The sequence below is a fragment of the Mirounga leonina genome, unplaced genomic scaffold, assembly GCF_011800145.1.
Source record: "Mirounga leonina isolate KUSES-001 unplaced genomic scaffold, KU_Mleo_1.0 Mir_166, whole genome shotgun sequence".
Taxonomy (NCBI): domain Eukaryota; kingdom Metazoa; phylum Chordata; class Mammalia; order Carnivora; family Phocidae; genus Mirounga; species Mirounga leonina.
Window position 1 is genome coordinate 14,326,670 of NW_023270418.1, and position 72,089 is coordinate 14,398,758.

Genomic DNA, 72,089 nt, shown 5'->3' on the forward strand with positions numbered 1-72,089 from the left:
TAATTAGTTATAATTCTACATATGTGGTTATATAGAAAATACCGTAAGAAAATATCTGTCTGCAAAATTACAGATACTAAATAGATTAATTCAGTCTACACTGAGTTCTTTGTGATTTATGAAGAATAGATACAGACCTATAACATTATTAAAGGCTAAATCAATATTAAACATATAATATCCAGGACTATAAAAACATTTCCTCATGCTCTTTATAAATAATAACAAAGAAGCCCAGGGATTTGTTTAAAAAAGAACGTAAGATTGGGCTGGAGGAATTTGTGAGCGGGGTGCGATACTGATCACCAGGCAATGGAAGGGCAATGGATTGTCCCTGGTAATATCAGTTCTTACCAGGAAGCCAAAATATATCTGCTGGCAGCAAGATCAAATTAGATTCACAGTTTGCCAGTTCTCTCCTTAAGCCGTAGAAAACAAATAGAAAAACAATATACAAAAATCCTCACAAAAGTAGTCTTTTATATACAAATCTCTAGAGCGACCAGATAATCTGATCTGTGTGTTGTGCAACATGGGAATGCAATGCTGAGGTTCCCCAGGGGGAGAAGGAAGAAGGGAGAAGTTAAGGTGATTTATGGAAAGATCTGGATGCCCAAGGTTGAGTTCCTAGTAAGGAAAATTACTCTCCTGGAGTAGTAAGTAAGCAACCAGCGGGCCAGCTTCCTGATCACACATCTCAGAGGACTCGCTGTGCGGAGGAGAAACCTCAGAGCTGTGCTAGACCAGCTTCCTCGGCTAATGTGTGTGTTTCTCTCCTACCAGAGGCAACAGCCATTTCTAGGCAGGCTGAATGGTTGCCATGGAGAGAAACAAGAGCCCCAGAGGGAGCAAGGCTCTGATGGCATCATCCCCGTCTCCACAGGGAATGACGACAAGGGTCACAGTCAGCTGTTAGGTTCCAACACTCACCCAGGGATCGGGGGTGTCTCCAGAGAGACTGGAGACCTGTGAGGACCCATGCTCTGGGTCATGCGTTGACTGTGCAAAGCAGTGGGTCTGTTTCAGTAGCCAGGTTCAGTCTCAGCGCAAAAGGGCCCTGTATGACAATCAGAAGAACTTTAAAAATCTCAAAATGGGTACTTGGTCTGGAGGTAGGCAGGTGAAACCAGGCTGGACATAGGGAAAAAAAAAAAATCAGTAATTATTTAGGATATAATCTGAGTGAATGAAGTAAGAATTTGTGGGCTTCTCTTGCTTGTCTATAGGTTCTTCTATGGGTCAGTGGAGAACTAGCCTTTGTCTTGCTATCCTTGCTTCGGGTCTTCTGCACTCAAAAAACAAACAAACAAAAAACAATGAAGACCCTAACCCAGTCCTTTCCATCCTACATTTATGTCTTGCTTCCCCAAACCTAAAGAGCGGGGCTTCTCTGGCCATCAAGTAAATACCAAGCCTATTCCATATTTAGCAGGAGTTTGGGCTCAGAGCAAGGATGAAAGCAGGGGCCCATTGCAGCAGTACCAGAAAGTGTAAGAAGGTGTCCAAAAGCCATGCTGGTGGCATGCACCTTGCAGACAGACCATGCACTTTATCTGCCCTGGAAACCCCTCAGGCACGGAAGGGCACAATGATAACCAGCACAACTCCACTCTTGTAAGGTAGAGCTTCTCTATAGCTATGATGGGATGCCCATGATAAAAACCAACCAAGACGACCATTTGAAAATGAATTCAAGTATCACCGCAGAGAAAGGACTTGGCCCAGGCTCAGCCGCTTGTGCTCGGCTGTGCATGTCTGTGTATAAGCAGGGAGGGAAGGTATTGACAGACAGTTGCTGTTACCGTGTAAGTCTTGCACCAAATTTCCTAAGAGTGTTCAAGTTTATTTGCCAAAGACTCCCAGATTCCCGTACTGGGTTGGCAATTAGGACGGTGTGCAGAAAACTGTGTGTTTTGGGTTCAGAGTGGGCTCTGTTGCTACAGTGGGAATGATCTAAGGCCCTGAGTGAGGCTCTGGACTCGCCCTACCCCTGTGGCAGCAGTTTTCTCTGAGCTGAATTGCTACTTCTACTAAGACAGTGAGTTAGGCAAAAGGGCAGTTTTGTCAAAGGATGTCTGTTTGTATCCCAAAACACCAAACTATGGATTAACGTGGCCATCTTCCAAGCTTGTTGTAAAACATCAAATGAAGAGAGAGGCTTGAATTTAATATTGCCCCAAGGGGATGAAAAACAATCCAAATTGATTATTCCTTATTGTGGGCCACTCTGACTTAAAATATAAGCAAGTCATACTTTATAGTAGTAAGCCTCTTATGAAAAAAAGAAATTAAAGCAGAGATCATAATATCATGGATCCTTAGGGCTCGAAGAGAGTTTTAATCACTTAATCCAACCCCTTCACTTTGCATATGGGAAGGAATGAGGCTTGGGCATAAAGCGACTTATCTAAGTTATACAGCTAAAAGCTGGCAGAGTCTAAGTCAAATGTTTCTTGTACCCAACGGCATTATTTCTCATCCTCCCTACGTCATTATGTGAATTCACTGTGTTAGGCTATGAAATGAGATAGTATTCGATTAAGATTCCTTGTCATCTTTTCTAGAACCAACCCTTGCACTAACATGTGGTCTTTTACTAAATTGTCTCTTAAGCAGCAATGATGACAGGTGGAATGAGAAAGGAGAAGGAGGAGTGGGCAGTTGGGTTTTCCTTTTGGGAAAACCACAAGCAACTATAGCATGAGCAGCTTTGGACTCGCTTCACCTAAGGAGAACAGTCTGCCTATAGCGCCTGCCCAGGTTGGCACTCGGTGGCCCTTATTCTAGATTTCAGTACCAGAGATACTGAGGCTGTTAATCTCTGGCAGCTAGATGTATAAAACTCTCATTTCAGAATTCCTTCAGGCTCTTTGCTTAAACTTAATCTTTAGAGGAGATATAAAGCTAAGTGAAATAAGCCCATCAGAGAGAAACAAATACCAGATGATTTCACTCATATGTGGAATTTAAGAAACAAAACAAAGGAACAAAGATAAAAAGAGGCAAATGAAAAAGCCAGACTCTTGAATACAGAGAACAAACTGCTGGTTGCCAGAGGAGAAGTGAGTGGGGGGGATGGGCAAAATAGGTGAAGGGGACAAAGTGTACACTTAGCGTGACCCTAATAGTCCAAGAGTGCGTATTACAATAACTGAAAAAAATCTCATTGGTCCTTTTTCTTGCCTTGGAATGAATTTATTTGGAGAATAAGGAAAGCGATACCAGCAACCTAGACAACTGTATGGCCCCAAGACTCAAAAAGCAGGGAAGAAGAGCCACCTCCCTTGGGTTTTAAGTGCTGAGCCCTTTTGGCCATCAAGCCAAGCAAGAGCTGCAAAGACCTTCTCATCAAAAGTCTGAACCATGGAAAAATTCTCTCTGAGCGTGTGTGTACTGATTTGGACTTACTGCCGTATTTCATGGGAAACTATAGCACAGACAGATTCCTTGATTCTGACAAAAGTACAACACTGTACCATAACGTTTGCTCCTGAGAACCAAAGGAAGTGTGGTATTTGCAAAAACATGGCAGGACTGGGTTTCCTTTCAGGGAGCCAGTAGATGAGTTATCCAACTCCGGAAGGGTTTCTTGACTAGATATGCTTGCAAGTGACATACTTCCCCATGCAAGGTTGGAAATGACCTGAGGCCAGCTACTCAGTCATTGGGATTCCTGATATTTCCTCCCAGGAATACATCTCCCCATAAACTGAATTTCCCCTAAGCCCTTCTCAGTTTCCACCACTCTAAATCCAGGAGTGAGGCATCTGGCACCCTTTCTTTCGGCTGACCAATAGTTGCAGAGGAGAAGCTAATACTTTTCTTTTACGGGACAAGGTAACTTCTTCAGGCAATGAGACTACGGGCTGTGTTTCCACACCCAACAGGAAATAAAGAATTGAATCTGGCATCTACTTGGTTCAGATCTTATTACCTGAAGACCTTTATTGAAGATCTATATGATCTAGATGATTGCCTTGATTCTGTGATGCTCTGCACGGGAGGCACATCCTCAAAGACCTAAGGTAAAGCCTTAGCTTGAGAGATAAGCCATTCTTCCTGCTGACTGGATTTAGCTCATTGAATTGTAGTTGGTAATCAAATGGTAATTCTACTTGGGTTTCCCAGGGGGCAAAAATTATAAAGGGGAGGATGAAAGTCTGTTCAGTTGATTTTCTCTCAAAATGATTCGGATTCCTAAAAAGAGTGAATGAGTCTGTAACAAAATGGTGTTGCCAAAGACCTGACTTACAGACCTTATGGGTTGCGGTGTATGGATCTGGCCTCTTGTGTCTGTATATAACTTATGCATCGTCAAATATTAATGAACTGTTACAAGCATTTATATCTGTGTTGAACCTATTAATATAAATCTGTGCATATAACGGAAAGATTATACGTATCTTATTTAGAAAAAGGTTCTTAGAGGTATACTCTGGATCTGTTTGTTCTGTTTATGGCATTCATGCTGGCCAAGGGAAGCCCAAATGGGCATGGCATAAGAAGAATGAATGAGATCTAAAAAATAGAGAACACAGTCATACGTCAGCTCTACATACATCCTGGATTTTCAGGTTAGTCCTGAATTTGACAGATTATTCAGTTTAAATATGATGTGAATTTCCAGATGAAAGTGATTTCCTAAGTACGTTCTCATGAAACGTATTACAGGTAGTCTACACCAGAAAAACCTGTTTTGTTAAGCTGTACATCTTGTTTCTTCTGAACACATCGTCCCCTTATATATTTATAGGATAACTAGGAAGACAAAGCAAAGCAGGAAGACATTGAGGCGGAGTCTTGGGAAGACGATCCCAAGACCACTCTTTTGAGAAACATGTCAGCGTGTACAAGTGCTAAGCTGGCCTTAAACAGCGAAGCCCACAAACTCCTCAGTGCCTTGCCTAGATCCTTCTCTCTACCGTCATAAAGCTCTTGGGAGCACCACTTAAAGACAATCCATAACAGTTTCACAGCTAAATCCAGGAACTGTCCCCTTGACCCATAATATCTGCTGTAAAGGATGCATTGTCCACTACTACATTTCAGCACGTCCTTGGTGACCCAATTAACTGTCCATCTAATGAAAATGAAGACCAATAATATTTAAAAAAAAAAAAAAAGGCAAAAAGCTGCTTAATGCTGCTCAACAGTGATCCTTATCTAAAAATAACAAGGGTTTGAGAGACAAAAGCAATTGGAATCTTAGGTCTCTTGCATGTTCCAAAGGTGTCTGGTTTGGAAGAGAAGTCACCAAGAATAGGTAAAAAAGGGCATGTGATGCCTATATACATGACCTCTTCTCAGAACATTTGGACCCTACGACTATTAGTGTGTACCCCAGCACCCATCTGCTGGTCTCTGATGACCACCTGACTCCTACGTGTGGACCAAGGTTCTACACGCTCCTCGCAGCCAGTCAAATGTACTTATTTCTCAGTGATTCATGTTCAAGTTACCAGCAAACTCCCAAAGCCCGCAACCTTAGGAAAATACTGTGAGTTATTCAACAGAAAATGATAGTAGAGAAACTGACAAGTTTAGTTTGCACAATCCATCATCAGGATTCACTGGGTGCCAATGGTATACAAGGCACGGTGCTAATCCACTTATATTATTTACTCCCTCAAACCATGACAGCCTTGAAGACGCCATCTGTGAAGTTGTGAGGAGCCATCATTTGCTCCCATTTCGTGGCTCAAGGCTGCCTTGACTTTGCCATGGGAATGTCACCTTTATAGGATTTTGCACGTTTGTTTTCTGTTCCTTACTAAAGAGAAGACTGGGAAGCAGATTGGCTCTGCTTTCAACTGTGCCCCGTAAGTAGTTTTAGGTGCTTTGAGAGAATACAACAGAAAGCTTTCTACATGTTAGATCAATGACGATGTTTTGTTTTTTATCGAGAGACGGTATTAAGAGGCGCAGCCAATGTAACTGTCCTCCACGTGTGAGGAGAGTCGAATGATTCGGCCTTCTAGGTTAATGAGACTGTAACTAAAATAATTTGCTGATTAAAAAAATCTCCTTTTTTTTTTGTTAGAAGTCCAAAGAAGAATTTTACGGCTGAAACAAAGAAAGTAAAGCATCAATCAAATCATCTCACTTGATTTCACTATGCCAGGTGAATGCAAACCAAACACAAACGAATTTGAATATTTGAATCTGGTTAAAGTTTACGTTGGTTGTGCTCTCTTACTTTTGTCAATATGTACAGCGGCCATATGCAAATTACATCCTAATCCATTATCAAATTGAGAGCAAATTATGAAACCTACTTTGAAATTTCAGTGATTATTTCCCCAGACTGGATAGGGCAGAGCAGAAACTCAGTGGGTTCCGTAATCAGCTGCCTTGAAGAACACGGTTCCCACTACCATCCTCTTTGAAATATTTAGTTGAAAGAGTATACAGAAGATAGATTCTGAGTTCCCGAAGACAAGGAATTGCTTTTAATCAACCCATGGGCAAACTCTACAAGACATTTCAAGAGAATTACGTCTAGGGGCTTCTAACAGAATCTCTTGTGCATAACAAAGCAGAAGCATGGAGAACACTTGAAGGAATCACACACTGAGTGTCTGCTCTTTATCCCAAGTCCCCAGAGTGTACCACATCGCTTTAGTCATGTCCCCTGGGAAAAGAGCTTCCGAGGCTCTGCATTTAGAGAGCAAAGGGGAGCTGGCAAGAATGTGTCTTCAATCCAAACTGATTCCTCCAGCAATCTCCGTTCAGACAATAATACAGGTGAGAAAATGAGGCAGTTACAAAGCATCACTTGGCAAAGACACAGCACCGCGCCTATCACTGACTCACAACAGATCCTCGAAGCCTTGGCTAGCAGATTAAGTAAACACAGAAATAGGTGCACTTTTTTTTCCTTTTTAAAGACAGCTTGTTTATATTCTCTTTTTACCATAAGATATGCTGGGGAGTTTGCTCAAAAATTTGCTGAGAGTCATATCCTTATTTTTCACGTTTCCACGGTTCTTCCTCAACGCCGCAGTCGGCGGACTTTCCGTTGGCTGCCAGAGTCACCTGAAAATAATTATCATCAGCATCCAGCTAACAGGCCACAAATCTGAAAACCACCCCCCGGGTTATGCGGAGGAGCACCAGATCCAAGTTAGGCTACATGACTTCCACATTAGTTTTAAACATCATTCTTTCCCAACGGATTTGGAGTCCATCTTGCTTTTCAACACAGATTTATAAATACTGAAAAGTCCACATTTGCCTTGGGGAGTACTGAGGAGCTAGAGACAGTTTGCTGTTTGGGGGATAACGTCTACTATGCTTTTAGGGTTGTGGGCGTGTCAAGCTACACACAGACCCATCACGTAGAATGCAGTCCTTAACAAAACAGTGTCCTTGTGCTACTCCCAACAGCCAGAGAAAACCCCCCAGAACTCAACAGCTAGTTCTACACATGCGTGTGGAAGGTTCAGTTCCAAGGAGGCCAAGTCGGCTTATACATGCCCAATTGCAAAATCAGAAATCGTGAGGGTCTGGATACCACATAAGCTATCCAGGCTTTAAACATGAAAAAGAAAAGAAAGGATTAAAAGCCAGAGGTCAGTGACAAGCATACCTAAATGATTTCAGTGCAGACATTTCATAATCAGGTCTCACCACCAGCCTGTCTATATTAGGGCTTCCCTGGCTCTAAGTGAACTGAACCCTTACACCGAACGGGAGGTGTACCCCTCCACTTCTAAATTGTTTCCTAGCTTACCTTCCATCTGTCTGTCCTCAACGTCATGTGCAAACTTAAACCCACGACTGATATTCCACATAATGGAGAGACTGGATTTATGGAAGCATTAGGATATGGAGACATGACAAATGCAGCAATGTTTGAAAGAAATCTGACCTTCTTCTTACCCGAGTGGAAGTGAAACGCATGCATTAGGAACACATATAACATGCTAGGGACAGACAACTGAACCAGGTGCATGAAAATAAAAGCTACTCATTCCTCCTCTGATCCCCAGCAGCCCCCATATTTTTCTAGAAAGACCATGCAACAAGCCATGACCACCCCACGTGCAGTTACTCTGATTAAAATTGAAAAGTTCAAGCATAACGTCAAACTATGATGACAAAGGAAAGAGTTTGAAAACAGAAGAGGCCAACGCGATGCCACGATGCTTGAAGTGGTTAACATTTTGACCAGAGCTGCAGCAAATTTGTTTCCCCTTCGGTGAACTGTCAGGAAAGACCACCAGGAACAAAGTGTCTGCCCAGAGAAAGCTGCCTATTCACTCCGACCTTGAATGTGCCTGTTTGGCTTTGAGTGATGAACCAGATCAATAGCTGTGCAAAATTATAAATCACGTTGAGGTGCCTCTGGAACACCAGACAGCACCTGGGGGTGGTGCCCTGTGTTGTCATCATGGTTGAATACTGGGGCCCGTGTTTCCAAAGTGGCCGGGACAGCAGCTTTCTTTCTTTTCTTTCTTTTCTTTCTTTTCTTCCTTCCTTCCTTCCTTCCTTTCTCTCTCTCTCTTTTTTTTTTTTTTAGCATTTCGTTTTTTTTCTGGCTGGGTTCAAGGAAGCTGGGGCTCCACTCCCCAGTCCATCCCATCTCTCTCTCCTCCAACCACCTGGGTAATAGAAAAGGAGAGGGAGCCTGGCAGGAAGTATTGATATCTCCCATCTTGGTGTTTAAAAACAGTGAGACGGAGAATGGACCAGAAGGTTTAAGCCTTATCTTGACTACAAAATTAGACATGCACTTTGCTGTCCTCCCACGCCCATTTCATGGCTTTGCAGATCATGAGCACTCAATAAACATTTGATGAATGATCAAAATATAGGAGGTCACAGGAATGAGATGGCAGTGCTCAGCTAAACCCCGCAAGGCACACAATAAATACTTGTTAAATAGAACATAAAGCCATTCCACGGGAATATGGACCCTTGTTGACCCAAACTAACATTTTGATGGGGAATAATCCAGCACATTTGTTCAGATGTGGGAAACACTAACTTTCCAGGAGAGTGGAATATGTGCTTTAGATACATCTGAATTTCTAATAATTCGAAACATTTTCACTGAGTCAATTAATTTTTGCAGTTGTCTCTTGATGCGTGAGTCCTTCCTTAATTTGTACCAGAGCCTTGGCTCATCCACACATGTACCTGATAGAGAGGGGATGAGCAGAAGACTGTTGTTGGTCCATTAGACTTCTGGATCTATGTTACAGTCCAGTAAAGAAAATCACTTCTATGTTACCCTTAATTGTCTGGCAGAAGCCATGGTGTATATTTGGAATGACCCAGAAGTAACCCAGGAAGAAATTAACTATTAAATGAGATCTTGTCAACAGGAGTCAAAAAGGTATCAGAAATCTGTATGGGGTACAGCTTGCCCTCAGTTGCTGCCTGGAACCATATTAGTAACCCAACCCCCGGAGTTGATTCTGCTCACCTGCCAGGGTTTCTCCAAGTTTGCTTCACTCTGGTCATGACACTCTGTCTTTGAAAATGTCAAGTTAGTTACAATGAAGGCTAGACAGAGCCCATCAAGCTTGAAGACTTAGCACCCAGCAGCTTGTGAAAGAGTCCAGAACACCCATGCTTCAGGAAAGATGGTGCTGCCACTGTAGGAAATGTAGTGTCTATGGATAATTGTCCTGAAGGATAGTTATCCTTTACTTGAAATAGCTTCCCCATTCTTGTGGCAAAGTGACTGCCAGTTCAAAACTCACCTTCTCACAAAAATAATTAAGAGAAAGATAGTTGCGCAAAGTTGGGTGGGCATATTTTTTACCAATATGTAATACACAGCAAGAAGGAATAGTTATGCTACGTAAATGAAGTGATTCTGGGTATTTCTCTTGGTGTTTCATTCAAGGAATAGAATATTTGAAATCCAGCGAAGCCTTAGAAACCAAATTTTTCGGAAAAATGTTCAAGAAAACCAATCAAATTTGTGGAGTGGTTGGATGGGGGGATCAGAATGACTGTTCTGGTCGAACATCACATGGACGAACCAAGCAACTGATTGGCTCTCTCACTGTTAGACTTGATGATTTCCTGCCACGTTAGACACAGAGTTAGATGATCTGGGACGCACAGAAGCTTGGGTTACACAATCTTTCAGAGAAATAAATGTGACAATAATACATGCAGGGATTTTTGTGCTTGTCTTAGGAAACAGAGCATGCACTATTATATACAGGTCTCAATATCCATGAATGGGAAAGGTACCTTGCACTCATCTACTATGACAGAGTTGTGTGCAGCATAGACACATTGATTAGAGTTGCTTTCCCTATGGTTCTTCACGTCATCATAAATGGAATGAGTCTTGGTCATTTCAATATCTTCGTGCACTCGATGCTGGGAGTCAATGGTATCCAGCTCAGACTTGGAGAGGTGATAGACAATCCCAGCCCCAAAAGAGTCCCCCACAACATTGACTGAAGTTCTCATCCTGTCCCTGGGAACAAAGAACAGAAAACGTTTAGTGAAGAAGCAGTGACATGGAGGTCGAGAGGTCAAGGTCTAGAGCCAGGGAAACCTGGGATTGAGTTCTGGCTCTACTTTTCCCTCTTCCTGAGCTGGGGCAAGTTACTTAATCTTTACAAGCCTTGATTTCCTTGTTGGTCAATTGGAGGTAACAATCATACTTCTCTCATCAGCTTGTGTGAAAATTAAATGAGATCATGTACATAAAGGGCTTAGCAGAACGTCTGATAGATGATAAAAACCCAATAAAAAACAACAAAGAAAAAGGAGAGAAGGAAGAATTGGAGGGAAATTGTTCTCAGATCTCAGAATTAGCACCCAGGCTCCAGACACTGCGAGCTGTGTTCAACAATTCCTCTTGATTTAAACCATTCTTCAAAGACTCCAGATTACCTCCACTCATGTTACTTATTCATTCTACCTATGAATTCTCCTGTAATAGAGAATTCATCTCTTCGTAAGGATTCATACTGACACTGCATTTCCCTCTGCACCTCACTCTTCCCCCAACACCAACATATACATGGACACAGCTGAGGGATAAGACACACAGCCACAATTTTCTCCCTGACCAATATGTGCAGTGACTGTGTGTCCTGGAAAAACCAGAACACTTCGTCAGGCTCTCTCTGGTAACCTAAAAAAATTAAATCTTCCAGAGTCCCTCTTGAATCAGGAAGTGTCAGGAAAAACCCTTCCTCAAATCTTGTTTCCCAAGTTCTGATTTGAAAAAACCAGATGGTCCAGAACTCTCCTTCTTAGAAAGTCAGCACTGGGAAAACTAAGTTGTTAGGAGTAAGTTGTGTTCTCTTGTCCATTAGTACAAATTGGTGTGAAGAGTCCTTTTAACCATGTGTATGGGATACTCGAAGTCTGAGAGAGAAGGATGCTGGAAAATCAAAATCTTTTCTCTAAAAAAGAAAGAATTTAGGCAAAAATATTGCTAAGACATCTTAGTCCAGGACACTCTAGCCTTGAATTCAAAAAAATATATAAGGATATTAGAATTAGTTCAAGGCAAAGTGGAAGTCTTAATTGGTTCTTAGAACAAAGGCCTAACATAAATTCTAGTTGCTACTATTAAATCTATTTCTCATTAAAGAAATGAAGCTGCACCAGGAGGAGTCTGGCCTGTGAGCTTGTGAGCCAGCTAGCCTCTGGTTTCAAGTGGGAAGATGTTCCCCATGCAAAAATAAAGATCAGAACCCTTCAACTCTCAGGGGCATATCTCCATCTAAGAATGCTACTCTCTTCCCTTCTGCTTTGGCGAATCTGCCTCAGGGCGATAAAGTCTGTACGTGAATGAAGACTGGCTCTTGAGGTCCTCCACAAAATTAGGCACCTGAAGCCGAGATTGGTAAGAAGCCCCAGTGGAAGGGGATGATGATAGTTAAGAAAAAATATGGACTCTGGAGACAGCGTGACTTGGATTCAAATGCTAGCTTTTTCTTCTACTTGTTGGACAACGCTGATCATACTTAACATTTAACTGTGAGCCTTAGTGGCCTCATCTGTAAGATCAAAATAGTAAAAATGTCCACAACACTGGGTTATTGCAAAGATTAAATAAGATAACAAAGTGCTCAGCACAGAATTCTCTGAGACATTTAGCAAGAGCTCACAAAATATGTATAGGAATATGCTTTACAGATATTACCTTGTTTAATCCTCTCCACAACCTATAAGAAGTATTATTATCCTACACTTAAGAAATGAAAACTCTGAAGTCTGGAGAGATTAAGTGGCTTCGTAAAGTTACACATCCTAATAAAGTCATAGAACCAAATTCGAGCACAGGCAGTGTGCCTCCAGAACCCACCGTCTGCCACATGATGCAAAGTGCCTGGGAGCCAGGCAGCTCTGATTCTGAAACTAGCTCAGCCACTTACTAACTGTATAACCTCGGTCACTTCCTCTACCAGAATTTTTCTCATGCAGGCAAAATACCTATTTTATAGGATTTCAAGCAGATAAAACGAGTTCCTGACCCATACTGAATATTCATTATATGCTGGCTCCTTTCCCTTTGGGGAATAGCTATCACTCATACCCCCATCATGTGGGGGAAAGCACAAGATACTATGCTCAAGGGTTAATGACATTTTCAGTTTAATAAATCCATTGCCACCCAAATGGGTGATATAAGTTTACAAACTCTTGTTTCCTCCACCCTTGACCTTTTCTGACATCAAATCCCAACTCTCCAGAGCAGCCACTGAACCAAGTTTTTGGAATAGAATATCTCTTCCATACCCTCAGACTTCCTTGAATTTGAAAATGAACTCTGACCAGAGGAAACAGATATCAGGCCAGGAATGAATGGAAGACGGAAATGGGCAGAATCAAACCATACTGATGTTTGACACCAAAATCAAGATGGGAAGGGCCCTGGACTTAGGACTAGAACCCTAACCCAGATCTTCTGACTCTCTTACCTAGAGAAAATCACCTCTCACCTGAGCATGAAATATGGAATGGGGCTAATCCTGACCTCACAGGATATTGTGAGGGTTAAATAAAATGAGAGAAATATTCAGCACACCTTAAGTACTCATTAAAGATCGCAGGAGCACATGAGCATCCAAATGGCTATGTAGAAATAAGAAGAGAACACAGACTCTAATACTTGCTGAGCTCTTTGTTAGTTCATTCATTCATACAATGAGCATCTTAGTGTGTGCAGGGCAGTATGTCCCGTGCCCTGTCAACAAAGAACAAGAAAAGGCCCTTCCTATGCTCCCTCTTCCTCCTAGAACCCACACTCTCTTTACTTGTCTGTGTCCCCCATAGAGTGAGATAAATGTTCTAATAGGAACAAGTGCTGGGTGTTATGGGATTTTGAAGGTAGGACATTTTCTCTACACTTGGGCCCCAGGAAAGACTTGAGTAGAAGTATCTCAAGTTAGGTCCCAAAGATAAGTCTGAGATAATGAGCTACAGAGAAGAAATAAATAATGTGAAATTGAGGGGATAAGAGCACCTAAGAGCATTCAGGAGGCAAATGAGTGTAATGAGAGGCAGAAGGTAAGAACCGACCAAATCATGTATGGCTTTATCAGCCAAGTTCAGAAGTCAGAGCATTATCCCAAGGGTGATGAGGAGCCACTGAAGAGCAAGACCATGCTTGTTCCAGTATGAAGGATGGTCTGAAGAAGGATAAGGCTGAAAGAGCAAAATCCACTTAGTGAAGATGTGCTGGAAGGTTATGAGACAGAATTACAGGATTTGAGCACTGATTGGTTATAGAGAATAAATGAGAAAAGAGGCAAGGGTTCCTCTCAGGCTTCTGATTTTGGGAAATCAGTGGACAGTGCCACCATACGTATGGGATACGACAGGTTGGGATGAGAAAGGTTCTCATGTCAGCTTGAACATACTGGGTCTGAGATTTGGGAGCCAGCAAAATAGAGATGTCCACGAGTGCTTGCGAATATGGACTAAAGATCAGGAGCGACGACTGGGCTGCACATAGTGAGTTAGGAGTCGACACCTAAAGCGGCGATGGGTGGCTGCCACCGGTGTGTTTGGTTCATCCTTGGAGAGAATGGAGAGTGAGAAGAGGAGACAGTCTTGTCTAGGACCCCGAGGGTGACCAACATTTAAGGAATGGGAACAGGCATAAGAGTCTGCAAAGGTGGAAGAAAAATGGAAGAGTTTGGGGGAAGCATGTTTCAAAAATAAGGGTGTGGTGGACAATGCCAATTACTGCCTAGAGGTCAGGTAAGAAGAGAAAAAGTGCCCCTGGTTTTAGCGACAGAGGGGCCACTACTGATCCAGCCAGGGCAGTTAAAAGCCAGAGACAGAGAGAGAAGCCGCCTCACCAGGGATAGAAAATTGAAGGAGAAAGATTAAGTGGCGACATTATTTGTTATCAACTTATTCAAGACAGCTGACTGAGAAGGTGAAGGGAGGGAAGGGAAGATGAGGGGAGACGGGAGACAGAATTTTTGGTTTGCTGCTGAGGCCACCAGGGGAATGTCTGACCAACTCCGGGGAAGCCCAAGTCTGGCCAAAAGCAGGATATGGGAGTTTACGGTTCACATGTGGAAATTTCTCCAACAGGCAAATACTTTCATTTTGTCTCACAACCAGCCCTGACTGTTCAGGAAACCCTGCTGACCTCAAGTACTTCAAGGCTACTTGGTAAAAAGCATTTTAGAGTGCTTGGTGCTATCCTTGAGTCTGGACACTGTGTGTGAGAACTGTGAAAAGGAGACAGAGGTGAGGTTAGAATCTCTCACTGAACGGGATCCACCACAGACGTCATAGCTCTGGGGCCACCAGGAACCAAAGATGAGAGAGGGTCTTGCATTAGTCACCCTGAGGCACCTGGTCTGGTTCCCTGGGAGAAAGGCAATTGCCAAGGTCCTCTCTCTCTCTTCTCTATCTCTTGATCTAAATCCTCTGGCAGGAGGGTGTCAGAATTGTCTGAAAGTCCCGGTTCTCATGAAATAACAGAGCCAAGGGAGCAGGGTCACCCAAAATGCATCTGGCTCCTTGTATTGGGCTAAATCATATGAAATTGCCGTTTCAGTGATTCCCTAAGGCCAAACACTGGCAATTTCACGTGATTCAACTTCGCATTCATAGACACAAACCATCACGTCTGCCTCTTGGAATGCAGGGTGCACAGTGTGGCAGAGGGATCACCCGAGGCCCCAGGCCTAAGAAGGCTGGCACAACCCGAAGAATCCAAGGGCTAAAGCCACATGCAGTTGAGAAGGGAAGGAGGGCCCACCGAAGCACTGAAGAGTGTGTGAGCTTTGGATGGGAGCCTGGATTGTGATCCAGGCTCCAGCAGGGAAGGGACGTAGCTTTTCCTGCTCTGCTTTCTCATTTGGTTTTTTTAAAGATTTTATTTATTTATTTGAGAGAGAGAGAATGAGAGACAGAGAGCATGAGAGGGAGGAGGGTCAGAGGGAGCAGACTCCCTGCCGAGCAGGGAGCCCGATGCGGGACTCGATCCTGGGACTCCAGGATCATGACCTGAGCCGAAGGCAGCCGCTTAACCAACTGAGCCACCCAGGCGCCCTCCGCTTTCTCATTTGTAAGCTATGGAAAGTAATCCCTCCATCCAAGCCTTTTGAGAAGAAAGTAACTGCTAATGTGGCCTGAGTGCCTGTCATTAAGAGGTGTTCTGCCAAACTCTGCATATAAAAGGCCTGACAGAGGGCCAGACACGGACCCAGTTGGCCCTTCTGCCTCCACCTCCCCATCGCTATCATCAGGAGTCCAAGTGAAAAGGGGAGTAGACCACTTCCTCTTTTGTTCCTCCACCAAGTCTGGTGCGTTCCTCTTTTTGCACTTAGCACAACTCAGCTGGGATTTTGGACTGCATCTGTCCCCTTTACTAGACTATCAGCTCTTTGAGTGCTGATACCATTTGGTACTGGTTCATGACATGGGCAGTGTTGGGGGAGGTGGGTGGGCAGGCATGTGAGGGAGGAGGGGCAGGGATGGATTGTTAAAGAGGGCAGATAAAGTCTAGAAAGACAACTGTCTTTTGTGCAGCAGATGTCTGGCTGGCTGTCTTGGTGGTGAGAAGTTTGGGCCAGGGCAAGATGTAGAGGGAGGAGGAAGCAGAGACCGAGAGCCCAAATTACCTTGCCTGCAAAAACCAGAGAGGTGTCCTGATTGCTGGGGGTGAGCACAGAGATGGAGGGGAGGGGGCCCAGCAAGGCACGGAGAGATGGGGACCGAAGGGCAAAACAGAGCAGAGAGAGGAGCCTAGGAGGGGGATGGTGGGCACTAAAGGATTTTTTTTTAAAGAAAAGGGGTGCTTCATATTAAATTGTTGTTTCCATGCTACCTGAAATTATTAACAGTGATTACTTCAGTGAAACAAAACTCAAGATTCAATGGTAGATAGAGGGACATTTTCTCTTTTTCATCTTACCACTCTCTTGAGCTTTACCCCACCCCATTTTTCCGTATTTTTTTGTGATACTTTAAAAAATGATTTTGCTGTGCAGAACTGTAGCCCCACTCCCACCCCACCCTGATCTGTAATTTCACCACCTTGAGTCAGGGACACTTTGTCAAGGGAGGGAAGGACTTAGGGGGAAAGGGTCACATCCCATGCTGAGGTCGACATAGACTGGGTAACATAGAAAGAATTCTATGGGACTGAAAAATCAAAGAAAAAGATTTAAACGTAAACCCCCAGAATCTTCAGAGCTATGGCAGATGTAGGAATTGGTTTCCTTGTCCACCAGACACGGAGTAGGCCTTCAATCAGTTCTGTGTGTATATACGCATGCCTGCGTCTTAAATAAGAGAACAAGAACCCAGGTTGGTGGGCCCGGACCCCCAAGGAATAGCCAGATTGTCTGGGTTTGAATCCCAGGTCAGCCATTCAACATCCACTAAATCAGGATAAGCTGCTTTTCCATGAGCCTCAGTTTCGTCAACGGTTAAATGGGAATAATACATTAGCTGCCTCATAATTTGGGGCAACTTTTGAACAGGTCCATATAAAGTGCTTAGAACACTGTCTAATATTGAAGGAGGACTTGGTGAGTATGAGCTAGCAGTATCCTGAGTCCTTTCCATTGTTTTTATTGACTGGATGCATAAACTGCCAACTGGTGTTCAGAAAAGAACTGAGGGGCGCCTGGGTGGCTCAGTCAGTTAAGTACATGACTCTTGATTTCAGCTCAGGTCTTGATCTCAGGGTCGTGAGTTCAAGCCCTGCTTGAAAAAGAATCGAGGTGCTGATATACCCACAACCAGGGACTCTTCTTCCCCCTTCTCTATCTCTAATCCATGGTTTCTGGAAGCGAGGTTCCTGGCATGCATCCTCAGTATCACTGGTGAATGTCAATTCTTGGTCCCCATCCCAGACCCCCTGAATCTCCAGGAGATTTTGGCGCATGCTCAAGCTTGAGAATCACTGGGTTCTATTCCCTCCAAGGAGGGAGGCTAACAGGGAGCTTCAGAGCTCCCCCCGCAGGAAGGAGGTCGTAAAGTCTTCCTAGTAAGTTCCCATTTCAAATCTATCCCCCAGCTAGTAAATGTGTCCCCAGAAATGATCTCACCAGCAGTCTTATATGATAAATGGGTCACGGATCCACTTGGGTTTCACTGTATTTTGGCTTTCCTTTTGCCACCTGTGGCCAGACCCGGTTATTTATTACCTCTTCCTGGTACTGGTTCCCTGTTTTCACTCCATCCTGCTTCCTTCCAAGAGAGAAGGGTGTCAGCGAGGTCTCTTACAAATATCTGCCGAGAATTCCTGACACAAAGGGCTTCTTGGGCCCTGGGGAAGGTTCTGGTTTTACCAGCCCCGCCCATCCGGTGTTCGAGGACTCCTGCATTTTTCAGGGCCCAGAATCTTGGTTTTCACCATGACATTTACAGAGCGGCCAAGCCTGCCCATTGAGAAGCATCCAGGGCTTGGCGGGCAGTGATGAGGCTGGCTGGTCTCCAGCAGTTGGCAAACATTGCGGCACATTAAATGTCACTGCAGGCTTTGTTTGGTTTTAAATTGAAAAATTGCTAGAGTTATGAGAGCTTACAAGGTTTGCCCGGAGAGAAAAAACAAAAACAAAAAACCCTCACCTCTTCTTTTTCTCTGCTTTCCCCTGACCGAATATTTTTCTAGGGGATGGCCAAACTCCCCCTGCACCTCTGTGTCAACTCTTCCCCCTAACCCCATTCACACTGTGATGGATACCCAATGGCCACGGAGCCCATGACCAAGAGCATGTTTCCAGAGCTCCACTTGCTGGTGAGAAAGAATGTGCCACCATTACTAATTCAAAGCAGATCTGACCTAACTATAGACCCCTACACACATTTTCCCAAGATCCTCTACCCTCCCTTTTTCTTCTCTTCTTAAAAGGAACATTCAGGCTTATTTGTACACAAACATCCATCACCAGCAGAATCTTAGTCCAAGTCTTAAAACCAGTAGGGCACTCAAGGGCATGGGGTCTAGACTCTGCTTTTAAGCTGACAAGTTACTATTCCCAGTGTTCACATGACAGAGCTCAAGTCCAGAGAGTAACTTGCTCAAAGTCCTACAAAGAGTAAGTGCAGAGCTCAGATCCAGGGCTCCTGACTGTTTGCTTTCCTTTCTCTGGGCACACAGGGCCCCCCGCACCTGAGATCCAACCCCAGAACAGAGGACAGCTCTTCATCTGTTCCTTCCTTTCCAGGGCCAACCTGGGATTGAGTTTTCTCATATACAGTTTCATCAATATAGTTAATCCAAATGTATGATCCTCTTTGGGTTCAGCCAACTCCCTTCTGCTGACACGTTCCCACCCTGGAGTTAGGACACTCTGATCTCCGCGCAAGTATGAACATGTGAGCGCTGGTGTGGGGTGATGGGGAGGACCCAGCCCTCCTATTCCACTCACTAACATTTAGGTCAGAGGTGGGCAGGGTCTTGGATGTTTCATGAAATGACTCTCATCCAACAGGCTTGGAAGCAAACGACTGCCAAGAAGCCCAGGGCCCACAATGGCTGACCCACTGGAACTGGAGGGCTTGAATTCTCAGAGTAGCTGAGCCTTGATTGTACCCCATTTGTCCCCATTTAGGCATTTTCTGTTGTTTTGTTTTAATCTTGGAGGAGGAACAAAACAGGTCAAACAAAAAATTCCCTGGTTAGTCTGTAGAACCAGGAGTGACCCTAATAGGTCTGTCTTCCCTAAAACCTTTCTGACTGAGCACCTCTCCACTTCTGCCCACCACTAGATCTGCTTGGTTGTAAGTAGGAAGCTGTGTCGGGTGGGGTGAAGCATCCTGACCTGACCACCCAAGCTCTCTTGTGCCCACAGGCAAGACACTTAAATTTTCTGATTCCCAGTTTCCTCATCTGTGAAACACTCCTTAGAGCCCTTTGGGGATTAATCGTTACCAGATGTAAAGAACATGACAGTATCTACCAAGTACCAGCTCCCTTTTTCATTTCCAAATGATATTAGTGCATTTTTTTTTTCACTCAAAGAAAGGCATTTGCATGATCATGAGGGGAGGCTGTCTCTATAATGATCATTTATAAAAAGATTGATCTCTAATGGTGGATTTCAGGCCTCAGAAACAAGCCCGAGAAGAGACGAGGTAATGTAGACACACAGGCAAGAGTAGCTCCACAATAACACCGTTTTGGGGGGTTCAAGGAGCCAAGAGGCAGAGGACTCAGGAAACAAAAGTCACAGGGGAAGCACATTTCATTTCAACAGCTTCCTCTGCCTTTCTTCCTGTGTGGAAAGGCCCCTGGTTATCACACAGCAACCCTGTGGTGAAATTTAGTGCACATGTATCGAGCTCCTACTGACCTTAAACTATTGCCAATGCCCTCATTTCCCTTTCGTCCTCTTCCCCACCAAAGCCCACCCCACTCCTTTGTCTCCTTCATCCCATTCCCTCCCAATCCTTCCACCCATAAACCACCGCCGAATCTCAGCCACCATGACTGCCTTGTCAGAACAGACGTCGTGAGAAAGCCTGCCCTGGGGGCCAGCACTGGCTCCCAGAACAACCGAGCTAACACGGAGGACCCACCACCACCCCCTGAGAGAGACTAGCAGAGACAGAGAAGAGGCTATTTCGCTTACCCTTCACCTTCCCACTAAAGGTATTTTCAGAGCATTTCTCTGGTAATGAAAGAACCAGTCAGGAAGATCCATGACCTTCCCTGTAGCCCTCCTGAGGAGTATAGACTATGTCCGGGGAGCCACTTCTATGTTCTAACCTAAACCTTAACAGCAGGCAAGCTCTGTGGAGAGGTCAGTCTTCCTTCTAGCTTGCCAGATGTCCTTCCCTTTAGTCATGTGCATGTTTCTCCCTTTGGAAGGGCGAAGGTAAGGGGAAGGAACTGTTGTTTTAGATGCAGGAAACTCAAGGGCATTAAAGATGGCTTCTGGCTCTTAAAATCTATGCCAACAGATGTCAGAAATATTACTACTGCCATGTGGAGCAGTTTTAAAAAATGTGCGGGCACTTTGGCCTTGGACCTCTGTGCCCCTGACATTGAACCCAACAGCATCCTCTAGCCCCTCTTGCTTAGCTCCAAGACTGGACAGGAGGCATAGTGTATACCCCACAGAATATCAGAGACCGAGTGGGCCCTTAGCAAGGATCGATTCCCATCTCCCTATTGGGGACCATCTGGCTAGACTTGCCCTGTGAATGGGCAAGTGTCCTACATTATGAAAATGCCCTTCACTGGTAAATATACTGGGAAAGGTAGCTGGGCTATGTGGACACAGTCAAGTTCAAACTTCTCTGCATGGCCGTGCAGGCTATCCATTTGTCCCACTTTTCACCAGTCCCTGCCTCCCACTCTGTGCTCCAGTATTACTAAATCCCACACTGTTTGCTGCCTCAGTGCCTTTGCACAGGCGGGCCTTGGCCTTGCCTGGAATGCCCTGTTCCCCCTTCCACCTACATCTACCTACTGGTTACAATTCAGCTCAACGATCACTGCCTTCAGAAGCTTGAATATGGCCATGATGAAGAACGCAGTGGCCTCCCAAACCAAGCCAAACTGGAGTCAAATCTCTCTTCACTCTCAAGTCACCTCAGTTTCTTCATCTATACACCAAGAGTAATAATACCAAACCTTCAGGTTTGTTAGAAAGGGGAAGATGTAAAATGCTTGGTGCAATGGCTGGCACATGGTGCCCAAGCAAATTCAGTTGCCATGTTCATTATTGCCTGATTCCTCCATTCCGCCCTTCTATCCTAGACTGGGACAGGTGCCTCTTTCTATCACTATCTTTTATGTGCATGCTACATTTTTTTAAAGATTTATTTCTTTATTTTCGAGTGAGGGTGAGAGCAAGAGAGAGAGAGAAAGAGAGAGAGCCCAGGCATGAGCGAGTAGCTGGAGGGGCAGAGGGAGAGGGAGAGAGAATCTCAAGCAAACTCCCCGATGAGCACAGAGCCTGACGTGGGCCTCAATCCCAGGACCCTGAGATCATGATGTGAGCCAAAATCAAGTGTCAGCCACTCACCCGACTGTGCCACCCAGGCACCCCATGTGAGATATTTTTTAATCCAGTATAACAAACATACAATAAAATGTACCCATGTTAAGTGCATGGTTTGATGAGGTTTGACAAACGTAGATACCTGTGCATACCTGTGCCTATGAAACATTGCTACCACCCCTAACGATTTCCTTGTGCCCCTTCCCAATGAGTCTCTTCACCCATCCAAGCCCAGGCAACCGCTGATCTCTTTCTATTGCTAAGATTATATTGCCTTTCCTGCAGCTTCACATAAATGGGATCATACCGCGCACACTGCTTTGTGCTTCGTTCATTCAGTATAATGTCCTGAGATCCCCCGCATGCATCAGTAGTGGGTTCCTTATTGCTATGCTTTTAACTTTGTAGTGTAATTTATCTGATGCCTCCACTAGACTGGGAGGTCCTCAGGATGCCTTTTTTGCCTTCAGTTCCCAATGAGGCACTCAGTAAATGTTAGAGAGAAGGAGGGAGGGAGGGCAGAAGTTGTCATGGGGATTTGCGAAGACCTGGGCTGCAACCTTGCATCTTGTCCAGCCCAGGGAGGCAGGACTCACATCCCCAGCAGAGGCCCCTGGGCAAGCACTTACAGCAGCCAGTCCACGGCCACCAGCAGGCTGATGTCCTCCGTCGGCAGGCCCACAGCCGTCAGGATGAGGAGCATGGTGACGAGGCCCGCGCTGGGAATGCTGGCTGCACCCACACTCGCCAGCGTGGCCGTGAGGCTGAGCGAACAGAGAAGACCGGGTCAGGGGAAGAGAAAGAGGACTTGGCCAAACCGTCCCTGGCAGGCAACTGTAAGCTCCAATTTCCCCAGCAGTCATAAAATTTCTTTTGTTTCTCAAAGAACAGAGAAATCCAGAGTGTGAAGAGACCCGGGAATTAGGGTCTCTTTGGATTCTACTCAACTGCGGTGGAAGTTTACAAATTCATGGATTAGAGCCTTAGCCTCAGCAGGAGAGCCAATTAGCCTAACACATCACAGGGCTCCACGAAGGTAAGTGCAGCTCTCAAGCAGGCAAGGAAATAATAAAGAAGGAAAACAAATCACCCTAACCCTCCCATGGGAATACCGCTGCATTCATTTCTGCTTATGCCTTTATGTCTCTGTGAGCCCCCAGAGACATCTGGACTCCGTGGCAAAAGTCTGAGGAAGCCACTGCCAATGTTAACATGAGAACTCAGAATAGCAAATATCCAGACCCGACTGAGTGGACATCAGGGGAACAAATCAACAGACTCCAAATGACATTAAGCTTCAGACGCCTGGACATTTCACCATGGACTGGAAAATACATTATTCAGAAAGAAGGCGCCAAGGGAAGATAATGAAATAACAGGTTTTCTTTCTGAGGCCTCTCCTCATTCGCAATGCCAAGGGCACGCCCAACACCATTTTGAAGTTGTCTCTGGAAGAGGGTTTAATCTAGGGTTCGAGTGCCCTGTCTAGACACCGGGGGGGGGGGGGGCGGTCTCTGTGGTCCAGCAGAGGGCGCCCAAACTGGTTTAACTGAGCCCAGACCGTTGTTGTGACCAAGCACAGAATCCTGGGTCTTACCATTGGGAGGGACCTGAATTTACCTAATCTTATGTATGAAGACAGGAAGGCCCTACGAGGTTCTATAGTTTGTACTGGTCTGTCCATACTGCCATCCTTCCAGATATAGGCCTGTCACCATCTGGACACCTTGCCTAGGTGGGATCGACGGAACCCATCTGCACTATTCCCCTGCCCCCATCAATGTAGAGCTGGTGTCAAGGCTTAAAGAACTCCATTTTTCTTGGATCCTTCTGGGTCATAGGAGGTGATAGTATATAGTGGGTATCAATGAAGATTATGGAATGGAACAACCTGGATTCGAATCCCAGCTCTGTCACTTATTAACCACACGACTTTGAGCAACTTACTTAACCTCTTTGTGCCATAATTTCCTTATCTTTAAGAAAGGGTCATCAGGAGCTAATAAATAAACAGCACATAGAAGAGGCCTGGCACCTTGCAACCCCCCAGTAAATGTGAATTGTTATTCTTATCAGGAAATCTGGGCAGGGTAAGGCTGCTTTGCAATAAGAACTTCTCTAAAGCCCCAAGAGTTGGAAGGTGGGAATTCTCAGTCATTTCCCTGACATGGATAGAACACCAGGAAAGGGGGACTTCCCAAGTTCCAACGGTCATGGCCTCAGCCGTTTTATTTACAACATCAGTTGCTTCTGTTATGAGTCATTCTTACACATCCCTTTGCACTATGGCCACATGGTCTGGTCCCCCCCGGGCTGTGTGAGACAAAAGCCTATAAAGAGACTTCTTCTTAGCAGTTGGTCCCCCCACTCTTCCTTCATCCCAATTTATAGTCTCACCGTACCACGGGCGGAGTGTCCGGGTGAGTCTAAATCCTGTAACAGCTTCTTGGGGCAGTGATCACCTCTCCATCTCTCTATCCCTTTCCACTTTTCCCATCCTTCCGCTCCCCGGCTCACTTCTCTAGGGCTGTTCTTGGATGCTGTACAGGGTATTACACACACATTGTCCCAGCAGAGCCTCACAGTAACCCCGCAACGTACACATGGTTGTATCTGCTTTCCACGGGGGAAACCATGAATTGGACAGATGGAGAAACTTAGGGTCAAACAGCCGGACCGTCGTCTGCTGGGATCAGAATACTCATCTGCGTGATTGCGATGCTCTGTGGGCCTGATGCTCCCCACCCCCGATCCCTCCAACACTGAAGTAATCAACCCTGATCATGGGTCCCCGGTCCATCCTCCCGTCTCTTAAGTTTTCATCTAATGGTGTGAACTCAATGGGAAGTGTGGTTACCATCGGGGCCAAGAATTGAGGGACCAGAATCATCTTGCTTGGCTTCAAAAGAAGGGGTTTCGTCTTTCGTTCGTCTCTGAGTTTTAAAGCAAAAGAAGTTGGTAGTCTCACATGCATTCCCTGACGATATGACTTAGAAGGCGGGATACCCGGGTCTGAAGCATGTTTTCCCCTGAGTGACATCATGGCACTCACTACATCACTGTCACATTTTTCTCTCATATTCTAGAAGCACTGAATTTTATTGAGCATCACTAATAGCAATACTACTAGTAGCTAACATTTGTTGACAGGTGACTATGTCCCAGGTACAATACTCCCAACCCCCTAGAATGTCCCCAATATACCAATGAGGAAACTGAGGCTCCCCTAGAGTACAGCTATGGACTGAGTTGTGTCCCCCCTACCAAATTCATTTGTTGAAGCCCTAATCTCCAGTGTGATGGTGTTTGGAGGCAGGGCCTTTCAGGGGGTCAGGGGAGGGGGGGTGGGTAAGTACATCATGAGTGTGGTGCCCTCATGACAGGATTAGTCCTCTTATCAGAGGAGACCTACGAGAGCTTGTTCACCCTCGCTGCACACACGGAGGAAAGGCCAGGCGAGCAAACAGCAAGAAGGGCAATACTATCCAGGAAGAGGATAGTCACCAGGAACTGAATTTGCCAGCACGTTCATCTCGGACTTCCCAGGGTCCAGAACCCTGGTCTGTGGTATTCTGTCTCGGCAGCCTGAGCGAAGACAAGTACATTCCTCCCAGGGTGGTTGTAAGGATTCGATAAATCAGTATAAGCAAGTTAAGTATGATCTTTAAGTTTATGGAGAAACAATGTATTTTTAATGATCTCTTGGGAAAGCGTTCTTCCTAAATTTCTTAAAGGATGAATACATATGGTAAAAATAGGTTTAGTAAAACGTATGGATCTATATTTGTGATTTCGTTGTAATAAAATGGTTTGTGTTGTATTGAGAAATCTCTTCCTTCCGGTATTTCATCATTTCTGCCATGACCCTCTGAAATGCTGAAGGGAACATATTTTCATGAAAGGAAAAGTGGATCCAGAGTCAGCCGCTGTCGGCCCCAGTTACAACCCTCCTGGATCATTAACGGGGCAGCCTTGCACAAACTACCCTGCCCCTGAAAGCCTGTGCCTCCTCATCTATTAAATGGGCGTAGAAATAACTGCCTTGCAACATCACAGGATTGTTAAAAATCAAATAATACCAAATTTCCAAAGCAATTTCACATGTGCAATACAAACAGCAGGCCTAAGTATGAGCCTGCTTCTTTCCTGTCACAATATTTTCCCCTTGAGACTGCCAATAACTCCTCTTCTATGTTATTTTCTTCATCATTCTTCCACCAGGGGACCTGAAATTCAAGTGGCCCCGTCAAATGGAGTTAGTGTGGAAGGGGGTAGGGCAAAAGGCCAGTTTAGTGCCTCCCCAACCCACACTCCACTCACCTCACAGTCACAATCTGGCCTCCATCCAGGATAACACCGTTCATCTGGGCAATAAAGATGGCGGCCACCGCTTCATAAAGGGCTGTACCGTCCATGTTGATGGTTGCTCCGACCGGGAGGACAAATCTGGTCACCCGCTTATCGATTCCCAGGTTTTCTTCCAGGCAACGGAAGGTAACAGGCAAAGTTCCGGCACTAAGGAACCAAGAGAGAAAGAGAGACAAGAGTTTATGTCCACTTTAGAGAAGCAGGGCAAAACACAAACCGGAATGCCACCACAAAGTGTTTGTTCTTTTGCTCCAATCAAGCAATGTGACATGAAAAAGCAGTGTCTGGAGCCAAATTAAATACCAGCTGTTTGGAGTTTCAAGTTCAGTCTTATTAAGATGCTCATAGGCAGCAAACTCTTTTTGTTGGTTCTGGTTTTTGAGATCTACTTAGAGCTTTAAATCCTTTTTCCTTTGATCAGTGTTTCCCTCTTGTATTATATATTAAAGACCATTTGATTGCCCACATTAATTGAGCTGCAAAAAAAAAAGTGTCAGAAAACAAGGAGCTGTCAACAGTGAAATGGAATGGGGAATTTTTGAATGACCCATAATTTCATGCTAGAAACACTTTCCAACAAGATGACTACATGGGCTGCATCCAGTCTCTGGGAATTGCCTGAGCTAATTTTGAGAATGCTGGACAAACATGTTAAACACCATTTAGCCTGAACCTGAGCTTCTAGCAATTCACTAGGGACCCTCACAGACAGTCCAACTCCCTGATGCATGGTCATTGGCCAACTGTACAGTCTTTGCAACAACATAGAGCAAAAAGCATGTGCTCTGTAGCTAATCAAAGACCTGATGTGGATGGAGTGACTCCACCCCGACTCGTCCCAGGCCTGGTACAGGAATTCATGACCACATGACCCAGCCTCGAAGGCCAGAACCCCTGACATGTTCGTGTGTCTTCTAAATTAGGAAACCTGTAAGGATACGTGTTGCTGACGGCCAAAATATTATTTCCATGTGGAGAGAGGTGCATGAGGGGGTAAGCGGATTGGCTTCAAAATTTAAATAATATGGAAAGAAATGTAGAACACCCAAACTGCCATGTGAGTGCTTTGTGGTCCATTCTCTTTGGGGTTTGATTGTTTTGTTTTGTGTTTTGCTTTTGGGGGCTTTTTTCTGTTCAAACCTTAGCAAAGTGAATTGGGTGCAGACATACTTTTTTCTATCAGGCATTGACAGCCTTAGTCATGGTTCCCTCCTTCTACTAGTCAGAATTAGGGCTCCCGCCAAGCTTAACATAGACACTTGCCAGAGGTCTCAGTTTCTCAGAGAGTGGGAGAGAGCCATCAGCTTCAGAGAAGCTACTGAGAATGCAGATTCCAGGGCCTACTCAGAAACAGAAACCAGAAGCTCTAAACTTAGGGTCACCTAAGTCTGCATCTTCTTAAACCACTGACCCACAGGTTCCTAATAATAACCTTAGGGAAGCCAGAGTCATCTTATAGGAACATTCTTTGTGATTTCAGGTCAGGGGTCTCATGCCTCTTCCTTGGTCTTAGGTAGAAGAAATGAATGTTTGGAGACCTCTTGTACCTTGTATCTGGTTGGCTGTCCCAGATGTTTTAATGAGACTCCCCCACTCTACCCTTTCTTTGGACCCCTTTGAAGGGTTGGCAGGATACCGTGACTTGTCTGAAATGGCAGCTGTGGTTGGTGGCTGGGATTCTAAATGGTACGAATCTGAGCACACTTCTGGGAGGACTGGAATATGCTGATTTTTATTATTGCATCCACTTTCCCACAATGTCATCAAGAGGTCTTCCGGCAATTAAATAGACTGGAGAAAATAATTGGTAAATCATGAAAATATTCTCAAAATCATAGATACCCAACCAATCCAAACTGGGACTTGAAAATTTTAACTCTTTCCTGCCCATCCAACATTCTGACATTGTTTCTTTGGCTCCTGCCTCAGCGACCTAATGACAGTTTTCAAATATTGCATAATAACTAGCAGATACTTGACAGTCTTCTTTCTGTCTTTTTCCAGAGTAGTTTCAACAGCATGGCCTGATGTCAGCAGGATGCATAGAGGTGTGTCCCAGGCTAGCCCCTTCCATCAATCCTCCCTGACACCAGCCTGTTGAGAAAAGGGAGTCAGTCCCTTCCACTCCCCCTTCAGTCGGGGTCCAAGGAAGTAGAAAGAATAATTAGCTGGCTGTACTGGGGCTTTGTGTTTTTTCCCTCTGGTCATAATGGCAGAGTTCGTTCTTAGTATGTGACTCATGCCACAAATTTTTCCTTAAGTGTGTTTTCTTTTAAAAAATGAAATTCCACATCGAGCAAAAGCCACAGTTTAACCGAAGACTAAAGTCGCTTGAAATATAGGGTGAGGAGGAGAAATGGGTCTAGCATTTGGGTTATCTGGCCAAGATCAGCATTTGTCTGATTTAAATATGAACTTGGGCCATCCATATGCCTTTGGGATTTACTTTGTCTAATTAAAGGTACTAGGATAACTGTCTAGACATTCAAAGGAAAGATAGTAATATTTTTGGAAGATTTAAAGATCAAAACCACAAAGGTATTGGAAGAAAATATAAAGTAATATTTTATCATTTTTGGTGGTGATGTTCTTGAGAAAAAAAATCGAAATTCCAAATACTAAATGAAAATGCTGACAACTTCGATGATACGCAAATTAAAAACATCTAGGGACAAAAAGCACTGCAAATTTTCAAGACAAGTATCAGGTGGAGAGGAACATCATTCACAACATGGGACACATGAGTTAATATTTTTATACATGAAGAGAGTTAAAGCCAATCAGGAATGGGCAAATTACCCAACAGGAAATGACCATCACAAACAATTCACAGGGTTGGGGAGAGGAGGGGAGGATGGTCAATAAGAAGGCAAAGAGAGGGCGCCTGGGTGGCTCAGATGGTTAAGCGTCTGCCTTTGGCTCAGGTCATGATCCCAGGGTCCTGGGATCGAGTCCCGCATCGGGTTCCCTGCTCAGTGCAGAGCCTGCTTCTCCCTCTCCCTCTGCCATTCCCTCTGCTTGTGCTCTTCTGTCTATCCCTGTCAAATAAATAAATAATATCTTAAAAAAAAAAAAAGGCAAAGAGATGTTTCCCCTCACTAGTAATTAAAGAAATACAAAATCAAGGAGATCATTTTTCACCAATAAGATTGGAAAGTATTAAAGTGACTGATAATATCCAGTGCTGGTGAGTAGGTGGGAAAAGGCAGACTCGCACACCAGTTAGCGGGGACATAAACTAACGGACTTTTCTGAGCAGCAAGCTGGTGGTATGTTTTCACACAGTTAGTGTGCTTACCATTGGACTGAGAAATTCCACTTCTATAAATTTATCCTGAAGGGATCATCAGACAAGCTTGCAGAGATGTATTTATAAGGATGCTTGTCACAGCCCTACTTCGTAAACACACTTTAAACATACATCACAGGGTGGAGGTGGGTTTGCATTGTAGCACCCACAGTGTATTATTATGCCATTTAAAAATAGTAGGAAGATCTATATTGACAGAACTTTTATGATATGTTGACCAGTGAAAAATAGCAGTTTACAACATCTATAAATAGTACAAATTGGAAAAATATAGAACTATTAAGATTAACTAAAAGGGTTGCTATTAATTATCCCTGGGCAACAGAAGAACTGGTGATGTTCATCTTCTTCTTTGAAACTTTATTCACTGTCTGAACTTTTTCACAGTGAGCAAACACCACGCTCATAACCAGAAAACAAATCTAAAACTAAACATGATTGTTTTGGGGGGAAAAAAAAGATTTACTTTCTCTCCAAAGAGAAGGGGATATTTATGGATAGAGATACTTAACCATATGAAATCTATAAGACCAAGTAGGAAAAAGGAAATTTCAGGGTGTTTCCTTTCATCTTGGGAAACTGAACGCAGGGTCTAGATCCCAAGGATTATATATATTCTTAGCGTCTTCTGAAATCCCACATTCTACTAGTACCAAAATCTCATTGATGTGCAAGATGGAAATACGAATTTGGTTTCTTAGGTAGTCACCACTATTGGCCTGTTGGGTCTGCCTGCTCAGTAGCCTTGGGACCGCCGTCTCACTGTCACAGGGTGGCCACCTCACTGGCAAAGCATGGTCACAGCCTCAACAACAAGGACCCGCTACCTGTGATTCCAGAGACGATGCTGAGCTAGGGGCTGCAGAGTTTGATCGCCTTCCCGCCACCTGCTTCATGACCTTGGTCTTAGTTTCATGACCCTTAGTTTTGTGCAGAAATACAAATGACTAGGGCAAGCTGAAACAATAAAACTCTTTTAATCTTTGAAATTCTGAATTGCTACATGTTTCTTATGTACTTGGTTTTGTTTGTTTGTTTTTGCTAAATTCAGTCCAAGAAGATATCCAAAAAAAATTTTTTTTTCCCTCTGCATATCTCTGGAGTCCTCACTGGCTTCAGATGCCTGGCAACTTAGTTAATGAAGAAGGAATGGACTCTCAGTCAATGTCAAGTTGAATCGATGTCAACCTGATTTTCTCAAAATCAGTGGGGCAAAATGGTCCACTAGAGGTTCATGCAGAGGTCACAGACCTGACTGACTTCTGGTTTTTTTTTTTTTTTTAAATCTTACCGAACACGTTTACCATGAAAAATCTCACTTTTTCTACTTTTGAAAAACAATTCCAACAGAGCGGTGTTTTGTGATAGCATTTTTCAAATCACAGGTGGGAGAATTTCTTAAATAGCTTAACATCCTGTCATATCTTTTTGGGAAACATTTAAAATTAAACCAATGCTAGATATGGCGAATTAGGCATGCAGATTAACAGCATGCATTCATCTGGGAAATTTTTCTTTTTAAGATTTTATTTATTTATTTGACAGAGAGATAGAGAGAGAGCACAAGTAGGCAGAGTGGCAGGCAGAGGGAGAGGGAGAAGCAGGCTGTCCACTGAGCAGGGAGCCAGATGCGGGGCTCGATCCCAGGACCCCAGGATCCTGACCCGAGCCAAAGGCGGCTGCTTAACCGACCGAGCCACCCAGGCGCCCCTCGTCTGGGAAATTTAATATGAGGTATTTCTAGGACAGTTGCCTATCAGCAAACATGTTCATCAGAAAGCTCTTAACTTCCTAGGAGCCAAAAATCCAAAGCATTTACCTTTTTCAGAAATATTTTAATAATACATGAAACACATTCTCATTGAACTTTATGATGAAAGCGTTTTGCAAAGAGGAAGTGGCAGAGAGGGGAAAGGAATGAGCAGAGAGAAAGAAAGGTGATTTCTTGTATTCTCTACCTGGAAGCAGTACCCAGCGCAGTGATCCAAGCTTGGAAAATGCCAGCAAAAAAGGAGAAAGGGTTTTTCCTGGTGACTACAAAGTAAATCAAGGGGAGAAAGATGCCCCCATGGATGATGAGGCCCACAATCACCGTGATCATGTACATCCCCAGTTGCCTAGCAACCACTTCTAAGTCCTTGATTGCAATGATCTTTCCACAAATTAGGCAGGCGATACCCAGGGGAGAGTACCTGAAAAACATAAAACAAAAACAAAAACAAAAAGCATTGAAGAGATCCTTATAGAATTCACAACTTATACCTGGGCCTTACATGTACCATAACCTGAGGAAAACCCTTCACATTTCTGTACCGAGTTTTGCTGGAGGAAGTCCTCAATATTGGACAGCTGTTCTCCTTCACTTCAGACTAACTGCACGATCTGAAATCTGTTCAGTGGATCTGGGGGCCCCTGCTCTGATGAAAAATCCAAAGGCGAGCCCTGTTGCTCAGGTGATTTTCAGGAATAGCAGACACTAGCTTTACCATCTCCCAGGTAAGCACCAAGCTTGAGAGGCACAGATGCTTCGAGAATCTTGTTTGGTTTCCCTGTTCCCCCCAACTCCATCCTTGAAAACTGGGAATCCATTTTGAGCTTCCCAGAAAGCTCATTAGCGTTTCACCCAGCTATAAGCTGGTGTTGGTGAATTTGCTTTGTTTTTGCCTAGGATGATAGGAAGTTTATTAAAATATGAGAAAGAGAGAGACAGAGACTGAGAGAGACAGAGAAAGGAGACCTACCAAAACAAGAAAACCCTCTGAGCCAGAGAGTCCATTTAGAGAGATGTGGTTTTATTACTTCTACGTCTGAAAGTATTTCTTTCTGTACTTACTCTACCAGGAATGCTGGCTACCCTGCCCTGTGTCTCAGGCAATACAGTAAGACCTCTGCATACATCACCTCATTTCATTTTTACCACAACCCTGAAATCAAGGTATCATTATTCTTATTTGGCAAGTGAGGAAATTGAGGTTCAGAAAAGTCAAGACCAGTCCAAGACCACAAAACCAGGAAGTAGAAGGAGAACAGTCTCAGCGCCTGTGACTCTCCAAGGGTTGTTTTCCCCTTACCCAGCCAAACCACTTTCCTTTAATGAGCAATCGGAGCTCTTTGTACATAGGCCGACAGTTTACCATATACCGATTTATTCTACGTAAACTTCTTTCAAGCTTCTATCTTGTTATTGTTTGATCGGGAATTTGGAAACAGTTTACTGCTGTCCTCACAAGTGAGGGCACTAACTGTGCTCTCTCTCCTCTTGAGTGTATTTTTCCCATGTTGGGCAACATCCTTTTTTTATTGCCCAATCTGGTAGTGTTGGAGCATAAACTTGTTCAGCCTGCGACACCTTCCGACTGAAATGAAAATGTTTGTGGGGAAGTTGATACCTTAGTAAGAATTATGAACTTATTTGAGAAAAAGACTGGGGGAAATGAAGTCCCAAGATAAGGCTCCCGGCTGGGGTAAGGGAATCAGCAAAGGGAGACAGACACCCAAGCCAGATTTGCTGGTTGTTTTTTGTCTGTTTGTTTTTGTTTTTTTGCAGTTGTGCCTGAAGCAAGCAAGCCCCTTCTTGGGTAAAGAAAAGATGTGGGTAGAGGTTCCTGAGTGGCTCAGTCAGTTAAGCGTCTACCTTTGGCTCAGGTCCTGATCCCAGTGTCCTAGGACTGAACCCTGCATTGGGCTCCCTGCTCAGCCGGGAGCCTGCTTTTCCCTCTCCTTCTGCCTGCAGCTCCCCCTGCTTGTGTTTGTTCTCTCTCTCTCTCTCCCTCTGTCAAATAAATAAATAAAATCTTAAAAAAAAAAAAAAAAAAAGAGGTGGGTAGAGGAGAGTTATATACACAATTACATAAGACATGGAGCTTGTCCAGCCACTTACCAGGTACATGACCCTGCAGTGACTTAATCCCATTTTATAGATGTGCAAGTCGAGGCTTAGGCTAACTCCAACCTCATGGGATTGCTGCAAGGATTGCATTTTTGAGCATGCATATGTATGCACTGTCAAAGTCCCGCCCCCGTCCCTGTCAGCACCATTCTGACTGCTGACCAAGGAATCCTGTGGTCACACATGTACACCATGTCCTCTCCCCCGCCATGCTTAAAGAGCCAAGTCTGAGTTAATGTGGCTTTCTAAACCAGCTCATAGACTACTGTCGCCCAATGGCAGATGTTTTTATGAGCAAAATACTTTGTCAAGAGGAACCTTCTGAAAGAGCTGATTTGTAAATGACAAGACTTAGTGAAGACCTTAGAATAACTCTCTTCCCTTATGAGCATCCAGCCTGTAGCCTCCATGTCTTTGAAGGCTGGCAATGTCTGAGGGCTGTTTCCACAGGCATTAGGGAACTATGTCCTTAAACCCTTGGCTTTCTCACCATTTTACACTCTCCTGGTGTGCCCATGGTCACAACATCTCCTAGATTAGTGGGGTTGTCTCAGGGGCCAAGTCTTTGTGCCAGGAGGTTGTAAGTAATGAGTATAATACATCTTCCCATAAAGCCAACTAGCATTTATCTTCATAAACCAAGAGATCAATTCTTTTCCAAGTACCAACCACCCTTTAAAGATTTACAGAAAAACACAACTATGAGCTGTTCTGGGCGCCATTCAATTTTCCTGCTCTTCTGGAAACGCAATTTGCAGAACGGAGAAAAAGTATTTTCAAGGCTCTTTGCCAAGTAAGACCAGCTATCTGGTCCCCCTGGAGAACCCATTTGAGCCACAGCCAAATGAATCAGAAAGAGGAAACATGTTACCTCCAGGCACTCAGCTTGCTGGGAGAAATATGAGTTCCCACTGTCAATGGAGAGTGTTACTCAAAGGCCAGAAGGTAGAGTGTCAGGGTAAATAAATATGGCAAGCAGGGACCTTAGTTAACCCAAACATCTTGGTCTCCAGAACGAGAATGAGCATTAATTCAGACAAGGAAAGAGCCTTTATCCTCTATGGTGCCTTTTAGGGCCATTACTTCCCTGCACCTGTTTTCAAAATGAGTAGCTTAAGCTTCCACTCAGGAGCTGGAGCTTCTGAGCTCCTGGGTTTCTATATAATTATCTCATTGAAAATGACACTCCACGGAAAGGAAAAGGACAAATGCCCAAGATTCAAGGTTACCACGCAAAGCTTCTGAGTTGAAGCAAACAATCGAAGCCATAAGCCAAAGTGCATGAAGAGAGGGCTCCAGTAAGCTCCTGAAGCCAAATGGTACCCAGGAATCACTGGACCCATTTCTAAATTAGAAGGGCATGACTGCAGGGCAGGGAGAGAGAATACCTTCTACACTGTCCTTAGGCTACTTGTATCTGCAGCTCTGGGCACTGTGGCCAAAGCCACTGATTAATCTAGGACTGGCCTGTCAAGTCTCTTTCTTCCTGTTGTATCATCCATTCTTGCCTCCATCCACTTGGTACCTCTGTCCTTGTCATCTTCAGATTCCCTCCCACCAAGTTGCCTTTCCCAAGACTGCTCTCCACTCCACCAACAAAAACTTATACACAGAATTTAACATACCCAGACCTCAGTATCTCTGTGCATTCATAGACACCAGCTTCAGAATCAACCTGGCCTGCTTGGTAACAACATGGATTCCCCAGGCCCACCACATATCTACTGAGTTAGAATTTCCTGGAGCTGACCTAGGGGGCATTTATATTTTAAACAAGTTTCCCAGGTAATTCTTGATGTGTTTGGATACCAATGTTTGAAGGGATAAAATCTGCTCTACAACTGAAGAAATGCAGATATTACTTGGTTAGCCTTTGGAAACCACGTATGTGAGCTGCATTTGATTCAAGACCTTTAGTCTTCACCCATTAAAGTAATCAATTCAGGACTTTGAGTCACAGGACAGAGGGTGGGTCAGACACCTAGGTGGAGAGTAGTCGAGGAACTTTCTCAGTCTTGCCATAAAGGTGCTCTGGTTCTGTCCCACACTGCTATTGGTTTCCAATAGCAACACTAGCCCGCCAGTTTGGGACAGATCCCAAGAGAACTAAGAAATGGAAGAGTCTGTCAATAAAGAGCTAAACATGCATTCTAAGAGTTACCTAAAGGTATTGTCTGTATTCAGGCTCAAAAAGTAACACTAATCTCCATTTTTCCCAGTCCACTTAGAGACAGGTGTTCTGGCTATCCAAGGAGTGACTTTGCTGAGAGTTACTATGTGTGGATTAGAACTTTTGATCAGGATAGAGTGAAAATCAGTATGTAGAGCCTCCAGGCTTGCAGCCCCCCAGGGACTTCCTTTTGCAAGTCAATAAACCCCAACTCATCATGGTAGCCTGCAAGGCCCTATGAGATCTGCCTCTTGCCCACCTCTCCAACGTCACAGCTTTCCATCCCCTCACCAGCCAACCACATTGCAGCTACTCCAGATCTTCATTCTGACCCTTGAAAACCTTTCATTTGCTGTTTCCTACCCCTGGAAAATTCTCCTGTCGGTTCTTCACAGAGCTACCTCTTTTCATTCTTCAGGTCTTCCCCAGACAGCCGTCCTGGATCCTCTGGATAGAGTCCAAGCCATACTTCCATCCCCCATCACTCTCAGTCCCACTGTCCTGGTTACTGACTTTGTAGCACTGATTACTGTCTGAATTCTTACTTGCTTCCTTCTATTCTTTCCCTCTTTTCAATAGAATGTAGGCTCCATGAGGGCCAGAATTTTTCTGTCTTATTCACCATTATATCACCAGCACATAAAATTGCTATTGGCATAGAAGAGGGACTCAAAAAATGTTTGTGGAGTGAAAGGATGGATGATGGATTATGGATGGATGATTGTATGGATGGATGGACGGTTGGATGGATGGATAATGGATGATGGGATGGATGGATGGATGGATGGATGATAGAAAGATGACTGGATGGATGGATGGATGGATGGTTGGATGGTTGGATGGATGGACGGTGGTGGCGGTGGGTTAACAGGGAGAGAAAATTGAAAGGGTGAGCAGAGATCTCACTTCTCACTTTGTGTTTCTATAGTGGTGAGATTATGCAAAGATTCACTTTCTGTTTATATTTTCAGAGTTTGAAAAAATGTTTTAAAGAAATTTGCAAAAAATGAGGATATGAAAATCATACTGAATTTAAAGGTTTCTCTCTCTTTCTCTCTCTCTCTCTTTTTTTTTTTTTGTGAATCAGAGGGCCTTTTAGACTTCTCAAAGAATCCATGAACACAGAGAAACAAAGGATATAGATTGAATTGATAATAGTAATGGTAATCACAAAATAACAACGATGATAATACTGGTTCATAGAAAGTGTTTAGGCAGGCCCCAGCACATGAGTAAAGCTTTGTAACTGTTGGTCACAATTTCACTCAATTCTCACAGCAACCCTAGGATGTTGATTCTATGATCAATCCATTCAGATCAGAATGTGGGTTTTAGAATGTGTCTAACTCGCCTAGAGCCACACAGTTAGTAACCAGAGGATCCTGGATTCACTCCAGTGTGAAGTCAGACAGAAGTTGAATAAGGCACTGTACAATTAATTAATCAGTTAATAAGGCACTGCACAACTCCCATTGCTTAGGCTGTGTAACACTGGGCAAGTTAACCTCTGTGCTTAGTTTTCACATCTGGAAAATGGGGCTAACAAACCTATTTCTGCTAGGTATTATCCAGACAAATGAGTCAGTTAATGCACATAAAGCAACTGGAACAGTATTAAGCATACAGCAGCAATTTGGCAAATCTTAGTTACAATTTAATGATAATTATGATAATACTAATTAGCTCCTCAGTAATAAATAGGTACAGTACAATAAAAGAGGTAGTACTGAGCACATAGCAAGAATTTCCTGACTCTAAGTTATAACTTAGTAATAATCATTATTAGAATAATAGTCATCTCTGCAATGTTCTATTTTGCTATTCTACTATTCTTACTACCACACAGAGAAGAATCCAAAAGAACTGATCATTTAAGCTGTGAGGTGGTCAGTTAAAGAGTAATTGACTGTTTTACCCAAAACCTTCCCACATATATCATTATCCAATGCTGACAGGGCAGCTAAAGAATGAAAGAAATGTGTAGAAATGACATCTCATGTCATAGAACACCCTCCTGACTGTTTGTCTAGATGCGGTAACTGAACGGCTGTCAGAAATCATTCCATAGGCCTTATCCCTGACTCACAATTGCTCTGTATCTCCTGGGATTTGATGCTAAATCTTTAGGAGTTTTGGTTTCAGTGAATAGGAAACCTTGATCCACACCCTTCATCCCATGATTCATCTCATCTCCTAGATTCCTTTTCTTCATGGGCTCAGTAGAAATAACATTGCCTACATCATTGGCACTATACAGAAATATGAACTGCATTTTTAGAGCAAGGATGCTCATTCTGCTAAAAATTCTAGGAGTCCAGGGCAGATCCTAATGTTTACTACCAAGAGGCATATCCTACTTTATGCATTATCATCTATTAAATTCTCAGCAAGCACAGATGGATCTAAAAGACTCTAAACATATTTTTTAGAGCATCACATTGTGTGTGACTTTAAATTTTCATAGAAAAGAAATATTCAGAAACCTAGGATTGCCTGGGAAGTTGAAGACTCAGTACAATAAACACACACACAATTTTACTAGCATCCTATCCATGTTTTAAAAGTACAACAAAGAAATGATCTGAACAAGCCAAGTCTAGTAAATATGGTTCATGAAATCATGAGGGACATCTTCTGGATCTGAGACCCTTCAGCTAGCCTACTCACTCCTGAGGTTTGAGTAAGAATTTCTACCAGCACATCACAATTTTCAGTTCTGTGGAGATAAAAAATAAGTCAAAAACAGATTTTTGCCCTTGTAAAGTGGGAGTAGGGGCCAAGGAAAGAAGAGAAAAAGAAGGTAGAATTTTAGTGGAAGGCACCACATAGAAGTAAAAGAAGATCAGAGGAGGATTGGAGAAGGTGGGTAGGATGGGAGCACACAGAGACAGGGAATTTGTAATCCAGAATTCCTGTGACAGATAGGACACAGATGTCGTTTGGTCTAATAATGGTTTTCTTTTTTTCTAGGCAGGCATACCAGACCATCATAGAGGTCTGGAACAAACGCATGTAAAAATCTTTCCATTTGAGAGATATGGGGCACTAGAAGGTTCTGAAGGTGGTACGGTTTCCTTTATGAAGGAATGGACACTCGTGCTCTCCTGGGCTGTCCTAGAGTTCAGAACCACTGACCATAAACACACATGAATTGAAGTAGAGACAGTAGTGCTTAGATAATTCAAACAAAAAAGCCACCCACCTATGCATCAAGGATTGCAAAATCAATGGGAACTCCAGCTCTTCTCCCCGCTAGATATATAATCTTAAGCAAATTAATTCAACTCAATACACTTTAGTTGCCTTTTCTGGAAAATGAGAGCACGATGCCATCTTTGCAGGACGACTGGGATTATAATAGATAAGTATTAAGCACTTATCATGGCTCTTCACAGATAAAGGGAAATAAATAATTGATAGCTTTTATTATTATAATGATCATGATATTGTTATAAAATCAAGATTTAGTGACTCTGGACCATAGTCTTCTCTTCTATACAATTAGAGGGTGTAGCCCCATTTACAAAAGTACTTATAATTTTAATGTGTCCTCTGTGATTTCATTTTCACTTGCATGGCCTGAAAACTGCCTCTTTTTGCTTCTTTCTGAGTCATGAGTCTCCGATACATTGCTTTTGGACACCAGAATATTAGAGTAGCAGTCCTTCCACACACCCTGGGTCAGGCCATATCATCCCTGGGATCTTGGACTTATCTCAGCATTTCCTGATACTGCTCAGCTTCAGTATTACTAGTTGGTTTTTCCAGCTTGTCCCTCTTTTTAATTTTTGCTGTTGTTTTTGTGTTCCCACTGGCAGGGATTGACAAACTTTTTATGTGAAGGGTCAAATAGTAAATACTTCAGTCTTTGCAGGCTACAGTCTTGGTCGGAACTACTCAACTCTGGGGGCACCTGGGTGGCTCAGTCGTTAAGCGTCTGCCTTCGGCTCAGGTCAGGATCCCAGGGCCCTGGGATTGAGCCCCACATCGGGCTCCCTGCTCGGCGGGAAGCCTGCTTCTTCCTCTCCCACTCCCCTTCTTGTGTTCCCTCTCTCGCTGTGTCTCTCTCTGTGTCAAATAAATAAATAAAATTTAAAAAAAGAACTACTCAACTCTGCCATTTAGCACAAAGCAACCCTAGACAATATGTGAATGAATGGGTGTGGCTGTGTGCCAATAAAACTTTATCTATGGGCCCTGAATGTGAATTTCATATCATTTTCATGTGTGTGAAATATTATTACTCTTTTGATTTTTTGTCCAGCAACATAAAAACATAAAACCCAGTCTTGTAGGCCACTCAATGAGTAGCAGAAAGGATCTGGCCTGAGGATGGGCTATAGTTTTCCAACCCATTTTCCAGGGGAAGCTCCCAAAAAGAGATTTTCATCCTTTTCTCAAAGTCTTTCTGGAGAGCCCTTTGCTGGCCACTCACTCTCTCCTGCTAGGAAGAGTCCATATCTTCTGAGGATCCCAAGACCTTTGGACCCGCCCCGCCCAACACGCTGAAGTAAGAACAAGCCCACTTACCACATGATCATGATCACTAATTTCATTACAATCTCATTCAAAATGTTGAAGAATTCCACCATCAGCTTGGCCTGCTCTCCCATCTTCCCCATGGCGATGCCAAAAGCAATGAAAAACCCTATCAGACCTGTTGGGTGAATCACATTACACAGAAGAACAGATTACAAAATATGTGTTTCTTCTCCCTCCTTCACCATTCCCGACGTAGGGAGTCACCGTCTCACCTGCCTGCTGCCCTGTGATTTAGGCATTTGATTTCACATGGAAATTACCTTTCTCCTGGATAATTACGGCATCCCTTAACATTTCCCACAAGAAGAAGTTGAACTGTCAGTGGTGTTAGTGCCTTGAAGAAAATGAATTCCGTTTCATTCCAAACTCAAAAGGACTCTCTTCTCTCTCCTCCTCACTTATGAAGTCATGGGTAAACAGATTCCATAGTACATAGATTAATGAAGGAAGGCTTGTTGGGACTTGGGGATTATCGCACAAACTCTGGAGCCCACATTAGAACTGCAGAGACCAGTTAGCCAATAAAATCTCTGCCAGGGTTAGGTCTAGGTTAGTTTGGTGTTATCCCAAATTCATGCATGGCTGGTATGTTTCACTGCAGGAAAATCCTGAGCATGAAAGTATTTTTCTACTGCTACATGCCTAACGTGAGAAGGAGGAACAATGTTGAAAAGTCAATTGGAAAGCAATGAGAAATCCAAAACAGTTGGGAAACCCCAACTGACCCAGTTCATTTGGATTTAACCTATTATTTATTAATTCCTCATCATTCTTTTCATGGTCAAAATGGTAAGAATGCTTCCTTTTTTACAGCATTTTTTTTTTTTGCAGTATCATAAAGGCAGAATATAGACTTTGTAACTTTCTAGCCCCTCAGCCCCATTCTCCCTTCACTTGACATCACTGGACTTCCATCTAAATCCAGCCCCACCACAGTCTCTAGGGTCAATCCTATCTCCAGGCTGGAAGGATGTGAGGAGCTCTGTCCCCATCAAACTGCACTAGGTCCTGAACCAGCTCCAATACCCAAACTTGGGTCTTATCTCTGTGTTGTCTTTGCCTCATTCCCTCCATCTGAGTACCTGTCCTGGAAAGCTGCCATATACTTTGGTTCCTCCAAGCTGGGCCTGGCTTCTCTCTCCCCAGAAGATCCTCCCCCTACCATTCCTTCCCATTCTTGCCCTCAGAGTCTCACCCCCAGCCTGAAGTCTCATGAGGCCCACCCAGGGACTGGGCCACTACATGGCTTACACACATCCCCATTATTGCCTGTCTGGATTTCTGATTACCAATCACTATGTGCCCCTACCCCACTCCTGACCCATGATTGCCAATCCTGGGACTCCAATTCTGACTACTTGCATGAACTGTCAATCAATGCTACTGTGCCCCTGGCCACAGGACCTTGCTTGCCCATCTGACATTTTCTCTGAAATGCAGTATGGCCCATCTTCTATACCCTCTCCTTCCTTCCTCTTCCCTACACCTGCCCTATCCCAGTTTGGCAGGCCTAATTGCCAGTCCTCTCTATTACATCCGGTTTCCTATTGGGTCTACTTATGGCTAGAGTCTTGAGTTATTCTGGGCAAATTATAGCATGATGATTTGATTCTCTTAGGGGGGAATTCTTTCTCTCTTAAACTCTAACTTTACCCTTTTCTTAGCTCCCCCAAAACCACTCACTTCCCCACACCAACTCAGATTGTTCAACTATCCTTCACTGGACCCTCTCTCTCTTTGGCAAAAAGAACCCAGCACCTGCACTCAGGATTTTTAATCCCTGCTAGTGAATATTTCTCCTTTTCAGCTCTCAGCCAGAAAGACTGGCAAGTGCCTTACAAGTGAGTTATTGGCCATAGAGACAGAGGCTTAGTGAAAATTAGTGACCAGGGAAGAGTGGCCTAGCTCTGCCATCATGTATGGAACCAAATTCAGGCTATTCCCAAGCCCTACTCTCAAGCCCATGGAGAGGGGTTTGCTAGGTGTGTGGTGAGAAACAATCTGTGAACATTCTGGCTGAGAAGAGCTAGTATTACCTAGTTAATTCCATTTGGAGATTTTAAGAGAAAACTCTCAAGGTCTCAATGTCTCAAAGAGCTGGCATAAACAAGATCCCCTTCTAGGGTCAGCAGCAGAAACTGGGCCACACCTATCACTATGAGAGAGAGACGCTGGAAGGAGCAAACCCTTCCAGGAATTGATTTAATGGTTGGGGTTAGAGTAGAGCTCAGAAGCAGTCTGGAGGTTACTGGGGAGAGAAATGAGTGCTTCAAGAAGAAGGAGGCCAGAGCCAAAGTTTTATCTTCACTTATTGCAATACTTGACCATTGGGACTTTCCGGGAAAGCCACTTTCTCCACGCTTAGAAGACCAAGGGATTTGTACATGGGAAGTTTCTCAACAGTCTAACTTCCTTTGGCTTTCCAGAGCTCAATCTGCAGCTGCCCACCCATGTCCAACTTCCATGTCATTTCCCCCCGTCAACGTTGCCTCGCTACAATCACTTACTGGAACTGGGGCGTTTTGCTTGAACAGAGCCCCCTTAGACTTGGTCATTGGGGCTGAGAGAGTAGTGAGCTGGGTTGAAACTCCCCAGTGTAGCCCAAGGTCAACATGACTTCCCAGAATCCACTGAGAATCTGGAAACGGACCATGAAAGTCTTCTGAATGATTCACCCCAAAGTTTTGGCCTCATTACTCATGGCCTTAACCTCCTCCAGAGTATGTAGAAGACTGTGGGTTCACTTTGACCATGGGGCTTCTGGGACAGAGTATGGTTGGGAAGGTCCTGAAAGGTTCACACATATCTGGGCAGTGGGCGAAGAGGGGTAGATCTGGGGTGGATGCTGAGGATATTTACAAGCTCTCCTCAGAGGAACTCACCCACTTTGTCCTCTCTCCTTCCCCTGTCACCACATACTGACTGTCAGCAATATCTATTGATCTTCCATTGCCTGCCAAACCAGTCAGCTTATCTCCTCCCACCCTCTCACTTACTCAACCTGTTTCCTGCCAGGCCAAACTAAGAAGATCCCTCACTGAAGCTTCTGCTTTTCAGTGCCTCGACAATCCTTCTTCTCTGCCTCTCTCTCAACCATTCTGCGTAAGGTAGGTGTCAGGTTATCCAGTTTAGAACAAACAAACAAACAAACAGGATACCCAGTTAAAATGTGAATTTCAGATAAACAATGAATGTGTTTTATTTTAGTATAAGTATGTCCCGTGCAATATTTGGGACATACCCTACACTAAAAAAAAATCATTTGTTCATCTGGAATTCACCCTTAACTGGGCACCCAGTACTTTATCTGACAACCATACTAAGGAGACAAGGGAATTTGATCTCCTAGATGGCAAAGTGGAAGGACCATTGAGCTGATCCCCTTCTAACCAGCTCTCCTTCAAATCCTTAGAAATCTTGCTTGCAGGGATCAATCTATTTCTCCTGCCCAGTTTCCTTGTTTCTCCAAGCTTAGGGCCAAATGTCCTTCTTTCTTGTGTAGGGGACATCAGTGTAACAGTGGGTGTGGGCTCTGTTGGAGAGTGGCCCCAGGGAGTGGATGGGGAGTAAACTGAGCAAACGGGAGTCACCCACATGATGGGAGTCTGCATCCTCTGTGGGCTGTTTTCTTATTGAGCTCCTCCGCTCTCCATCCACCTTGGATAGCGACCGTAGCTTGCACCAACAGAGCACGCAGCCTAGGCCACTGTGCCCCACAGGTGCAATCTCATTTAATACTCAGAATGATCTACAAGAGAAATGCAATCCATCCCCACTTTACAAATGAAGCTTGAGAAGTGGAGCAACTTGGCCATGGTCAGATCACCAGTGAGTGGTCCATAAAGGATCCAAACCTGGTCTACCTGCTGAGCCAAAGACCCAAAGCCATGGAAGGCTAGGAAGGCTCCATGCTAGGGGAAAAGGGCTCATCGGAATCCCCCAAAATTAAACAAGGTAATCTCCTTTGGATAAGCTCCTTTTTGGCACCAACACCAACACTTTACACTCCTGATAGCATTGTATTTGTTTAAAGACTGTGAAAGCCGGGGTGGGCTGCCCCTGAGCCTAGCACAGCATTAATATCCAAGGGCAGCTCAAAAATTAAAATAAAATAAAAGCTTAAAAAATGAAAAAATTGGGGGGCGCCTGGGTGGCTCAGTTGGTTAAGCGACTGCCTTCGGCTCAGGTCATGATCCTGGAGTCCCGGGATCGAGTCCCGCATCGGACTCCCTGCTCGGCGGGGAGTCTGCTTCTCCCTCTGATCCTCCCCCTCTCATGCTCTGTCTCCCATTCTCTCTCTCAGATAAATAAATAAAAAATCTTTAAAAAAAAAAAATGAAAAAATTGGATGTGTAACTTCACGAAATGGACAGAGAAAGAGACTTGCCAACACCACACAGTCAGGGAATGTGCCCAATGAATGTTAGTCCCCTCTCTTTTCCCATAACTGACCCCTTGCTGCCATGTCCCCTCGTGGTCCTGCTCGCTCTCCCCCTCTTCCTTAATCTCCCAACTACCTGTCTTCATGACCCTCAGATCACTCTCTAGAGAGAGCCTCCTGCTCACCTACAGAACAGCAGCGACGGGTTTTCTGAGAAGGGAGGCAGGGCTGCTGAGGCACTGAGAGGCAGGGAGGGCAGGCCATCATCCCCCCACTGAGGTGTACACCAGGTTGCCTACCTAAGACATTCATGCCGTCCTTGAACTCCAGGCCCTTCTTGATAACCACCTTCGCTTCCTCAGGTGCCTCCATCACAGTCTCGTTCAACAAGGAGATGACAGCGTTGGTGGCATTGCCCTCCTCGTCTGACGGAGGTGCCACCAAGACTTTCTTGGTCACCGTTTGTATCTAATGGAGTGGGGGAAAACAGAAACATGAGAGGCTTGGTCGCCCAAAGCCTAGCCACTAACACGTTTTTAAAAGTTCCCAGTATGTTAACAAAATAATTAAGAAATGTCAAAACAAGGTTACAAAAGTTGGGGAATATTTGATATGTCTGTGTTTAACAAAGTGATGTTTTACTGCATAAACACAGTGGGAAACGATTGTCCTCATCACATGATAATTACAGGATTCATAACTTTCATTTGTAATATAGTGTGATCCAGTAACAGGACACAAACTTCAAGGTGGGGGACAGACATCTACTCCTTATATTCCTATGACGGTAGCCCTGCATCTTGGAGACAACATCCAGCATCCAACATGGAGGCTCTTCATAATTGTGAAACCAGTTGGATGACCCTTCTTGCCTCTTGGGAGGGGCCCAGGATCTGGTCAAGAGTAGGAGAGTGAGGGTCTTGGCAGGGATCAGGTGATGCCTCATGGTCCACCTGTTTTGCTCCTTCCTGCCTGGTACCTGTCTGGCAGGTAGGCAGAGTCTTCACAGACCGATTCTCATTTGGGCTCCTTCCAGAGTCATGTTCTGCTGGACATCTCCATCTGGTCACCAGATGTACTAGATGCCAACAGCTGCCATGACAGGGATGTTGGCTTATATTTCAGATCAAAGTGTAAGGAGAGAAGACCCCCACTCCTTCTAGGCAATGATGCCAAGCCTTGCTCAATGTTTCCCAAGCATCTCTGTGCAAATGGCCCTCAAGAAACTTTCATGCTATTCCTCGACATCTGTGACACCCATTTTATTTTTAAAGGTGCCAGGCACCCTGCAAGCACAGTGCTGTGAAAATTCACATCAGAGCCCAGAGAAACAATACCTCCAAGGGCATTAAAATAGAACTCATGCAGAATCCTAGAATGTCAGTGCTGGTATGTAGTAGGCAACAGATGGCTGAACCCTGAATAGATATGGAAGAAGAGGGGAACTCAAATGACTTGTCAATCAACATAGAGCTCTTGGCAGGGCTGGGACTTGAACTCAGAGGGCCTGAGTACCACTGAATTCTTCCACTCCCTAGGCTCCATGGATCCAATCCACTGTGGCTGAGCCTAACAGTGAGCAATGCCAAACTGACCAGCTATCCAAAGTGGGAGAGAAGGAGGAGGTGCTCTGTTTTAACTTGACCACCTGCACCTGTGCAGGGAGGGAAGAAGCTCAGGCTGAGTGTGCAAGGGGAGAACAGGAAGCTCACGGCCCTCTTGGTCTGCGCAACATTGGCATGAAGAAAGAACACAGGAATGATCAGAAGGGAAGCTTCTGTGAGCAACAGAGTCACGTTCCCAGGGGAAATGGGAGGACTCGAAGCGAGCTGTGGACCTGTCCTGGGAATGCTAAAGAAGCCAAGGCTTGAGTTCAAAAGACTAATGGCCATGGTGGTAAATAAATGGTGGCTCTCAGGATCAGGTGGGCAGCCAGGTGCTTCATGTTTGACCTTTATCATCTCTTCTGTCAACCATAGCCCCTCAAGGCTCACATGGCTAACTAACTGCAGGGCAGACAGCTAGCTAGTTGCTGAAGCAGGATTCAAAATGAGTAATGTTTGACTCCAAAATCAGCTTCCAAACAGCACGGACCAGCGGCTTAAGTTGCAGGCAAGTTGATAGGGATACTGGAACACAGGTCTGGTTTCTGCCTGAATTCTTGATCCAAGCCTATTTGGGTTGGACAACGCCATCTAGGTGCCAACTCCAGTCCACCCGAGTCCAAGCCACCAGGGTCTCTCACCTTAGAACCTGCAAAAGCCTGCTCACTGCCATTCCCAACCCCCTTCTAGTCTACCTGCAAACATCAGGTATGTCTAGCTACCCAGAGCTCTGTCTGCATTCAGAAAATAGAAAAAGAATTGTCTCCCTGCCTAAAACTCTCTTAGAATAAGTACCCGAGTCTGACCCTGGCCTACCAGGTCCTGCCTGAGCTGGGCTTTGCTTCCCCCAGCTCACTCTACCTCCCACACATTGGCCTTCCTTCTCTCTGGAGGCACCTCCGCTTGGCAGGCTCCGCCCCCAGTCCTCAGCAGGCTCCGCCCCCAGTCTTCCACCCAGCTCAGCCCTTCCCTCACTGTTTCAGCTCAGGTGTCTCTCCCAGTTACTGCAGAGCCCATCATCCTGCCTCCAGCGCTCAGAGCGCACTTATCTTAATTTTTTAAATAGCTTGTGTATTTACCTGATGTTTGTTCTGGTCTGTGTCCCCCACCCCCTGAATGTAAGTTCCACTGAGCAGGGACCCAGACGGTCTCATTGCCTGTGGTGTCCTGTGCACCACAGACAGCCTGGCACCCAAGAGGTGCTCAAAAATACAGAATGGACGAGCAAACACAAATCACTGGATTCTCCGGAAGAGAAGACCCACGTGGTCCCTATAACTGGGTTTGATGGCATGTGGTCAGGCCACACCTTACAGCCCGTTGCTCTCCTGGAAACCTCAGCCTGGTTCACCTCCCTGCTCTGTAAGACACGGGGCCTGCCGCCTGGGGAAAGGCAGCCTTTGCTCTGGGGACGTGCACTTTCCTCTTTCCATCCCTGTGTCTAACCCTGGTCATGAAGCGTGCCCCCCCCCCCCCCTCCCCCCCCCCCCTTGCCCCCCCCCCGCTCCCCCGCCCCCCCCCCCCCCCCCCCCCAGCCAAGACAGGCTTCTTCTTGTCACGTTCAGCTGCATCCCAAGGGCATGGAAGGCACCTCCTGGGCACCCTTTCTCTCTGGTAATGCGATGTCACCGTACAAGGATTCCCTCTCTCTGAGCCATCTTCAAGGTCCCCCTGAGCCCATGGATTGCTCCTAGTTTAAGACTCCTTTCCTCTAGGCTGCCTGGAGTCCAGCTTAAGGAATCCGCATGCTCCCTTACCCTGAGCAGCCGACACTTGGTTTAGGCTCAGGTCATGATCTCACGATAGTGAGATGGAGCCACGTGTCGGTCCCCCCTCTCAGCGTGGGAGTCTGCTTTAGATTCCCTTTCCCTCTCCCTCTGCCCCTCCTGCTCCTGTTCTCTATCTCTCGCTCTCTAAAATAAATAAATAAATCTTTTTTAAAAAAGTAAGATTCTGGGGCGCCTGGGTGGCTCATTTGGTTAAGCATCTGCCTTCGGCTCAGGTCATGATCCCAGGGTCCTGGGATCGAGCCCCGCATCAGGCTCCCTGCTTGGCAGGAAGCCTGCTTCTCCCTCTCCCACTCCCCCTGCTTGTGTTCCCTCTCTCACTGTGTCTCTCTCTGTCAAATAAATAAATAAAATCTTTAAAAATAAATAAATAAATAAAAATAAGATTCTACACAATTTTTCCTGATTGTTCTAACTCAAAGGGACAATGACACTGGGCTTCGCTGGGGGACTAAGGGTTCACGCCTCATGAATGTTGCCAGCAGAGGGGTGGGTCCAGGGTGGGGGCAGGGCAGGGAATGGCTCAGCCCCCAGTGGCTCTGCCATGGGTAGCTCCATGCCAAGACTGCCTTTTGACCAAACAGGTCACCGAGGGTGAGCATGGCGTCACATGTGTGAGCACGGCTCACCGCAGACCAGAGCAACGGCTCCAGGTGCCTGCCTGCTTCAGTCCTGCCTCGCTGACTGGGATGAAGGGGTCTCCTTGTATGGAGCATGGGCACGACGGGGCCCAAGAAGGAGGCCCTGATCCCCCCATCCCCACTTCCACAGCTACACTTCCAGAGTGCTCTTTTCAAAATGTTAACAGTAGACTGGACTCCCGGTTGTGTCCATCTCCCCAGAGCAGGCAAATGCATCTTTCAAAGTGGGCTGGCAAGGGGGGCAAGCACGTTCTACTGAGGGAGGAGCAGGAAGCACCCCTCCCCGGCCTGCTGCTCTTCCCTCCCCAACCAACCTCCCCGGCTGAAATGGTTTCCTTTATTTTTGTTATTATTATTTTTTCATTGGAGCCTTTTTGTTTTGCTCTTTATTATTTTTTCTTTTATTTTATTTTTATTTTTTTATTGAAGTATAGCTGACCCACAAGATTACATTAATTTCAGGCATACAACATGGTGATCGCACAAGTTGATACATTATGCCCTGCTCAGCCCAAGTGAAGCTGCCCTCCGTCTCCACCCAATACTACTACAGTAGCATTGACTATATTCCCTCCGCTGTACCTTTCCTCCCTGTGACTTGCTCATCCCATCACCGGAAGCCTGTGTCTCCCACCCCCCTTTGCTTGTTTTGCCCATCCCCCACCCCCTTCCATCTGCCAACCATCAGTTTGTTCTCTGTATTTATAAGACTGCTTCTGCTTTTTGTTTGTTTATTGTTTATTCATTTGTCCTGGTTTTTAGGTTGCATCTACAAGTGAAATCATATGGTATTTGTCTTTCTCTGACTGACTGATTTCACTTAACATCATACCCTCTGGGTCCAACCATGTTGTTGTAAATGGTGAGATCTTACTCTTTTTGATGGCTGAGTAATATTCCATTGTGTGCGTATATATACTTACACACACACACATCTTCTTTATCCATGAAACGCTTTTCTTTAACATGACTCCGTGCTATAAGGGCCAGCAAAGTGGCACTGGAAATCAGAGAACATATCCTAACCCAGAGTCATTCGGGCTCAGCAATGGTTGGCAACAGCATTTTGGGGGCAGCTGGGAATGCAAACTTTTCCTCCAGGCAGCCTGTTTCCTAAGTTCGTTCTTCTGTGATGCCCTGCAAATGGCTGGAGCAGGTTCTTTGGTTCTAGGTGACTTCCTACCCGGACTAATGGGAACTGGAGTATATTCTAACCTAACGACCTTGGGTCTAAACAACAGGCTGGTGAGTAGGGCCTCGGCAGCTCTCTCAGTGGTTCCACTCATTAGAATCATCCATTTTTTAAAATCATAAGGCTTTAAAAAATTGATCTGCCTGTATGCAGTTGGTAGGAGTGTACATTAATACAAACTTTTGTAGAGCCATTTTGCAACATCCAGCAAATCTGAAATACAAAACTCTTTGGGAAGACATTAGCGTCCAAGAATTTATTTTTTAGATATACTACACAATCATGAAAAGAGACAGAGATGATGCCAGAGCCCTGTTAAATGAAAAACAAGTGCAACGTGGTATGTGTAATGCAATACCCCTTGGGTTGCACTTTTTTCTTTTTTTAAGATTATGCACACATGCGGGGCAGTTGGTTGAGCGTCTGACTCTTGGTTTGGGCTCAGGTCATGATCTCAGGGTTGTGAGATTGAGCCCCACATCGGGCTCTGAGCTGAGCACAGAGTCTGCTGGGGTCTCTCTCCCCCTCTGCCCCTCCCCATGCTCACACACTCTCTCCTGCTCTCTCTCTTGCTCTAAAATAAATAAATAAATAAATCTTTAAAAAAAGATCATGCACACATGCATACTATATATGTGGAAGGAAACAAAATTCCCAACATGACTAGTTCTAGGGAAGGGAAGTGAGGACTTGACTCCTTAGGTGCATCTACACTGTTTAAACTTTTTACAACCCTCATGTATTACTTCCACAATTTGAAAATACCCACTCCCTGGGCCCACACTAGAGATTCTGATTCTGTAGGGCATGTGTATTTTTTAAATCTACCCCATGAGGTTTTGCTATACTACCACTACTGAGACCCCCTGGGCACTCTAGAGGGTTGTGGGCAAAAGTGATAAAAATGTGCCCTTGGACAGCACACAGAGGCGAACCAAAAAATAAGGAAAGAGGTAACGGGGGGAAAAAAAAAAAGGCAAGAAAGGGGAATCCCAGAACAAAGAGATGCTAAGTGAGTTGGAAAAAAAAAAAGGAAGGCTAATAACGAAAAAACAAAAACAAAACAAAAAAACCCCACAACTTTAATCCCCAAATCCTGCTCCAAATCATCTCATACAAGCTCGAGAGAGATAATTAAATGTAAGAAAACTGCTCCCCAGGGCTGGTTCACTGAAACACTCTCCAAGTTATTATCCTGATAACTTAGGAGGCTGGAGGGCAAGAGCATAGGAACTTTGGGTTACCTGTTGAAAGCAGGCTTGGACCAGGTTTTCAGGAAAGAGATTTCGAATAAGGTCCAGGAAGGCATCTAGGCTGGACACTTCATCATTCTTCTTCCCGGGCCCCAGCTGCTTCTTGAGTTTGGGGTTCCCCGGGTGGATAGCCAAGACCAGGATGACCCCCAGCACGGCAGCAATGATGGTTGTAGACATGTAATAGACCATGGCTCTTGTGCCTAAGCGCCCACTGGCTTTAGCATCCAGGCCCGACAACCCTGGATTGAAGACATTGGAAGGATTAATCCTGTGATGTCTCCATTAACTGCACATCTCTGCATACCTATAACATGGCTTTGTATTACTCAGATGCATTCATGGTTGATTAAACCTCCTCCTACTAAAGATTTCAATCCTACAGTTTACAGTTCTATTTTTTTTTTTAGATTCTAGACAACTGGGGAGAGTTGACGATCTCTTGTTCAAAGTTTATAAACCTGATCTCGCTTGTTCAGAGTTTATAAACTGATCGGTGACTACTTTTCATCAGTCCGCAATAGTGAGTTCAAGTTGAATATATTCCATTTTTAATTCTGAGATGATGTCCTTCCCACTTATTTGGTATTAAGATATCCTTTCTTTATGAAGTTTTGGTGCTAGTACCTGCTGGTTTCTACTTTTTTTTTTTTTAATGTCCTCAATTAAAAAATGAGAAGCCAGTAGGTCTGGTGATTGATATCAAGAGTCTAGCATAGTGATCTAGCACAGCCCTCATTCCTCCAAGGTGAAGCATGGTGGAGACCCACATTTTCCAACCTAGTGCAGACACTAGAGAACACAAAGGTGGGACTTTGTCTATACTCTGGGAGGTCCTATGATTGTTAAAGGAAATTCCAAGCCAAGTCACAAAAACTCCTACCTTCACTGGGTTTTTTCCCAGTTGTTTCTTCAATTTTTCTACTTCCTGGTTTCAGTTTCTGCTTTTACTAGACAGAGACATTGTAGCACTTGCTGTGGGGGAGGAAGTCATTGTTGTAAGCTTTCCTGAATTGAGCTGACCCATATATGAGCCACTTCTCCTTACCTAAAGTCGGATTCTGGCCAACAGATGCTCAGTTTCCTGGCCAGTCTGCCCAGTCTAAGGACTGTTAAGCGGGCATGGAGAACATTTTCTCTGGTTTGCAAAGGAGCCTTTAAGGTGAAAGTACAGTGTCGCTCAGTCTGGGGCTGAATGATGAGACCTTGCATTCACCAGGCTCAGTGGTCGACCAGAGATGAGACTCTAGAACAACCTGGCTTAGCATCTGAATCTCTTGATGTTTCCAGAGCCTCACTTCCTTTATAAGGGGGAGAGTTCAGAGCGACGGCTTTCTTAAGGTCACCCCGATGGCACCCAAATGTCAATCAAAGCCTAGCTTCATCCTTAACTCAGAGCTCAGTCTCTAAACTACATCAATTTGTATCCTATTTGAGCAATATCATTTGGTAAGGAAAAAACTGCCAGTATAAGCCCATAGAAGCAAAAATATTCTTTCAAATAAAACAATTCTTTCAGCCCAAAACAAGTGAACATGATCTACACATTAAGGGAGCTTTTCTTCCAAAAACCTCAAAGGGTTTCATATCTAGGCTTTATTTTATTTTTCATACCCACTTCCCTCTATACCCAGTTAAATAGTTAAGAGAAAATTTCCTTTTCTACCTGTTACTTTTATTTATCAGTATCTGAACAAAGTATAACTTGGAAGATGAGAAAAGTATACATTCAAAATTAAAATCTCTATCATTTATCATCACTTTTAACATGTGTTTCCTTTTCATCTTTTATTGCTAGACAGACAGATGGTCAGAGTGACCAACAGATGCAATACTTTTTTTAGGATTGATAATCCCCATTTGAGAGACAGGACAACCAAGGCTCTGAAAGAAAATGACACAGACAATCACATTCATTCATCAATCAGATTGAGATTCGATGGTCAGCCCACAAACCAGAGCAAGAGTATGATCTGGGCCAGGCTCCAGAGAGGTGGTCTTACCTGTGATTAAGCTGGAGATGATGAGAGGGAGGATGAGCATTTTTAGCATCCTCATGAGTATATCCCCTGGGAAGGCTATTAACATGACCACATCAGGGTGGAGAGGAGATGCCAAGCGAAGAAGCCCTCCACACACTGCCCCCAGGATGACACCTAGAAGGGAGAGGGGGAAATATCTGAATTTCTGTTTTGCCTGAGTCAAATGAATAGCTCTAGAGGTTCAGTGACATTGACCTTTCTCATACCTCCCCATTATTGGATGATGAATAACATGTAATGAAAATACCATTGGATAAGTAAAGTTGATTTTAATGACTGGTGAGAGAATATTGGTGTACCTCCAACTAGTCTAACAAGCAGCTCTGGGAAGGTCAAGGAGAGCCTTCTCAAGGCTTTATGAGGAAGATATATGGTGACTTGACTAACTTCTTTGAGGATACTGTTCACTTGTACCGTCAGAGATCGTCAGCAGAAATAATCCATAGTACCAAATATTGCCTCCTACCCCCCAGCCTAGGCCTGGCCAGTGGCAAGGTGCTTAATGTATTTCTTCCCTTTCTAACTGAGGAACATTTGATTTACCAAGCTAGTGTGACTTTCCTTTTTCTTTCTATTTTCTTTGGCTCCCAACAATTTCCCCATGGCTCATTCTCAAGAAGTTTTGTCCTTGACTTCTATGTTCTCTTACATAATCTTGAGACTTGCTTTTGTGGGAGACTTTTATGGGAGATTAGGGGGCGTCTCTAAAAGTATGTAATTTGGGAGGAAACAATTTGGGCAGAGTTGCTAGCAGGAGCCTTTCACTTTGCATCCTCGGGGATTCCACAAGACAAACTGGATATCAGCAAACAGGCAGCCAACATAAAAGATTCTTTTATGAAACCACAAATCAGGTCATAGCACCACTGGCTGAGAGGAAGGGCAGAAGTTCCTAGGTCCATAGGCTATGGTGTTAACTCCAGGGATGTGCAGGGAGGGCTGTGGCCAAAAGCCTGATCTTTTTTTACTTCTACAAGAGAAAAACATACTTCTTGACGACCTACGATGAGTGAAATTTCTTTATTCCAAAGTAAGCTTTGGAAACCCCTACCACACCTCTGTCTTCTTTCACTAAGTAACCTGAACTGTGGCAAGCCTGCAGTTCTGACCCTGGTCCACTGACGTCCAAGATGACGGACTCAAAGGAGGAGAAGCCAGGGAGCTGAGTGGGGAAAGGGCTGGAGGTGAGGAGTTGTTCATTGCTCCTGTGTGTTGCCTAAGAGAGAGCTGAAGAACAAGAGGGCTCAAGAGAGGAAATGGTGTGGTTGTCATTACAAGACCCTGCAATTTGCCCCATTTCCGATAAACCCTGGTTGAAAAACTAAGATCAAGATTGTGTCATCAGTCACACCAAAGGACAACCACAGCCTGGGCGAGGTCTGAAGCAGAGGAATCAGACTTTGGAGATGGAGCCAGAGCAGATCAAGGCTTCAGAACAAGCCTCTTCCACCCTGACCTCATTAGCTAATGTGCTAAGCTAATTGAAGGTAATGAGGTGTTTGTAGGCTAGACCTCTGGAGCCCTCTTAGTGGGGTTTTCAGCACCTGCTGCCTTTATCTTCAGGCAGGTATTCCTCTAAATGTGGTATGCCGACCATCTGCTTAGGAATCACCTAGAAGTTTTGTTAGGATGCAGATTGCAAGACCTCACTGCAGATGGCCCAAGCTCTCCATGTGCAGGGCCAGGAATCAGCACGTTAACACACTCATAGGAAGTTGTAAGAACGACTAGAATCCCAAGGAAGAAAATGCATGGCTGGGGCAGGTGAGGGGAAGATTTATCATCAAGGCAGCCATGCCTGGGCAAAGGAGGCCTTAGGGAGGACACGAGGCTTCCTTCCAGTGGGAGGGCTGGCTGTGAGACCCAGCTTCCCCAAAGAGCCAGGAGAGAGCCAGGGAGGAGGGGCAGCACCTGTCACCTACCGAACACGGTTAGCGTGAGCAGGAGATTCTTCCCCAGCTTGTCACACAGACGCAAGCCTAGATGCCGCTGCTTCGGTTCCTCCGAGCTGAGATGGCTGTCGTGCATTCGTACCTCCACCTGCTTGGGCATGTTGTTGGCACTGCGATAGGAGCACAAGGAGTGGTTAGGGCCCGCTGGGTGCCGCCCAGATACAGTCGGAGGCGCTCAGGCAAGAGCAGATGAAACAGGCCTCCCCCAGGCACAGCGGGGTATCTGGAACCACTGGTAGGAAAATAAAAACCAGAGCAACTCAGGGTACTCTGAATTCCAGTTTATCTGTAAACAGGACACCAGGACACACTGAACATCCATGTGCCAGGCACGTCTATCCCTACCATCTTGGATCATCATGGTAAAGATCGGGATGCCCGGGTGGCTCAGTCATTAAGCGTCTGCCTTCAGCTCAGGTCATGACCCCGGGGTCCTGGGATGGAGCCCTGCATCGGGCTCCCTGCTCAGCGGGGAATCTGATTCTCCCTCTCCCTCTGTCCCTCCTCTTCTCTATCTCTCTGTCTCAAATAAATAAAATCTTAAAAAAAAAAAAAAGGCATACCACAAGGAGTGGTGAGGTTTTTCCCTAAGAGTTGCCTACCATGGTAACTCTGGAAGGCAGGAATCCCTGCCCCATCTTCCAGAAAGTAAACTTGCTCAGGGTCACAAGGCTAAAAGAAATGGAGATATAAACCCAGATATGTCTGCCTCTAAAACCTGAGCTCTTTCATTCTTGTATCAATGGCAAAACGGTGACGTCTGAATGACCTAAGGTCAGAAGAGTCATGACCTAAGTCATGCTACATTAAAATGCCTCTGAGCTCAAGCTTTCCCCATCCTGGTCATAGAAAAGTCATAAATGTGGGTAGGCCAAGCTTTGCCTCTCTTTTGGAAAGGATGGTTTACCTAGTTTGTTTGTTTGTTTTTAATTCAATCTACTGTGGTTTTTAAAAGGTCATTTGCATTATCAGGACTCTGTTAAGCTGCCCGAGTCATGCCCCTCAGCGTCAAAGAAGGATGGCTTTAAGAAGCACATCATCACCTTCATCCCTCAATACAGCCTAGCCCTTTTCCAGATAAACCCCATGGGAACCCAAGCTGTGGGGAGAGTCTGCAGTGAAACCCTTGTTGGGGTAATAAGTACACCACCTCTTTGTCCAACTTTGCCATTTGCCAGGCCAGTAAGATTTCAAATTTAAGCTCGGAGATTGACATAAAAGGCCTTTTTTTTTTTTTTTTTTTACTTTGACAACTTAAGACACTTTTGTTAGCTGCCATTTCCAATCACCATCATGTGATTACAAATTTTTTGCAGTCTTTAACACCAAGAAAGACAGGTCACAGTCTCCGAATAAATGGCAACGCCTTCAAGATGGGAGGGTGTTAACCTTACCCAGACTTTCTCGCCACAGACTGGAAAAGCCTTCTTTGGAACCAGTATCAATCTGCAGGCCAGTGGTTTGGAATCACTGGTTATAATAGAAATAGTGTGGGTTTTGGAAAGAGGGAACCTGGGATTCAAATCATGCCTCCATCACTTGCTAGCTGCGTGGTATGTAGAAAGAAGGCCTTGATGCCTCGCTCATGGAAATGAACGTGATAACGTGTGTTCGCGACCTGGCATGAGACCTTTGCAGGTGGTGCCTTCATGCAGGGAGCACGGAGACACGCAGTCTTCATCAAGTTTGTGACAAGGGTGACATGGAACGCAGGGGACCTACCTATTTGCACCACCATTCCAACAAGACACCAAGCTTAGCTTCCAGAGTCTCAGATTGAAGACCAGGGACCCAAACACAACTACTTACTTTTTCGTAACAGGCTGCTTAATACACTTGCTACCAAAATCCTATGAAATTAGGAATGATGTTTCATGGTCTGGTTAGAATATTACTCCAAAATATTACTCCAAATATATAAGCATCTTGGTCTCCCCTTAGTGACCTAATTATCTACTCATCTGGTTCGTTTTGGGGCAACCCCTGACTAGCTGATAATGTGTGTGGCTGATGATCACCCAGACTGTCTAAAGATAAAGTAGGACAGGCCTGCTCGCAGCAAGCAGATGAGGGCCAATCTGGTCAGCAAGCAACAAACCCCACTTCCTCTAATCACCAAGCAAGACAGACAGGAAGGCTCTTTGGACGACACAGCAGGGGAAAATGATCAAAATGATCTTTTTTAACAAGGACAGACCCCAAGTCAATGTTTCCACTGGGATCTTTTGATATTTTTAAACACGTCTCCAGCCAGTCATCTGAAGCTCTAAACCAAGAAATGGCCAAAAAAGGGAGGCCATGTGTGTCTCTGAATTAGAGAAGGGATCTCTCAGGCAGCCTTTGGTATCGCTTGGCATCCCCTCGAGATCGTAATCCCCTGCCTTCTGCTTCATTTGAAGCCATTTTGCCACCGAAGTTAGACTCGGGCCCATGGTTGGTATTTAAGTGAGACTAACAAGTATTTACACCAAACGTTCTGGAAGGTTCCACAGGGTAGAATGAAAGTGTCAGGCATCAAAACAGTCATGTCAAAGTGAAAACACGCAGATACTAGGTACACGCATACATAGTCCAGCAGTGTGCTTGGGGGCCTGTGGAGCACGATGCTTGGTTTGATTTTCAGGCCATGACAAAATGTGCCTGCAGCCCCAAATCAAAAGCCACATCAAAGCGGCAGTGCCCAAAGGCCATGAATCCACATGGAGTTATTGCGAGGATTTCTGTGACTTCCTCGGCCCCCCCTGAAATGAAACAAATGCTCCCAGGCTCATAGGAGTCCATGACATCTGCACATAGAGAATGGTTTGTAAAGTACATCAGGATCCCAGCCTGCATCTAGGAACCCTAAGAACTCTTGGGAAAGATCCCACACCAGTCTAAATGATCACTGCATCACCAGAACACAAGGAGAGCCTGAAACAGGGAATACTGCAGAAGACAACATTATATCATATTACAGAACAACACAGAGCTGTTTCTAAGCCTTAAATAGCGTCAGAATATTTTAAGTGAGATTACACACATACACAGCTATATGAATGCTGGTTACTGAACGCACATAGTAACCGCGGTAATCACAAGGATACCTCCTACTTACTGAGTGCTCTATATGTCAGCTGTTCTACTCAGAAAAGAGTAAAGTACAATCCTTGCTCTTAAGGAGTTCGTAAGGGGAAACAGAAAGCACACTGTATGGTACTTGTCTGCTTTACATGTGGGCCACGGTCAAGCCCTGCAGGGCATGCTATGCAAATGGGAAGAATGGCACCTAACCTTGCTTTGGGGAAGAAGAGTGTTCAAGAAAGGCTCCCAGGAGGGCTGATACCAGAGTTACATCTTAAAGAAGGGATTTAATGCAAATGTCTGCATCCGCCACCGGTCTGAGAACCCTGGGAGAGCAGGGCTGTGATCTTTCACACCTGCCTCCAAGTGCTGGATGAATGTTTGCTCGAAGAAATTAGGAATTAGAGAGCAACTACAAAGGGCACCTTGCTTTCTCCTGGGAACAAGGCCCTTTTATGGGTAGACCGGTAGCATACCGCTTCAGCAAGCCTCTTTCCAGTCTTGCATTTAGTCCACAGATTTCTACCGGACACATATGACAGTTCCCATGCTGTTTGAGGTGCTAAAGATACCACAATAAACAGAGCGGGCAAAGCCCTTGCTCTCACAGAGTGCACATTTTAGTGCAAGAACCAATAAATGGACACAAGTATCTCAAGTGGAGATACATTCAGGCAGGAGGAGGAGGACGCGTGGGGAGGAGGCGTGCTATTCTCCATCAAGTGGCTGGGGAAGGCTTCTGTGACAAAGGGACACTAGAACAAAAACCTGCAGGGAATGAGGGGTCTCCTAAATTCATGATGCAGTTTGCCCGGGTCAACGGAATATATACACTTTGGAAACCGGTCTATCCAAACTAGAGCCTGAAGCTCCCACCAGATGCAACTCCAGGCATCTACGTGCTGGGTTTTAGCACAGGCACTGAGTCAAATGAAGGCCAAACCAGAAACCAGTAACACTGCACCCTATTACCATTGTCAATATGACAGGAGTGTCAGCTGTCCCTGCTGAAAGCAGAGACAGGTGAGCTGGACCACGGAGGAAGGCTAAGGTCACAAGAGCCTACACCTTTGCTATCCTGGCAAGACCCGACAGGGGCAAGCTCACTGGATAAACACAGTAAGTTATCGCCAAGTGTGTGCCCTTGGCCCCTTACCAATCCTCCCTCCCTACAGCCTGTGGCAGTCCACACAGAACCAAGCAAGAAGGAATTTAAAATCCCAGGTGCTTCCTGCGATGAAGAATTCCTCGTATCAGTGAGGTCATCTGATAACATGTCTTTCTCTGCTTATTTCGCTCAGCATAACACCCTCCAGTTCCATCCACGTCGTTGCAAATGGCAAGATTTCAAATTTTTGATGGCTGCATAATATTCCAGTGTGTGTGTGTATACACACCACATCTTCTTTATCCATTCATCTGTTGATGGACATTTTGGCTCTTTCCATAGTTTGGCTATTGTGGACATTGCTGCTATAGTAAGACTGATAAGTCACAGACCTATACCTCTGAAACAAATAATATACATTAAAAAAAAAAAAAAAAGAAGAAGATAGCAGGACGGGAAAAACGAAGGGGGGGATATCAGAGGAGGAGACGAACCATGAGAGACTATGGACTCTGAGAAACAAACTGAGGGTTCTAGAGGGGAGCGGGGTAGGGGGATGGGTTAGCCTGGTGATGGGTATTAAAGAGGGCACGTTCTGCATGGAGCACTGGGTGTTATACGCAAACAATGAATCGTGGAACACTACATCAAAAACAAATGATGTAATGTGTGGTGACTAACATAACATAATAAAATTTTTTTAAAAAGAAATTTATAAAAATACAATAAATTAAAGCCCAGGTGTGCCTTGGTTAGCCCAAATCCATCCAGCCTGACACTGGCCAACACCGCTAACCACCTCTGTTTTTATTCGAGTGCCCTGGATGGAAGATTTAGCAAGACAATTCCTTAATATTGGACGTTTCTGTAAACCACCACTGCTGGATCGCTCCCCATGGCCCCACAAAGTAAGGCCATGTGATGGGACAGCTGTTTGGATAACTGGAAACTGGAAGAATGAGCCTGTAATTTCCTTCAGCCTTAACTTCACTGAATGAGGTCAATGGCTGTTCATTTTGCTGTCACTGCTCCGTTCCCTCTCACGCAAATCCACGAGAGCTGTCTCACCAGTGAGCTCAGCTTATCGCGCAAGACTTCCTCTGTGGCCCAAAAGGGAACATGTAATAGGGCTGGTGCTGAGCTTTAAGCTCTTCTCAGAACCTGCTTTTCATTAGCATTCGATTTCCCACACTCCGCCAAGAGCCTCTAAGAATAGGCTCATTAGATATGGGGTCGGATTCGGCTCTCCTGCCTGCACACTTCCCTGTTGCTGCATCTGGCACCACACTCTTCCTCCTCCACTGGCTCGGTGAGATGACAACAGAACATTCCCCAGGGAACCCAAAAGCAACTGACGTGTTTTGGCCTGGAGGCTGTGAGAGCTACAAGGGGCATCACCAAGCAGCCCTCTGCTGCCCAAGGCCGAGGGCCTGAGGGGACAATGCCCAGGAATTGCCCTAATGGGGGATCCTAGGTCAGACCCTCAAAAACAGAAATAGAGCCTGCTGAGGGGCTTTCTCCTCAGGTGGTTGGCATGTTTGGAAAACAACGCTGAAAATGCTGGGGCTATCAGCTCTGAGCACGGAGCACCACGACGTGGTGATTATAGCTGTGATTGCCCCACATCTGGGATTTCCCCGGCTCCCTAAAGAACATCAGCTTTGCTATGAAAGGGACTGGAACTCTAAGACAGTGGGGGCATTTCCAGCCCGCCAGTGCCTCCACCCTCACTAGGTCCTGTAAGAACTGCTGGAACAGGGTCAAGGATGCTCACTGACCAAGAAGTCAGACCCTCTCTAAAAGCCACTGTGTCCTCAAAGACCCCGTGAATGAAACGAAAGGTTTACAACCCCAAATCTCCCTCAGCCCCTTCTTCTGTTGATCTTTGGGCTGCTGTGTGAACCACTTTAGACTTCACAAACAATATTCCTTTTCTATGGCCTTTTTTCCTGGACATCCAGAGGTCTGGTAAAGAACATGGTTTACAGTTTTCCCAAATCATGACAGGATTGGACCTGCAGACAAAATGAAATGGGAAGTCAGGCGGTCCGGATTCTAACTCCAGGCCTGTTGCTACCTGGTTGTGTTAGAAATAACATGGGGGATAAAATAGATATAAAGCTACTTGCCTAAGATCAATAGACAGGAGATAAAGCAGTATGGAATAATGAAAACAAACTCAGTGTAAGATACCAATAGGGTTTAGGTATCATTTTTGGCTGATTTTTTTTTGGGGGGGGTGGTCCCAGGCTCTTAATCTGTAATATAAGAGGGTTTAATTAGAAATTCTTTAATGTTCTAAGATTCTGTGATTCTTTGGGGGGAGGGAGAGGATCTTCACCACCCTCAGTAGCCTCCATTTTTGGTCACTCAGGGCTGAATAAGCTTAGAGTTTACCAAGGGATGAATCATTTCATCGACCAACCATGAGGGGACAGCCCAAATGCTTCATGTCTGTCCCCACAGGGAGGGGCAGACATGTGACTGAGAGACAAGAGACACATCAATAATAAAAACAGCCACCATTGCTTTATGTTTCCCTTACCTCCATGTTTCCCTTTCCAAAAACATGTTTTTGTAGAACTACTAATGCTACCACAAATCAGGCATCTTCTTAATCCCCTATCCCCCCTCGACCAGGTCTCAGTCTAGATTTCTGAGGTGGGCAGGTCAATGCCACAGGAATGGAGTCAAACAGATGGACTGGCATTGGAACCAGCCAATTGCCAAATTCATCCCTAACTCATTAAGAGACCACCTATATCATTCACAGTCAACTCGCGTGGAATTGGAGATTCATTCACACACAGAAACATTCAGGATGAGAAACTGCAGGAAAGGAGTCATTTCTTCATACCATTTCCCAAACTATTGGGCCCCCACTGGTTATGCCATGAATGACGAAAATAGAGCCAGCTGGGGCTTTTGGGTATCCTCACACAAGGAGCAAGGAAGAAGTTATAGGAGACAGAATTCTGAAGAGGTAAATTAAAACAACATCCATTTTTCCCAGAAAGAGAAGTTAAAACACCAGCCACCAACTGATTAGCAGCTACCAAAAGGTGACTTGATGGAATACAATTACATAATTCCATGGCCATGGGGTTCTTGGTTAAAATCTCCTTTCCCTGCCATGCCTGGGACAAGGCATTGCTTTCTTGGACAACACCACCCAACTCACTGGTCCAGTGTAGAGCTTCAGTGTGATAATACTGGGCACCTGGGTGGCTCAGTTGGTTAAGCGACTGCTCAGGTCATGATCCTGGAGTCCCTGGATTGAGTCCTGCATTGGGCTCCCTGCTCAGCAGGGGGTCTGCTTCTCCCTCTGACCCTCCCCCCTCTCATGTGCTCTCTCTCATTCTCTCTCTCTCAAATAAATAAATAAATCTTAAAAAAAAATGTGATAATACCTAGGAAAGCACCACAGAGAATGTAACATGTAACTGATATTCAATGTTAGTTCCCCTTCTTTGTCTTAAATGCCTAAAATGGTGCAAAATGACCATTAAGACGGTTTCTTTACAGTTAAGTTCTAGCAAGTTGAGTTTCAGTGACAAATGGTACTTGCGCTTTTTATGAAAAGGAAGTCCCAGAAGAGCCAGAGTGGGTGGGGGCCTGGAAAGTTCCCACTCGGTAAGCGTCTACACTGTGGAATGTCTGAACAACCTCTCAAAGAACATCAGGAATACAGTCTTAAGTATAAAACCTCTGGACCTTTGTGATATCCTCTTAAGGTTAGGGACTTAAACCGGCCTCAACACAACAGATTTGCCCATTTCCAGAAAGGTGCACCACCCAAAACAGACATAAGATGCCAAGAAACAGTGACCCTCCCAGCCTGGGTAGAGAGACTGGGGTGGGGTGTTTAATCATCTCAAATTGGGAACCTCTTCTAAAAATAAAGATTATGCCATGACCTGGGAGGACACTGGCCAGCCCGGTCTCCAGAGGCACGTCACTCCTGAAGTAATTGCTACCCACTTCTGTTTCATCAAACAACATAAAAATACATTTGAAAACATCGCACAACTCCAGGAAATGGGGAAAGTCATGTGGCATGCATTCTGGGTTTTGAGCCACAGGGAATTTGGCCCTCGGCCCAGTTTGCCTAGAAGCAAACAGCTTCCTCGGGCTAAAATGTCCTCCCCATCCTCCCCTCCAACCCAGCCTTCTTAGACTAACTTCTATTTCTTCTTCAAAACTCAATTCAAGTAGGACTTCCCTGAGGAAGTCTTGGTTGACTTTTCTGCAGCTTACTGGTGCTGACCTGCGCTGACCTCTCTTGAGCTACTTATCACAATGATTAGTCTGTTTCCCCACTAGAACATAAACTCTGAGGGCATGGCCTTGTCTTAGTCTCCCTCACAGCCAGCATGGTTCCTGGTGTGTGGCAGACGCTCAATTTTTGCATGTTGAATGAATGAAATGAATGAATGAATGGGCAACAAAAAGCACGTTCTAGTCCCAGGGAAGACCTGCATTAGGAAAACGTATAGGTAGCAGGAAGGGGCAGGTCGACACCAGGCAGGGCTGGTCCTTCCCTGCTAGCAGCTCTAATGCATCTGCCCTGCCCAAGGCATGGTGGCCCCAGTGCTCCCAGCATCCTCTGGGGAAGACGAAGCCATGAACCAATCTGGGCTCAGATAATGAGGCCTTCCGGGGAAACCGACGAGGACACAGGAAGATGCGCCAGGACCCAACTGCCAAAATCAACAGCTCTAAATCTGGACCCTCCAAAATGTCCTTCTACCAAAGAGCATGACCACTCTTTCCTTTGCCAGAAGGACTCTTCTGGAAGCACTCTTAATTAACAGAGCTCTGAATCTGGCCTTCAGGCATGGCAAGTTCTTCTTCTAGTCCCCGAAGCTTCCAAGCAGAGCCCTCCTAGCCTGCCTGGCAGGGGAGGAGCCTGGATGTTGACTAAGTGGCTTAATTAGCCGCAGAGCCGCCAGGCACCAGGCAGAGACCAGGCACAGCAAGTGGCTGGGACTTCCTGGGCAGTTTGGTTACACCTTACAATTGCTTTTCATCAGTATGGTCCTTCCCCTTCTTGAGCAGAGCAGTCCATGTGCCTTTTGTCTCCTTTTAGACCCTGCAGCCAACCTGGCAATGCAGTGTCAATTCCAAACAAGAAGACAAGTGGTCACCACGACCCTGCAAATAGCGAGATCCCCCTGGGCTGACCCTGGAAACGCCACACTATGCTTTTGTGGGGAGAGGTTTGGGATTTCCTTTATGCTTCTCCGGGGGGCGTCAAAGGCGCCCATTTCTGGCTCCCAGAGGCCTGAAATTCCTCCTTGAGAGTCCCGTCCTTTGGATCTCAGATTGAAGCCAGAAGGCCGTGGAAAAAGCAACCCCTTCCCTGACAACCCAGTGTGAAGGAGGTTCTCAGATCTCTCCCTAAAAATAGGATGTCCTGAGGGGGACCCTTTGACATGGGTCCTGGCCAGAACCACACCCAGGAGCCAAGTAAAAGGAGAGGAGCTCAGGACATCGAATATAACCTTTGCCAAGCGCATGCTACTGCCCAGGGTCAGGTCTGAAGTCAACTGTGTTTAAAACTCCGTGGCCTCACAGACACGTGAAAAAGTGCTCAGTATCATTCGGCATCAGGGAATCCAAATCAAAGCCACAATGAGATACCACCTCACACCAGTCGGAATGGCTAAAATTAACAAGTCAGGAAATGACAGATGTTGGCGAGGATGCAGAGAAAGGGGAACCCTCCTACCCTGTTGGTGGGAATGCAAGCCACTCTGGAAAACAGTATGGAGGTTCCTCAAAAAGTTGAAAATAGAGCTACCCTACGACCCAGCAATTGCACTACTGGGTATTTACTCCAAAGATATAAACGTAGTGATCCAAAGGGGCACGTGCACCCCGATGTTTATAGCAGCCATGTCCACAATAGCCAAACTATGGAAAGAGCCAAGATGTCCACTGACAGATGAATGGATAAAGAAGATGTGGTATATATACACAATGGAATATTACGCAGCCACCAAAAAAAAAAAATGAAATCTTGCCATTTGCAAAGACATGGATGGAATTAGAGAGTATTATGCTAAGCGAAATAAGCCAATCAGAGAAAGACAATTATCATATGAGCTCACTGATACGTGGAATTTGAGAAACAAGACAGAGGATCATAGGAGAAGGGAGTGAAGAATGAAACAAGACGAAACCAGAGAGGTAGACAAACCGTAAGAGACTCAATCTCAGGAAACAAGCTGAGGGTTGCTGGAGGGGAGGGGTGTGGGAGGGATGGGGTGGCTGAGTGATGGACATTGGGGAGGGTATGTGCTGTGGTGAGCGCTGTGAACTGTGTAAGACTGATGAATCACGACCTGTACCCCTGAAAAAAAATAATACATTATATGTTAATTTAAAAAACAAAAACTCTGTGGCCTCAACAGGGTTTCTGGAATACTAACAATTTCCTTTTTCTTTTTTTGTTTTTTTTTTTTAATCTGGATGCTAGTTTCACATGTGTGTTCAATTTGAGAAACTTAATCAAGCTGGTCACTTAAGATTTGTGTGCTTTTCTGTCTGTGTTTTAGACTTGAATCAAAAGTTTAAAATAAACAGCAAACTAAATTATGTTGTTGGCCCCCAAGTGGCTGATTCCCATAGCGATGGCTTTGCCAGCAAAAGAAAGAGTGCTAACTTTGCCCCAAGAACACCTTATACATGGGGGACATGTGAACGTCTCCTTCAGATGAGACAGAAACGGTGGGATTTGGGGTGGCCCGGGTTATAAGAGAGGGCTCTCCCTGGCCAAAAAAGATGCTTGTGGTCTTTCTCTTCTTCTGCTTTTCCATGCCTGTAGCTGCCAAGATCCCTCAACATATCACCTTCCCTTCCATATGGAAACTCTTCTCCTTGTGCTCATCTTTTAACTTACAAACAATCACCAACAGTTCCTCGGTTGAATTAAGAAGTCTGTTATTAATAATTTCATGATAAGTTCACCTGTGCAGACTTGGCAAAATAATGTCTTATCCATTATCTTATTTTGTCTTCATGGCATCCCTGAGAAGGGAAGAATGATCCCATCTCAGAAACAGAGATGCTGAAACGTGCCCCAGCTCACAAAGCTTAGAAATGGAGGAGCTGGGGTTTGAACCAGTGGTTGTGCAGCCAGGATTAAATCTGTGCTGCCATCTGCCTTTGAGTCCAGGACTCTCTGGGTCCATCCTTTCTTGGGGTATCTGCAGAGTGACAGATACGTTCAAACTCCCAAGTCCCTCAAGGTGCTATGAACTTTGGAGACACACTACCGAGCACCCAGACAAGGAAAGCAGAGAGAGGAACATGCTGCCAGGTCAGGAAAAGGGTGAAGAAGCTCCAGGAAGCCATCACCTTGTTGCGTAGCTTAGACAAAGATTGCTTCTGGCTCCTGGCCTCAGAGGTACCATGTGGGAAAGGGGCACCCGTTTAACTGACTTCTCCCCTTGGACAACCAGCATGCACAGGTGTCATCCTGTTCCCGGGGACTCAAGTAGCACGTACTGATGTGGAATAACCCTGGCTCCTCACCAGGAAGGACTCCACTCTCTGGTAACTGGTAATAAGAAGGATACAAATTCTTTTTTTTTTTTTTTAAAGATTTTATTTATTTATTTGAGACCGAGAGAATGAGAGAGAGAGAGCACATGAGAGGGGGGAGGGTCAGAGGGAGAAGCAGGCTCCCCGCCGAGCCGGGAGCCCGATGTGGGACTCGATCCCAGGACTCCAGGACCATGACCTGAGCCGAAGGCAGTCGCTTAACCAGCTGAGCCACCCAGGCGCCCCAGAAGGATAGAAATTCTGATGGCTCTAATGATAGCAAGGAACATAAGCAAAGCTTACTTTTCTAAGCTTTTTATACATAGGAACTCAATTCTCACAATAACTTCATGAGGTAAATACTATTATCGGCAACCTTTACTGGAGGGGAAACGGTGGCATCGGATGGTTACATTATTGGCCCAATGTCACAGTTCGAGGGTTGTAGAGTCTGGATTTGAACGCAGGCAGTCCTGAACTTGGAAAGCCAGGCCAGCTCTCTCCAGTCCTGGAAAAGCTGCTCTTTATATTCGGTAATTTTGTGCTAGCAGTAAACGTGGACACTGAACATGGAGGCAAAAGAGGGATTTTGCTTAGGGGGAGCAAAGTCCAGAGGGAGGAAGGAAAATGTCTAGTCCATACCAGAGTTTCCACACCGTCCTCATAGAATCCTCACAGAATTTCAGGACTGGAAAGGCTCCAGGCCTCCATCTACCTCAGGACAAATGATTATCAGGTCAAGAGGCCCTAAATCTGTCTCTGAATCACTTGTGAAAACCACAGACCTCCAAAATGTGTGTCCACACATGCAGCTTTGTAATTATGGGAAATTGTGAAACTGCCAAAACTTGGAAGCAACCGAGATGTCTTTCAGCAGATAAATGGATCAATAAACTGTGGTACATCCAGACAATGGAATATTAGAACTAAAGAAAAAAAAAAGAGCTACCAAGCCATGTATAGACAATGGAAGAAACATGGAAGCACATTGCTAAGTGAAAGATGCTAATCCAAAAAGGCTACATACTCTACATAGGACATTCTGAAAAAGGCAAAACTATAGAGTTAGTAAGAAGACCAGTGGTTGCGGGGCGCCTGGGTGGCTCAGTCGTTAAGCGTCTGCCTTCGGCTCAGGTCATGATCCCAGGGTCCTGGGATCGAGTCCCACATCGGGTTCCCTCCTCGGCGGGAAGCCTGCTCTCCCTCTCCCACTCCCCCTGCTTGTGTTCCTGCTCTCGCTATCTCTCTCTCTGACAAATAAATAAATAAAAATTAAAAAAAAAAAAAAAGAAGACCAGTGGTTGCTGGGGATTGGGGGTGGGAGGGGTGAATAGGTGAAGTACACAGGATTTTTAGAGCAGCGATACTTTGTATGATACTATAATAATGGACACATGTTAAACATTTGTCCACCCATAGAATGTTCAGCACCAAGAGTGAACCCTAACATCAACCATGGACCTCCGGTGGTTCCCCAGTTGTAACAAATGTTGCTCTCTGGTGGGGGTTGTTGATAGTTGGGAGCTCCTGCATGTGTTTGAGGGCACAGCTTGGGGTGGCGGGGAGGAAATCTCTGTACTTGCTGCTCCATTTTGCTGTGAATCTAAAGCTGCTTTCAGAAAATAAAAGCTACTGGAAAAAAAAACAAAAACCAAAAACAGATCTCCAAGCTCCATCACTGAATATCCCAAATGAGCACAGCTGGGTGGGGGCCTAGAGCTCTGGGCTTTTGAAAAAGCACCGAGGTGACTTTGTTGCCATCCACACACGTGTGAATATCTGGTCAATCACCAAACAGTTGCAGGGAAGGGGACCAGTACATCACACGCCCCACCATCTTGTCACTGCCTAGCTTTGGTGATCACAAAGCTCTTCCTTCATGAAAAACCTAGATCTGTTTCCCTGGAGCTTCTACCCACTGGTTACTTTTCTGTCCCACAGAGGTGTCTAAGGACACCGGCGACGGTGACCATCGGGCAATGTATTAGCTGCTTCCTGCCCACTATCTCATTCACTGCCCCCCAACACTCGTACAAGGCAGATGCTATTATTATTCCTTCTTACTGGATGGAAAAACCGGAGGTCAGAGATGAAGTCATTTGCCCAATGGCTGGTGAGGGCCTGAGCTGGGACTGGAAGCCGGCTCTACCCAAGAGAAAGGCTCATGCTCTTCTCGTAACACGACACTTAACAATACACGAAGCCTGTCTCCCTCTCCATCCAGGCACATGAAGGCGGCTCTTCTCTCTGCTCAGGGTTTTCTCCTCCTCAAGCTCCTCACCGTCCTGGCTGTAGCACCCCAAACCACTTACATCCCTTTACGATGGGCCTCCTAGGCTGGGCACAACCCTCCAGGTGGAGTCTGGCCACATCCCTGCTCCCCTGAGCTAGGCAAGGCAGGCTTTCTAGCCCTCTAGCGTGCAGAACCCCAGAATCTGCCAGAGCCGAGGCTTTGACCCCACATTTGAGGGAGCTCTGGTGATAAGGACCATTGATTGACTTTTTAGTATGTCCCCATAGTAGGCATAATAACACCCCTTCATCGCCCGCAAAATGTCCATGTCCTAACCCCCAGAACCTGTGACTTTGTGAGTGACGCGGCAAAAAGGAATTAAGTTTGCTAACCCTGAGGTGGAGTTTATCCTGGATTATCCAGGTGTGCTCAGTGTAACCACAAAGGTCCTTAAAAGTGGAAGGGAGGCAGGACAAGAGAGAATTCGAGAGACAGCAGCATGAGAAAGACTCAGCCCCACACTGCTGGCTTTGCAGACTGAGGAAGGGGCCATGAGCCAAGGAATATGTGGGTGGCTTCTAGAAGCTGGCAAAGGCGAGGAAAGGCATTCTTCTTTAGAGCCTCCAGGAAAGAATGCAGCCATGCTGACACTTTGCTTTTAGCCCCATGAGACCCATTTTGGACTTGTGACCTCCAGAAGTATAAGACAATAAATCTGTATTGTTTCACAATACTCAACTTGTGGTAGTTTGTTATAGCAACAATAGAAAACTAACTGCGGTCCCAGGCCCTAGGCTCAGTGTTTCCTACATTATCTCATTTGATGTTTACAATAAGCTCAAGAGGCAAGGTGACAGACACAGAGATCCCCTCTACACCCACTCCCCACCTTCTAGAGCTCTGTCCAGAGAGGCAGCATGCTCAGACAGATGCGTGCCTCTCAGCCTCCCCAGCTGAGATTCAGGCTGAACCCCTTGGCACCAGCCTTCCTCCCTTCACCCAGCTCTGAGGGAAGTGTTAGAAAGACACAGGCTGGGCACCTGGGTGGCTCAGTCATTAAGCGTCTGCCTTCGGCTCAGGTCATGATCCCAGGGTCCTGGGATCGAGCCCCACATCAGGCTCCCTGCTGGGTGGGAAGCCTGCTTCTCCCTCTCCCGCTCCCCCTGGTTGTGTTCCCTCTCTCTCTGTGTCTCTCTCTGTCAAATAAATAAATAAATAATCTTTTAAAAAAAAAAAAAAAAGACACAGGCTGAAGCAACAGCTTTCTCTCCTTAGCCGGTCACCAGTTGGTCAACACCAAAGGCTGGTCAGCATCGTGTCTCTGAGGGCCCCCATCACCCAGGGAAGCACCTCAGGACCTCCCCCGTCGGGGACCTGTGCCTTTCCTTACCTCAGTTATAATAAGCCACTAAATTTGTGGCTACTGATCAGTCAGCTAAATATTCAGTCCCCGCTGACTCCTAATAAGCCACTAAATTTGTGGCTACTGATCAGTCAGCTAAATATTCAGTCCCCGCTGACTCCACCAGTCAACTCAGCTTCCTGACTGCCCAATCATTTCTACATTAGCTTGATATGCTGATTTTATTAGTGAAAACCTGAGCCATCCCATCACCAGCAGGGAAACCCTCTCATCAGGAAAACTGTTTCCTAAGAGAAGAACATGCCTTTCTCAGACTGGCCACTGGCTGAGACAGTTGTTTCACAGTGCCCTGCGTGGACGTGGTACAGTCCACAAGTGGACCACTCCTCTGTGGTTACCCACTTCCCCTGTTTTTAATGGACGATGCAGTGCTTGGTATTTGGGGATTGTAGTACTTCTCACATTAGAACCTGAAAGCTTAATGGACTCTTTGATGTTGCCCCTTTGTTTTTTGTTTGTTTGTTTTTAATGTATTTCAGAGAGAGAGGGAGAGAGAGTGCGAGTAGGGGGACGGGCAGAAGGAGAAGGAGAGAGAAACTCCAAGCAGACTCCTCGCTGAGCATGGCGCCCAATGCAGGGCTTAATCTCATGACCCTGAGATCATGCTGAGCCAAGATCAAGAGTGGGACACTTAACCAACTGAGCCATCCAGGCGCCCCAGATGTTGCTCCTTTGAATAATCCTTTCCTAGGCCCCAGCTTACTTTTCATGCCTCTATGATACTGCATTTCACATTTCATCACATGCATGTTGTTTCCTTAATATCTGAATGTCTTCCCCAGAAGACTTTCGATTCTAGGTGGGAAGGGCCTGTCTCTACCCCTGGACCCAATACATATTAGATGCCCAACAAGAATCTGTGGAGAGATAATGATTTGGAGGTACTAGGGGGACCCAATTCTACAGATCTGGGAAATGCCCTTGGCAGGAAGTGGCAAGAGACTGCCCAGCTCAGGCACTGCCTAAAGGGTTCCCCACCCCCACCACATGGATATGGATATGGATTTGGAGAGGAGCCAAACAAAGCATAAGGAAAGGGTGCATGAAACTCCTTAGCCTGGGGTCTCCCAAAGCTCAAACCGACATCCAACGACCTTGCCAAAAGTAACCGCAGCTGACTTTTTATGCACTTCCTGAAGGCATTCCAGCCCCACCTCCCCTCCACACCCCAGGAAGTGGTCCAGTATGTTTGCCGTGAACCATCAACACCACTCCATTCCCTGGCAACTGAGGTGAGTGCCCTTCATCTCAGGTGCTTGGGAAGAAAGGCTCAATCTTGCTCAACTTGTAAAATCTTTATTTCTGAGCGTGGTTTCTTCCTGACTGGGTGACTTCTCTAGCTGGCTCTTAAATCATGACATCAAAGCAAGATTGTGCCCCGTCTCTACTTGAATCCGCTATATAGTGGCCCGTACAATGCCAGGCACCTAAATGTATTCAGTAAAAACTGGTAGATCAAATTAAGTGCTAGGACAAAATATGGGACTAGGGGTTGGATAAGATCTGTAGTGTTCCTTGAAATGGGTTCCCTGGACTCCAGCACATCCTAGAGCTTTGACTTAACACAGAAGTGGCAGGCTTTTCCACTGTGGGCAATCTTGCCTCCTTCCTCTACCCACCTTCTCCCTGTCTACCCTGAGGCTACATTCAGCTCACACTCAGCCCTTTGTGCTTTATTTGAGAACAGATCCAACCCCACAATCCGGTCCTGAGAAATCACTATAATACAGGATGGGGAGAAGAGGAAGAGGCTTTACATCACACACCACCCAGCACACACATAATAAAATTTCATTGTAGGCATTTTTCTTTTTCCTCCTCATACACTCCCAAAGTGTCTCTCCTCTTTCTCTTTACTTCCTTTTTCATTCTCAACTTCCTTAGCCCAATGAGCAAAACACAGCCTGATGGACTGTCCAACAGCTGCCCAGCTGTTGCCCCTCATGCATGCTCCCAAGGTGGGTCTCAGTCCCCATCCCTCCCTACTTAGCAAGTGTTCACACAAAGTCTCTTCTGCCACTAAGAAACTATGACCTTGTCCCATACCATTACACCCAAAATTAATGGAGAGAAGTCACCAAATCTACTCCTCCCCTTTACATAAGGATTCTTTTTCTTTATGGCTAAGCTTAATAAGTAGTAACTTTAACAGTGTTAATGATAACAA

The 72,089-nt window shown here is 45.3% G+C and overlaps 1 protein-coding gene across 1 annotated transcript; it reads right to left on the reverse strand.

Annotated features, from left to right (window-relative positions):
- Positions 1-5,717: 5,717 nt before the first annotated feature.
- SLC1A2 (solute carrier family 1 member 2) lies at positions 5,718-54,653 on the reverse strand. Its single transcript, XM_035012568.1, has 10 exons — positions 54,518-54,653; positions 52,557-52,709; positions 50,545-50,795; positions 44,376-44,544; positions 39,684-39,810; positions 31,053-31,286; positions 25,737-25,931; positions 22,046-22,180; positions 10,213-10,444; positions 5,718-7,035 (listed from the first exon to the last, which is right to left on the reverse strand). Exons 1-10 carry the CDS (start codon positions 54,645-54,647, stop codon positions 6,964-6,966), a joined length of 1,698 nt encoding a protein of 565 aa, XP_034868459.1. The 5' UTR covers positions 54,648-54,653; the 3' UTR covers positions 5,718-6,963.
- Between the last annotated feature and the right edge of the window lie 17,436 nt (positions 54,654-72,089).

What these genes read in the sequence shown, in the direction of transcription:
- SLC1A2 (XM_035012568.1), bottom strand. Translation starts at nt 54,647, where the DNA reads ATGCCCAAGCAGGTGGAGGTACGAATGCACGACAGCCATCTCAGCTCG. An exon ending in TCCAAGCCTGCTTTCAACAG is followed by an intron (nt 44,545 to 50,544) that starts GTAACCCAAAGT and finishes CCACTCCATTAG; the next exon opens with ATACAAACGGTGACCAAGAA. An exon ending in GGACGGCATGAATGTCTTAG is followed by an intron (nt 39,811 to 44,375) that starts GTAGGCAACCTG and finishes TTCACCCAACAG; the next exon opens with GTCTGATAGGGTTTTTCATT.